The sequence below is a fragment of the Salvelinus alpinus genome, chromosome 8 (genome assembly GCF_045679555.1).
Source record: "Salvelinus alpinus chromosome 8, SLU_Salpinus.1, whole genome shotgun sequence".
In the NCBI taxonomy this organism is placed as follows: Eukaryota; Metazoa; Chordata; class Actinopteri; order Salmoniformes; family Salmonidae; genus Salvelinus; species Salvelinus alpinus.
This window is the reverse complement of record NC_092093.1, coordinates 44,090,678-44,162,766: the sequence shown is the minus strand read 5'-3', so window position 1 is coordinate 44,162,766 and position 72,089 is coordinate 44,090,678. Positions and strand designations below refer to the sequence as shown.

Genomic DNA, 72,089 nt, shown 5'->3' with positions numbered 1-72,089 from the left:
GGGGCGGGGGTGTATGCCTTATGATTAACGAGACGTGGTGTGATCATAACAACATACAGGAACTCAAGTCATTCTGTTCACCTGATCTAGAACTCCTCACAATCAAATGTCGACCGCATTATCTACCAAGGGAATTCTCTTCGATTATAATCACAGCCGTATATATTCCCCCCCAAGCAGACACATCGATGGCCCTGAACGAACTTTATCTGACTCTTTGTAAACTGGAAACCACACACCCTGAGGCTGCATTCATCGTAGCTGGGGATTTTAACAAGGCTAATCTAAAAACAAAACTCCCTAAATTCTATCAGCATATCGATTGTGCTACCAGGGCTGGTAAAACCTTGGATCATTGTTATACTAACTTCCGCGACGCATATAAGGCCCTCCCCCGCCCTCCTTTCGGAAAAGCTGACCACGACTCCATTCTGTTGCTTCCAGCCTACAAACAGAAACTAAAACAACAAGCTCCCGCGCTCAGGTCTGTTCAACGCTGGTCCGACCAATCTGATTCCACGCTTCAAGACTGCTTCGATCACGCGGATTGGAATATGTTCCGCATCGCGTCCATCAACAACGTTGACGAATATGCTGATTCGGTGAGCGAGTTCATTAGAAAGTGCATTGACGATGTCGTACCCACAGCAACGATTAAAACATTCCCAAACCAGAAACCGTGGATTGACGGCAGCATTCGCGTGAAACTGAAAGCGCGAACCACTGCTTTTAACCAGAGCAAGGTGACCGGAAACATGACCGAATACAAACAGTGAAGCTATTCTCTCCGCAAGGCAATCAAACAAGCTAAGTCCCAGTACAGAGACAAAATAGAGTCGCAATTCAACAGCTCAGACACAAGAGGTATGTGGCAGGGTCTACAGTCAATCACGGATTACAAAAAGAAAACCAGCCTCGTCGCGGACCAGGATGTCTTGCTCCCAGACAGGCTAAATAACTTTTTTGCTCGCTTTGAGGACAATACAGTGCCACTGACACGGCCCGCTACCAAAACCTGCGGGCTCTCCTTCACTGCAGCCGAGGTGAGTAAAACATTTAAACGTGTTAACCCTCGCAAGGCTGCAGGCCCAGACGGCATTCCCAGCCGCGTCCTCAGAGCATGCGCAGACCAGCTGGCTGGTGTGTTTACGGACATATTCAATCAATCCTTATCCCAGTCTGCTGTTCCCACATGCTTCAAGAGGGCCACCATTGTTCCTGTTCCCAAGAAAGCTAAGGTAACTGAGCTAAACGACTACCGCCCCGTAGCACTCACTTCCGTCATCATGAAGTGCTTTGAGAGACTAGTCAAGGACCATATCACCTCCACCCTACCGGACACCCTAGACCCACTCCAATTTGCTTACCGACCCAATAGGTCCACAGACGACGCAATCGCAACCACACTGCACACTGCCCTAACCCATCTGGACAAGAGGAATACCTATGTGAGAATGCTGTTCATCGACTACAGCTCAGCATTTAACACCATAGTACCCTCCAAACTCGTCATCAAGCTCGAGACCCTGGGTCTCGACCCCGCCCTGTGCAACTGGGTCCTGGACTTCCTGACGGGCCGCCCCCAGGTGGTGAGGGTAGGTAACATCTCCACCCCGCTGATCCTCAACACTGGGGCCCCACAAGGGTGCGTTCTGAGCCCTCTCCTGTACTCCCTGTTCACCCACGACTGCGTGGCCATGCACGCCTCCAACTCAATCATCAAGTTTGCGGATGACACTACAGTGGTAGGCTTGATTACCAACAACGACGAGACGGCCTACAGGGAGGAGGTGAGGGCCCTCGGAGTGTGGTGTCAGGAAAATAACCTCACACTCAACGTCAACAAAACAAAGGAGATGATTGTGGACTTCAGGAAACAGCAGAGGGAGCACCCCCCTATCCACATCGACCGGTCAGTAGTGGAGAAGGTGGAAAGTTTTAAGTTCCTCGGTGTACACATCACGGACAAACTGAATTGGTCCACCCACACAGACAGCGTTGTGAAGAAGGCGCAGCAGCGCCTCTTCAACCTCAGGAGGCTGAAGAAATTCGGCTTGTCACCAAAAGCACTCACAAACTTCTACAGATGCACAATCGAGAGCATCTTGTCGGGCTGTATCACCGCCTGGTACGGCAACTGCTCCGCCCACAACCGTAAGGCTCTCCAGAGGGTAGTGAGGTCTGCACAGCGCATCACCGGGGGCCTACTACCTGCACTCCAGGACACCTACACCACCCGATGTCACAGGAAGGCCATAAAGATCATCAAGGACAACAACCACCCAAGCCACTGCCTGTTCACCCCGCTATCATCCAGAAGGCGAGGTCAGTACAGGTGCATCAAAGCAGGGACCGAGAGACTGAAAAACAGCTTCTATCTCAAGGCCATCAGACTGTTAAACAGCCACCACTAACATTTAGCGGCCGCTGCCAACATACTGACTCAACTCCAGCCACTTTAATAATGGGAATTGATGGAAATTATGTAAAAATGTACCACTAGCCACTTTAAACAATGCCACTTAATATAATGTTTACATACCCTACATTACTCATCTCATATGTATATACTGTACTCTATACCATCTACTGCATCTTGCCTATGCCGTTCTGTACCATCACTCATTCATATATCTTTATGTACATATTCTTTATCCCTTTACACTTGTGTGTATAAGGTAGTAGTTGTGGAATTGTTAGGTTAGATTACTTGTTGGTTATTACTGCATTGTCGGAACTAGAAGCACAAGCATTTCGTTACACTCGCATTAACATCTGCTAACCATGTGTATGTGACAAATAAAATTTGATTTGATTTGAACATGTGTCTCGTGTTGGTTTTATCCGGTTCGTCATTCCAAGCCTGTCTCCATAGTGTCCTTGCCTTTTTCATATATAATGGTATGCTCTCGTTCTCTTCTAGAGTCAAAGTTCTCATAATCTGGGGCCTGGACTGTGTTGGGTATTTTCTCCTGATTGCTGCCCATACTTCATTTCGGTATGGGTCGAATCAGGTTTGAATAGGGTATTTACCATTCAAGCCTCCATCCGCCATCAAGTCTTTACATTCCTGGTCTCCCATGCATTGTTAATGACAGCCACCATGTCTCCCATGGTGAGTTCATCAGAGGCGGTTAGACTCTCAAAGGTCTTCACCCACCTACATCCAGACTCTTCCGGTAAAGGTAGGGCCTCCACCAGGGTCAATAGATCTCTGTGGGCCCATGGTTTATAAATGGGTTGTCCAACAGGTTGTTGTCGCAGGGGCATCATGTGTCCTTTCAGCCCCCCACCCGCTTTACTACGTGTGTTATGTGCAGGTCCAGTTAGTGAATCATAAAGATCGCCCTCAAATTTTTCATCCAAGTACCATACTCCATCACTTTGGCAGCTGGGCTCCTCCTGTTCCTCTGCTTCATTGCTGTTGTGGCCCAGCTGTATGCAATGTCCACCCTGTCTCGTTGCTTCATCTTGTTGCTTCCTCTTTTCCTCTCTTAGTCTGTGTTCCTCTTTCTTTTGTTCCTTGTCCATTTTATCCAGAGTGTGTTGCATCATTCTCAGTTCCTCCTGGTCTTGTCGTGCCTTCGACTGCACTTCATCCCAGAGAATCTTCTGCTGCCTTTCTCTCTCGCGTGCTTGTGTCATGCTGTCTTCTGTCCACATCTGACCCTGGCTTTGTATGCTGTCTTTATCCATTTCCATGCTACATGCACTGGTCCCACTTCCTTCTCTTTCATCACTCATATGTATCCTACTTAGTTCTGCCATTCCTTCCTTTAGTGCACGGGCTGTTACCAGTAGGGCCTCAATCTCGTTTTTCCGGTCCTGTGATATTGGGACCCACTCCGTGTCTTGACTACATTCTGGCCTCTTATTATAATTAACTGTGGCACTCACATCCAGAACGGGTGCCATCATCTTCAGGCCATCGTATGGTGGGGGTGCACTAGGTTTGGGCAGTTCGGGATAGTCTCATTGATTTCTGAGTTTGGGGTGTCCCTTCACTACACATTTTGCACAGTTTTTCCAGCATAGCCAGACCAATCCTTTCTTTCAATTTAGCCTTTTCCATGTCCTCTTTTATTTTGCCCTTACTGGGTTCACCACCTTGTTTCCATTCAGTGAGCGCCTTGAGTGTTTTGCGTTTTAATGCATCTAGTATTCTTCCGGGCTCCCCCTCGACGGGGAGACCCGTGGGTGAGATTATACACCCCTCCTCAATCCATTGTTTGTATAGTTTTTCGCTCCGTTTCTTCCAGTCCTTTCCCTCCTTTCCACCGTTCACTTCTAAGGTAGACTTCAGAGTCTTTAGCACCTTTTCCACCTCTGATGACATTCTATGTTGTAAACTTAAATGTGTATGTGTTTGTAAATTATTTTAAATGATCAACTTTCGTATATAAATTATTTTAACTGATCCACCTAACGTTGTAAATTATTTTAACTGATCCACCTAACGTTGTAAATTATTTTAACTGATCCACCTAACGTTGTAAATTATTTTAACTGTTCAACCTAAATCTACCTTTTTAATACACTCAATTCTGCAATGTGGATCCCCTAGGAATATACAGTCTCCATCTGAAATATTCAACGTACTTTCATGCGCTAGGCAAATTGTCCCATATGAACTGTGTCCCTGACACTTCCTTTTAAAACATTCAATCTTGGTATTAGTATGCCGACTAAATACCCAATGCACCACAATTACACGGCAAACTTATTTTTCTTATTAGACACAACCTTCGCCGTTATATCCACGTTTACCTCACACCTCACATACCAATAGATTCGCCGACCTATCCTCACACAAATTAGTAGATCTGTTCTACTCCGTGCATTGCATTCACTATCATATGGTAATTTAACCTCATTAGTCCTCGACTATTCTCATATTTCCCACACTCATGTCTTCACATCCACTCAGTACATTTTATTTACACATTGCAGATATATGAATGATCAATTAAAATTGCATTTACCACTCTCGTTATGAAATTGTTTATATACTAGATAGAGCGTTAAATTTGGTAACTTACATCAGACTTGTATCTCACAAATAAATTTGGATAATGCCAATATGCAGAACTTTAGTATTTTATATAATAGGTATCTGCTTACCTTTTTAGTAGACCGGTCTTTCTTTGTGAGACACGTCGTCCGACGACAGTCAATGTTAATTGGCTGGTACGCCAATGTCCAGCGTTCCTTGTACCAGACCACCGTCGGGGATCACCATGAAAGAGATTTGCGTCAGTTCAAATCTGGTATCAGGACAAAATGTGATTCAGAGTCACCGAATATATTTTAATTAAACTCAAGCGATAAATGGTAAATGCAATTTTCGTATATACGGGTTCACTGTATCACCACGCAGGGTAAAGCAGGGAACTGTGGAATGTACTCAAATAGCAGTTCTTATACTATGACAGCTTTAGTTCCAACTCGTCCAGTTGGCCTATCATAGTAGAGGCTGAGCGCGGTTTAGACTCTTGCTCCGCCTCTGGTGGCACCCGGACTTGTCCAAGTGCCTTAGTGCTTTCCTTTGTCCACATCTGGTTGCTGGGTAGATTAGCTCCGTCTTGTGTCTCCCCCTTGATTCTTCACTCAAACAATTCCTAATATGGTACTGGTCAGTGCCCTAACCGCCCTGGTTGGCCTAGAGAGATGCACCCCTCCCCTCTCCAGATTGACCACAGCTTTTATGGCCTGTGTTGGTCAGTCATTACACACCTACACACACACACACATCTGTATTGTTTGTGTGTGTGTGTAACAAAACAATATTCATCTTCAAACAATATGCTAGCAGGCTATAGTGTATAAACATAAATCCTAACAAACCCACTTCTCCTGTCATTTACAACACGGTGTAAATTGATCTGATCCTCACAGGACAGTCATGACACCACCATAAGACTTCGTACACAAGGCGGTTGGGGTTTACAGTGTTTTCTTGGTCCTAACTTAGTCCCTCTCTCTACACTGGCAGTTGTGAGAACCCGGAGGATCCCTACCGTGTAGTCTTCCACCCGGTGGTAGCTGACGCCAGGGTCCACTTCCCCCCTCACGTCAAACGCTTTGAGGTCTATATGTTTTCCTTCGCCGAGAATGCGGTTGAGCCGAGTGGCCAGGTAACAAAGTTCACCCAACAATCTTTATTGGTTAATTTTGTGTGAGTGGCAATCATCCCTTTTAAAAACAAATCTGACACCATCAAATCTTTGATTCCTAGGTCTTTGTCCATTGTGATGTGGTCATTTGTGATGCCAGTAGTCCCTCTGGCGGCCCCTGTAGTGGACAATGTGTGAATCAGGACAACTCGAAAAGAGGTAGGTCTTGTTTTATGCTTTTCAGACCCTGTCAGACCATAACTGAACTAATAGGTTCTCTCTCAACAGGTCAACGACATGTCAAAGACCTCTTTGAGGAGCGTCATTTATATGTTTCTTCTGGATACATTCTTTGGGTGTAATGTCTTATTCTAACATGTCAAATAAAGTGTTCTATATAACAATTAAGTTTGTTTTACTTGCGTAGCAACAATCCTAACCGTTGGAGCTACCTTAATTGTATCTGATTTGCGCATATACTTTAGTGGATGTAGTAGGCTTGTCATCTGACGTGTGTCAGTCAACCCTTTTGTAAGCATGGGACTCTGAACCATCCCCCGGAGATGAGTGTTGCGCACCAATTTCCCGTCTAGGATGAACAATGGGTGTCAAAACAAAAGCTTTCCAATGTCCAGTAGGAAGAACTGACTCAATATTATAGCAGATGGTGTTTTGCCAAAGTGAGGCCAGCAGGGCTGTAGTTGGATGCAGGCCCCAGGGAGCGCAGCAGTGTTGGTAATTTTCAACAAATTACAACTTTCCTTGATACCTCTCACTAGCTTGGTTTCCATCCAAATATGGACATTTCTTTAATGATATGCATGTCAATATCAAATGGGAAGCGCTTGACTTCATCACTACTTGTTTTTTGTAAGAAGTGTTGACAAGCTGAATGTATTTAAAACTAATAGCGCACAGCTCGGACACCCATGCATACCCCACAAGACATGCCACCAGAGGTCTCTTCACAATCGCCAAGTCCGGACTACGGAAGGTACAGAGCCATGAATACGTTGCAATCTATTCCGCATCAGGATCAGATTTAACCTTTCTAGCCCAGGGGTTCCGCTAGCGGAACACCCACAACATTCCGCTGAAAAGGCAGCGTGCAAAATTCAAAAATATTTTTTTGAAATATGTAACTTTCACACATTAACAAGTCCAATACAGCAAATGAAAAACATCTTGTTAATCTACACATCGTGTCTGATTTTTAAAATGTTTTACAGCAAACACAACATATATTTGTTAGATCACCACCAAATCCAAGAAACGCACAGCCATTTTTCCCAGCCAAAGATGGTCACAAAAGCAGAAATAGAGATCAAATGAATCACTAACCTTTGATAATCTTAATCAGATGACACTCATAGGACATCATGTTACACAATACATTTATGTTTTGTTCGATTAATGTGCGTATTTTTATCCACAAATCTCGGTTTACATTGGCGCCATGTTCAGAAATGCCTCCAAAATATCCGGAGTAATTACAGAGCCACGTCAAATAACAGATACTCATCAACTTTGATGAAAGATACATGTTTTACATATAATTAAAGATACACTTGTTCTTAATGCAACCGCTGTGTCAGATTAAAAAAAAAAAAAAAAAACTTTACGGAAAAAGCATACCATGCAATAATCTGAGACTGCGCTCAGAAATACATTTCTCCGCCATGGAGTCAACAGCAATACGAAATTACATCATAAATATTCCCTTACCTTTTGATCTTTCATCAGAATGCAGTGCCAGGAATCCTAGTTCCACAATAAATCGTTTTGTTCGATAATGTCCAATTAGCTACTTTTGCTAGCACGTTTAGTACACATGTCCAAACGCTGGCGCCGGTCCAGGGGGAACTCGGACGAAAACTTCATTAAGTTATATTCCAGGTCAAATTAAGTAGAGAATCAATCTTCAGGATGTTATCATATATATCCAATAACGTTCCAACCGGAGCATTCAATTTTGTCTACGGAGTAATGGAACACATGGCCATATCATGACTAGCGCGCGTGACCAGGAACTAGCATTCTGCCAGACCACTGACTCAAATAGCTGCCATCCGGCCCCACATCACACAAGAGGCTTCATTCCACGTTCTACTGACTGTTGACATCTAGTGGAAGGCGTAGGAAGTGCGAACAGATCCATATCTTACTGGGATGTGAATAGACGATGAGTTTAACATCAACCAGCCCCAGAATTTCCACTTCCTGTTTGGAAGTTTGCCTGCCATATGAGTTCTGTTATACTCACAGACATAATTCAAACAGTTTAAGAAACTTCAGTGTTTTCTATCCAATAGTAATAATAATATGCATATATTAGCATCTGGGACAGAGTAGGAGGCAGTTCACTATGGGCACGCGATTCATCCAAAGTGAAAATGCTGCCCCCTATCCCTAAAAAGTTAAAGAAACACCTTACGGAACAGCGGGGACTGAAGAGACTCAGTGGTTCCTCCGTTAAAAGTTGCGAGCTTGCACCGCGGGATGACTTCATTGCTCCAGACCACAAGGGGGAGTTGGTGCACTGTGGAGGATGAATCAGAATTAGTTGGGTAATTAGTTGGTCATTTATGAACATCTTGGCCATGTTCTGTTATCTCCACCCGGCACAGCCAGAAGAGGAGGCCACCCCTCATAGCCTGGTTCCTCTCGGTTTCTTCCTAGGTTTTTGGCCTTTCTAGGGAGTTTGTCCTAGCCACCGTGCTTCTACACCTGCATTTCTTGCTGTTTGGGGTTTTAGGCTGGGTTTCTGTACAGCACTTTGAGATATCAGCTGATGTACGAAGGGCTATATAAATAAATTTGATTAGAACATAGATAAAATGTTTTATTTACATAAAATGCTTATGTAAGAGTTGTCATTAGAATGTGTCCCTTTGGACTATACTGTTGGCAGTTGCACTTTTCCCTTCTCAGCTAGGGCCCAGAGAGGGGAGGGGTCAGAATAGAACATTGTCTTCATATGTGAAGCAAGCAATGCAAGTGTAGAAGCACGGTGGCTAGGAAAAACTCCCTAGGAAGAAACCTAGAGAGGAACCAGGCTATGAGGGGTGGCCAGTCCTCTTCTGGCTGTGCCGGGTGGAGATTATAACAGAACATGGGCAAAATGTTCATAAATGACCAGCATGGTCAAATAATAATAATCACAGTAGTTGTCGAGGGTGCAGCAAGTCAGCACCTCAGGAGTAAATGTCATTTGGCTTTTCATAGCCCATCATTAAGAATATCTCTACCGCTCCTGCAGTCTCTAGAGAGTTGAAAACAGCAGGTCTGGGACAGGTAGCACGTCCGGTGAACAGGTCAGGGTTCCATAGCCGCAGGCAGAACAGTTGAAACTGGAGCAGCAGCACGGCCAGGTGGACTGTCATCATGCCAGGTAGTCCTGAGGCATGGTCCTAGGGCTCAGGTCCTCCGAGAAAGAGAGCATACTTAAATTCACACAGGACACCGGATAAGACAGGAGAAGTACTTCAGATATAACAAACTGACCCTAGCCCCACGACACAAATTACTGCAGCATAAATACTGGAGACTGAGACAGGAGGGGTCAGGAGACACTGTGGCCCCATCCGATGATACCCCCGGACAGGGCCAAACAGGAAGGATATAACCCCACCCACTTTGCCAAAGCACAGCCCCCACACCACTAGAGGGATATCTTCAACCACCAACTTACCATCCTGAGACAAGGCCGAGTATAGCCCACAAAGATTTCCGCCACGGCACAACCCAAGGGGGGGCGCCAACCCAGACAGGAAGATCACGTCAGTGACTCAACCCACTCAAGTGACGCACCTCTCCTAGGGACGGCATGAAAGAGCACCAGTAAGCCAGTGACTCAGCCCCTGTAATAGGGTTAGAGGCAGAGAATCCCAGTGGAGAGAGGGGAACCGGCCAGGCAGAGACAGCAAGTGCGGTTCGTTGCTCCAGAGCCTTTCCGTTCACCTTCACACTCCTGGGCCAGACTACACTCAATCATATGACCCACTGAAGAGATGAGTCTTCAGTAAAGACTTAAAGGTTGAGACCGAGTCTGCGTCTCTCACATGGGTAGGCAGACCATTCCATAAAAATGGAGCTCTATAGGAGAAAGCCCTGCCTCCAGCTGTTTGCTTAGAAATTCTAGGGACAATTAGGAGGCCTGCGTCTTGTGACCGTAGGAAGGTATGTACAGCAGGACCAAATCGCAAAGATAGGTAGGAGCAAGCCCATGTAATGCTTTGTAGGTTAGCAGTAAAACCTTGAAATCAGCCCTTGCCTTAACAGGAAGCCAGTGTAGGGAGCCTAGCACTGGAGTAATATGATCAAATTTTTTGGTTCTAGTCAGGATTCTAGCAGCCGTATTGAGCACTAACTGAAGTTTATTTAGTGCTTAATCCGGAAAGTAGAGCATTGCAGTAGTCTAACCTAGAAGTAACAAAAGCATGGATTAATTTTTCTGCATCATTTTTGGACAGACAGTTTCTGATTTTTGCAATGTTACGTAGATGGAAAAAAGCTGTCCTTGAAACAGTCTTGATATGTTCGTCAAAAGAGAGATCAGGGTCCAGAGTAACGCCGAGGTCCTTCACAGTTTTATTTGAGACGACTTTACAACCATCAAGATTAATTGTCAGATTCAACAGAAGCTCTTTGTTTCTTGGGACCTAGAACAAGCATCTCTGTTTTGTCCGAGTTTAAAAGTAGAACGTTTGCAGCCATCCACTTCCTTATGTCTGAAACACAGGCTTCTAGCGAGGGCAATTTTGGGGCTTCACCATGTTTCATTGAAATGTACAGCTGTGTGTCATCCGCAGAGCAGTGAAAGTTAACATTATGTTTTCGAATGACATCCCCAAGAGGTAAAATATATAGTGAAAACAATAGTGGTCCCAAAACGGAACCGTGAGGAACACCGAAATGTACAGTTGATTTGTCAGAGGACAAACCATTCACAGAGACAAACTGATATCTTTTCGACAGATAAGATCTAAACCAGGCCAGAACTTGTCCGTGTAGACCAATTTGGGTTTCCAATATCTCCAAAAGAATGTGGTGATCGATGGTATCAAAGGCAGCACTAAGGTCTAGGAGCACGAGGACAGATGCAGAGCCTCGGTCTGACGTCATTAAAAGGTCATTTACCACCTTCACAAGTGCAGTCACAGTGCTATGATGGGGTCTAAAACCAGACTGAAGCATTTCGTATACATTGTTTGTCTTCAGGAAGGCAGTGAGTTGCTGCGCAACAGCTTTTTCGAACATTTTTGAGAGGAATGCAAGATTGGATATAGGCTGATAGTTTTTTACATTTTCTGGGTCAAGGTTTGGCTTTTTCAAGAGAGGCTTTATTGCTGCCACTTTTAGTGAGTTTGGCACGCATCCGGTGGATAGAGAGCCGTTTATTATGTTCAACATAGGAGGGCCGAGTAAAGGAAGCAGCTCTTTCAGTAGTTTAGTTGGAATAGGGTCCAGTAAGCAGCTTGAAGGTTTAGAGGCCATGATTATTTTCATCATTATGTCAAGAGATATAGTACTAAAACACTTAAGTGTCTCTCTTGATCCTAGGTCCTGGCAGAGTTGTGCAGACTCAGGACAGCTGAGCTTTGGAGGAATACGCAGATTGAAAGACGCGAGCCACCCTTGCCTTGCGGCGCTCAACGAAGATGGCTGACGTCTTAACGAGTCAAGCAAATTTACAATTTGAGAGGAATGTGTTAATGTAGAGACAAACGCATTGACTACACAATTGTGTAAGGTTGCCTTGCAATGCAGCTGAAGTAACATAGCTAGCTAACTATTTACTTGCTTATTGTGTCGGGTTAAAAATAACTATGTAGCCGATCTGGGTATGGACCCTAAAACGTAAAGTTCTGAACTAATATTCATACCAATCTATGAACCTCAAGTCTGAATGGCATTAATGAAGCCTAGAGTAGATTATAACTTTAATGTGCCATGGATGCAAGTCCTATATACACATGTACTGTAGTCTGTACATTGAATATATTCACCGATCATGTACTCTTCCTTGGCAAATAAAGGTGCGGTTCAGGTATGACTGAGACAGTATTTTTCAGTCATATCAAACGCCATTATTTAAATGATGCGGTGTCTGCATGTATTACAATTATACACTTCAACAGTGTTTACTGCTCCTGGAATATCAATGATTACACATTGTAACTATACAATAGACTAAACACGATTGATCTGTAATTCATATATACAGAGAGAAAAAAACCTATGTACATTTAACTCCATTAATCTGAGGACGGACACAGGATAGTAATTCAACCAGTGGAGAATGTGAAACGCTTTATTGAAAGAAGTGCATTTTAATTGTAATATTATAAATACAAGTTCAATCTTGGGCGGGCAGGTGGACTAGTAACCGGAAGGTTGCAAGATCGAATCCCCGAGCCGACAAGGTAAAAATATGTCCTTCTGCCCCTGAACAAGGCAGTTCCTAGGCCGTCATTCTTATCTGACTTGCCTAGTTAAAGTAGGCAAATCTGTACTTCAATGCACATATGGTGTGCATTAGAAGACGAGGTGGGGAGAGAGGTAAGAACAGCGGCAGATAGCATGATTCATGAATGACAGTGCTACCCTAATATTCTCTCAGTTCATCACAATTGCGCTGTCGGTACTGGATTCCTCTCACATCAAAACATACCTGCAGACGAGAGAGCATGATTAAGCCTTGTTTTTTTTTGTCTAACACGGTCAGTCATCTTAAATCAGGAGGTGAAATGCAAAACTGACCTTGGATCTCAATGTAAAGCATCTCTTTAATAATACTTCCTGTTGACTCAACCAAGTGACATCTCACCTATGATCAGGCTGTGCCCTCTGTCAGCCAGTTCAGATGCGGGAGAGGTTCAACAAAACAGCTGATATAACCTAGAGGATTTAGGGGGAGAGGGATGACGTGAGTGGCTACAGAGTACTTTAAAACCTTTTCTCAATAGGGGGTGCTGTTTACACTTTGAAAAAAATTTGTTCCCAAATTAAACTGCCTCGTACTCAATTCTTGCTCGTACAATATGCATATTATTATTACTATTGGATAGAAAACACTCTAGTTTCTAAAACCGTTTGAATTATTTCTCTGAGTGAAACAGAACTCATTCTGCAGCTCACTTCCTGTCAAGAAGTGAGATTTCTGAAATCGAGGTCTCTGTTCCAGGGTCGGTTTATAAATTCCCTTGTAAGCTATGGGGCTACATGCACTGCATACGCCTTCCCCTAGATGTCAGTAAGCGGTGAGACTTTGAATGGAGTGGATAGCACCATCTGGGGGAGTATAAATCCTCTTGGAACGGAAGGACCGACCTTTTCGACGCGGGGCCTGACGCAGGAGGGACACCAAGCATGGCGTCCTGAAAAGCTTTCGGTTTAGCAGTTCTATATCTCCGGCTCTGATTTAATTAGTTTTTTGTCTTAACTTCATAAGGTAGTTAATTTAAACCGACTTATAGCAGTTTATAGCAGTTTATTGCGATTTTCTGGAACTTCTTTGTCATGCGTCGTTGCGAGTTGGACACCTCTCCGGCATATGGCTAACGTTAGCTGCTAATTACACGGTTGAAGAGGACATCTTTCAACCAAAAGACGATTGTTCTGGACAAAGGACACCTTGCCCAAGATTCTGATGGAAGCTCAACAAATAGTAAGAGGTCTTTATGCTATTAATTCGTATTTATGTTGAGAAATGTGAAACAATAATTCCGCCATGAATTGCGGTGCGGTCTCGCTTTAGCGCACGCTGTATATCATAGTAACGTTAATTTTAAAAATCTAACACAGCGATTGCATTAAGAACTAATATATCTTTCATTTGCTGTCCAACCTGTATTTTTTACTCAAGTTTATGATTAGTTATCGATTAGATTAGGTGCCTCTCCAAGATGGTGCCGCACAGATTGCTTGAAGTTTGACTACTAATCACATTGTATAACCACGATTTGTGCCGTTAAATATGCACATTTTCGAACAAATCCTATATGCATTGTGTAATATGATGTTACAGGACTGTCATCTGATGAAGTATATGAAGGTTAGTCAAAAATTATATATCTTTTGCTGGTTTGTTAGGATCGCTAACCTTTGCTGCTGGTAAACGGCTTGTGTTTCTGGCTATTGTGGTAAGCTAATATAATGCTATATTGTGTTTTCGCTGTAAAACACTTAAAAAATCTGAAATATTGGCTGGATTCACAAGATGTTGGTCTTTCATTTGCTGTACGCTGTGTATTTTTCAGAAAAGTTTTATGAAGAGTATTTAGTTATTTGACGTTGGTCTCTGTAATTATTCTGGCTGCTTCGGCACTATTTCAGATTGCAGCTGCAATGTAGAACTGTGATTTATACCTGAAATATGCACATTTTTCTAACAAAACATATGCTATACAATAAATAGGTTATCAGACTGTCATCTGATGAAGTTGTTTCTTGGTTAGTGGCTATTTATATCTTTATTTGGTCGAAATTGTGATAGCTACCTATGCAGGAAAAAAATGGTGGGGAAAAAAAGTGGTGTCTTTTGCTATCGTGGTTAGCTAATAGATTTACATATTGTGTCTTCCCTGTAAAACATTTTAAAAATCAGAAATGATGGCTGGATTCACAAGATGTGTATCTTTCATCTGGTGTCTTGGACTTGTGATTTAATGATATTTAGATGCTAGTATTTACTTGTGACGCTATGCTAGGCTATAGTCAGCTTTTTTACTGATAGGGGTGCTCCCGGATCCGGGATTGGGACCAATTAGAAGTTAAGCTGAAAAACAGACCCAATGAGGACAAACAATAGAAGATAATGCCAATAGGTGTCTGCGTCACATACGAATGCTTATTGAATTGTTTTATTTCAGCCTTTTCTATTCCAGACATTCTGAAATTCACTAAAGCATCCCATGTATGTAACTTTAGTCTTTCACTTTTCAATTAAAGTGTACATGAAACATTTAAATATAGAGGGCTGTGTTTCTCACCACTTGGTTATTGCAAGGCTAACCCATGACTTAGCAGCAACAGATAGTCCAGTGAAAATGGCTGTAAATCTGAAAATTAGCAGCTGACATCTTAAGTTTTTTTAAATTCATGCATGTGAGACAAATTCCATGTACAACAAGACAGGCAGAGATGGAGAAAAAGAACACAGAACAGTTTAATTACCTCTGGTTAGGGACACTTTCTTTGCCAGCAATAAATTCATGCATGTGAGACAAATTCCATGTACAACAAGACAGGCAGAGATGGAGAAAAAGAACACAGAACAGTTTAATTACCTCTGGTTAGGGACACTTTCTTTGCCAGCAATAAAGCTTCCACGGCCTGGTGCTCACACAGTGAACATCTGGCAATATCTACATTTTCGACCCCCTTGGTCAGCTCGCTCTCTGAAAGTAAAGATAACAATAACCGAGATATGACCATTCAATCTAAAGCAGCACATGTCATTTTTTGAGGATACGTCAATACAGCCCAGTGCTGCTTACCTGAGATGCCATCTTCGTAGGTGTCCGCTTTGACTTCCTTTTCTGTCGGGGAAAAAATTACTGTCAGAACAATTATTTTTGATGTCGACAAAAAGACACAAATGTACCTCCATAGCATATAACAATTTGCCTGTGAATAACCACACCTTCATACAAACGTACAAATTCTGTATGCAGAATTCTTGACGCGTAACTGAAGACGCTGCCCTATCCTGCCAGCACGCCCACAAGCGAGCAGAATGATGACGCGTGGAAGAGGGAAAGGAATGAGAGGGGAACAGCAATTTGTTGCAAGTTGGGCTAATAGCTGAACAATAGACTATTCAACCTTTACTAAAGAATAGTCTAATAGCCGAGCTAGGTGTGACCCCCCCCCCCCCCCCCCATCACATCACAGATCAGATTTGCCCTAACGACCAATGTAATGACTTCAAATAAGTTACCTTACACGTTATATTGGCTGACAATTTGTTAGCTACGCTGTCCTTACTAACCACATAGCATATCATTACAGCACTATGAACCGGTATGCTAGCTAACTACCGAACGTTAGTAGTTGTACATCAAACTTGCCAGTATATTAACTATAGGCTAACTAGCCAACGTTTATTGACTTGATTATTCTCGTCATTCTTAGTTTAGCTACATGTCGTTGTGCTTCCTCAATGGACATGCGGGTGCTTTCGTAAATTCGCTCTGGCTAGCTACAGGCTGGACAATAGAACGAGTCAAAATTCACCCAAGGCTGAAAAATGGCTTAATAAGAACGTTGGCTAAGCTGGAACACTAGCGCGAGCCCATAGCAAATGAATGGAATCGAACGTTCGCAGAGATTGTTTTGACTGGAGTGATGCTTAGGATTCCATTAAAAATATATTCCGTTTTATTTTACCACTACAATCTGTTCGTCGGACGAACCTGGAGGAAAATAACTAGTGTAAAAAGTTAACCTCTTTGGGCTGCAGGGGCAGTATTGAGTAGCCTGGATAAAAGGTGCCCATTTCAAACGGCCTCGTACTCAATTCTTGCTCGTACAATATGCATATTATTATTACTATTGGATAGAAAACACTCTCTAGTTTCTAAAACTGTTTGAATTATATCTGTGAGTAAAACAGAACTCATTTTGCAGAAAACTTCCTGATAGGAAGTGGAAAATCTGAAATCGATGCTCTGTTCTAGGGCCTGCCTATAAATGTGCTTGATATATATTAGTATACATGCACTTCATACGCATTCCACTAGATGTCAACAGGCAGTGAGAGAAGAAATGGAGTGTATAACATGATCTGAGGTCGAATAAAAGCTCTTGGCATGACGTGACCCCAAGTTCCTGTTTTCTGGAACGCGCGCGAAGGGACCTGGTATTGCCTTCTGTAAAGCTGTCGTTATAGACGATTAATATCTCCGGCTTTGATTTTATTTGATAAATGTGACAATATCATCGTAAAGTATGTTTTTTCAATATAGTTTTATTAGATTATAAATTTTTTCGGGACGTTAGGCGTGTTGCTTTGTCTGCGTTTGTTCACGAAGGAGAGCTTCGCGCCACTTTGCTAGCTTTCTGTGCTAATTGACTGGAGAAGAGGACATTCTAAAACCAAACAACGATTGTTCCCGACAAAGGACCCCTTGTACAACATTCTGATGGAAGATCATCAAAAGTAGGACCCATTTTATGATGCTATTTCATATATCTGTCGAACATGTGAACTAGTAGTTTGCGCCCAGATTTTGGGCACTCTCTCGCTATAACTAAGCTGGATGTCGTAATGAAGTTATTTTTAGAATTCTAACACGGCGATTGCATTAAGAACTAGTGTATCTATCATTTCCTATACAACATGTATTTTTTAGTAATGTTTATGAATAGTTATTTGGTCAGAATATGTGAGTGTCAGAAAAATATCCGGACGTTGTGGGAAAAAGTTGCTACGTTAGCACAATGTATAACCACTGATTTCAGCTCTAAATATGCACATTTTCGAACAAAACATAAGTGTATGTATAACCTGATGTTATAGGACTGTCATCTGATGAAGCTTATCAAGGTTAGTCAAAAATTATATATCTTTTGCTGGTTTGTTACGATCGCTAACTTTTGCTGCTGGTAAATGGCTTGTGTTTCTGGCTATTGTGGTAAGCTAATATAATGCTATATTGTGTTTTCGCTGTAAAACACTTAAGAAATCGGAAATATTGGCTGGAATCACAAGATGCTTGTCTTTCATTTGCTGTTGTAACGGTCGTCTTGTGGTGAATGAGCGGACCAAAGCGCAGCGTGAAATGTTGACATAATGATTTATTTAAACAAACGATGAAACACGAAATAACATTTGATAATTAACAAAATAACAAACGACGTAGACTGACCTAAAACATGTGAATTTACATATAACGAAGAATGCACGAACAGGTACAGACTACAAACAAACGATACAGTCCCGTGCGGTAACATATACCGACACAGGAGACACAACCACCCACAAACACACACGTGAACCCCGGCTGCCTAAGTATGATTCTCAATCAGGGTCAACGATTTACAGCTGCCTCTGATTGAGAATCATACCCGGCCGAACACAAACAACCCGACATAGAAAAATCACACATGGACAACCCACCCCAACTCACGCCCTGACCAACTAAATAAATACAAGAAAAAGGAAAAACAGGTCAGGAACGTGACATAACCCCCCCCTTAAGGTGCGAACTCCGGGCGCACCAGCATAAAGTCTAGGGGAGGGTCTGGGTGGGCGTCTGTTCACGGTGGTGGCTCTGGCGCTGGTCGTGGTCCCCACCCCACCATATTCAAACCCCGCTTCCTTGGCCTCTTCCTAATGGCCACCCTCCATGTCAATCCCACTATACCAAAGGGCAGCTCCGGACTGAGGGGCAGCTCCGGACTGAGGGGCAGCTCCGGACTGAGGGGCAGCTCCGGACTGAGGGGCAACACCGGACTGAGGGGCAACACCGGAATGAGGAACAGCTCCAGAATGAGGGACAGCACCGGACTGAGGGGCGGATCCTGGCTGGCTGGCTCTGGCGGATCCTGGCTGGCTGGCTCTGGCGGATCCTGGCTGGCTGGCTCTGGCGGATCCTGGCTGGCTGGCTCTGGCGGATCCTGGCTGGCGGAAGGCTCTGGCTGGTCCTGGCTGGACGGCTCTGGCTGGTCCTGGCTGGACGGCTCTGGCTGGTCCTGGCTGGACGGCTCTGGCTGGTCCTGGCTGGACGGCTCTGGCTGCTCATGGCTCGCTGACGGCTCTGGCTGCTCATGGCTCGCTGACGGCTCGCTGACGGCTCTGGCTGCTCATGGCTCGCTGACGGCTCTGGCTGCTCATGGCTCGCTGACGGCTCTGGCTGCTCCTGTCTGGCGGAAGGCTCTGGCTGCTCCTGTCTGGCGGACGGCTCTGAAGGCTCGGAACAGACGGGCGGCTTTGAAGGCTCGGGACAGACGGGCGGCTTTGAAGGCTCGGGACAGACGGGCGGCTTTGAAGGCTCGGGACAGACGGGCGGCTTTGAAGGCTCGGGACAGACGGGCAGCTCTGACGGTGCTTGGCAGACGAGCAGCGCAGGCGGCGCTTGGCAGACGGACAGCTCAGATGGCGTTGTGCAGACGGGCAGTTCAGGCGCCGCTGGGTAGACGGCAGACTCTGGCCGGCTGAGGCGCACTGTAGGCCTGGTGCGTGGTACCGGAACTGGAGGTACCGGGCTAAGGACACGCACCATCAGGCTAGTGCGGGGAACAGCAACAGGACGCACAGGAGGCTTGGTGCGTGGTGTAGGCACTGGTGGTAATGGGCTGGAGACACACACCACAGGGCTAGTGCGTGGAGGAGGAACAGGGCTCTGGAGACGCACAGGAGGCTTGGTGCGTGGTGCCGGAACTGGTGGTACCGGGCTGAAGACACGCACCATAGGGCTAGTGCATGGAGGAGGAACAGAGCTCTGGAAACGCACAGGAAGCCTGGTGCGGGGTGTAAGCACTGGTTGTACTGGGCTGGGGCGGGGAGGTGGCGCCGGAAATACCGGACCGTGCAGGCGTACTGGCTCCCTTGAGCACTGAGCCTGCCCAACCTTACCTGGTTGTATTCTCCCCGTAGCCCGACCAGTGCGGGGAGGTGGAATAACCCGCACTGGGCTATGTAGGCGAACCGGGGACACCATGCGTAAGGCTGGTGCCATGTAAGCCGGCCCGAGGAGACGCACTGGAGACCAGACTCGTTGAGCCGGTTTCATGGCACCTGGCTCAATACTCAATCTAGCCCGGCCGATACGAGGAGCTGGTATGTACCGCACCGGGCTATGCACACGTACAGGAGACACCATGCGCTCTACTGCGTAACACGGTGTCTGCCCGTACTCTCGCTCTCCACGGTAAGTACAGGGAGTAGGCGCAGGTCTCCTACCTAACTTCGCCACACTCCCTTTTAACCCCCCCCAAGAAATTTTTGGGGCTGACTCACAGGCTTCCTACCGCGTCATCGTGCTGCCTCCATTCGCCGGTATCCCTCCTCGCACTGCGCCAGAGAATCCCAGGCGGGCTCCGGCATTCTCCCTGGGTCTATCGCCCACCTGTCGATCTCCTCCCACGTAGTGTAGTCCAGTCTTTGCTCCTGTTTCCCTGCTGTCTCCTCATACCGCCGCCTCTCGGCTTTAGCTGCCTCCAGCTCTTCACGAGGGCGGCAATATTCTCCAGGTTGAGCCCAAGGTCCCTTTCCATCCAATATCTCCTCCCATGTACATGAATCCTTTATGCGCTGCTCCCGTTGCTGCTTTACACGCTGCTTGATCCTTGTTTGGTGGGTGGTTCTGTAACGGTCGTCTTGTGGTGAATGAGCGGACCAAAGCGCAGCGGGAAATGTTGACATAATGATTTATTTAAACAAACGACGAAACACGAAATAACATTTGATAATTAACAAAATAACAAACGACGTAGACTGACCTAAAACATGTGAACTTACATATAACGAAGAACGCACGAACAGGTACAGACTACAAACAAACGATACAGTCCCGTGTGGTAACATATACGGACACAGGAGACACAACCACCCACAAACACACACGTGAACCCCGGCTGCCTAAGTATGATTCTCAATCAGGGACAACGATTTACAGCTGCCTCTGATTGAGAATCATACCCGGCCGAACACAAACAACCCGACATAGAAAAATCACACATGGACAACCCACCCCAACTCACGCCCTGACCAACTAAATAAATACAAGAAAAAGGAAAAACAGGTCAGGAACGTGACAGCTGTACACCATGTATTTTTCAGAAATGTTTTATGATGAGTATTTAGGTATTTCACGTTGGTGTCTATAATTACTCTGGCTGCTTCGGTGCTATTTCTGACGGTAGCTGTGATGGTAGCTGCAATGTAAAACTGATTTATACCTCAAATATGCAAATTTTTCGAACAAAACATAGATTTATTGTATAACATGTTATAAGACTGTCATCTGATGAAGTTGTTTCTTGGTTAGTTTGGTTGGTTCTTGGTTAGTTAGGTTGGTTTTGTGCATGCTACCTGTGTTGTGAAAAATGTCTGTCCTTTTTTGTATTTGGTGGTGAGCTAACATAAATATACGTGGTGTTTTCGCTGTAAAACATTTTAAAAATCGGACATGTTGGCTGGATTCACAAGATGTTTATCTTTCATTTGCTGTATTGGACTTGTTAATGTGTGAAAGTTAAATATTTCAAAAAAATATATTTAGAAATTTCGCGCCCTGCACTTGAGCTGGCTGTTGTCATAAGTGTACCGACATCGGGCTTGCAGCCCAAAGAAGTTAACATCCGCACCTCGATGGTGTCAACTGTGCTTATGTCTGCGTAATGAAAAAGTAAGGGGGAAAATAAACTTTTTCTGGCCCAGAGATCGCTGACAAACGAGCTCGCTGCCCAGATATACATAATTACAAAGACGAGATTCTCCAGATTTAAAATGGTGCCTGTGTAACAGTTTTACTTCCGTCCCGAACCAGGGACCCTCTGCACACATAGACAACAGCCACCTTCGAAGCGTCGTTACCCATCGCTCCACAAAAGCCGTGGCCCTTGCAAGGGGAAGGGGAACAACTACTTCAAGGTCTCATATAGAGCTCCATTTTTATGGAATTGTGAGAGACGCAGACTTGGTCTCAACCTCTAAGTCTTTATCACAATGTCCTTTCTATTAGTTGTCTGTTTTCTTGCACTCGTTCTGTGAGTGGTCTTCCCAGGACGGCTAATCAGCCGTGGGTAGGAGGGCCGTGTAGACAACCGGTGACTTGAAAAGAACAACCGGATGGTCCTGCTTGAATTCACCTTCCTAGATACAGCAATCAACCGTAGCATTGATTGTTAAAACTTCTTATGGCTGCAGGGGCAGTATTGAGTAGCTTGGATGAAAAGGTGCCCAGAGGTGCCCAGAGTAAACTGCCTGCTCCTCAGTCCCAGTTGCTAATATATGCATATTATTATTCGGTTTGGATAGAAAACACTCTGAAGTTTCTAAAACTGTTTGAATGATGTCTGTGAGTATAACATAACTCATATGGCAGGCAAAAACCTGATAAAAAAAATCCAACCAGGAAGTGGGAAATTTGAGGTTTGTAGGTTTTCAACTCATCGCCTATCGAATAAACAGTGGGATATGGGTCAGTTTGCACTTCCTACGGGTTCCACTAGATGTCAACAGTCTGTAGAACCTTGTCTGATGCTTCTACTGTGAAGTGGGGCCGAAGGAGACGGGAATGAGTAAGGTCTACCATGAGCTGACCATGCTCTGACCATGCACGTTCACATGAGAGGGAGCTCTGTTCCATCGCACTTCTGAAGACAATGGAATTCTCCAGTTGGAACTTTATTGAAGATTTATGTCAAAAACATCCTAAAGATTGATTCAATACATCGTTTGACATGTTTCTACTGACTGTTACGGAACTTTTTGACATTTTGTCTGCTTTTAGTGAACGCGCTTCCTGACTTTGGATTTGTTTACCAAACATGCTAACAAAAATAGCTATTTGGACATAAATTATGGACATTACCGAACAAAACTAACTAACTTGTGGGAGTCCTGGGAGTGCATTCCGACGAAGATCAGCAAAGGTAAGTGAAGATTTATAATGCTATTTCTAACTTTTGATGACTCCACAATTTGGCAGGTAACTGTATGGCTTCCTTTTGTGGCTGAACGCTGTTCTCAGATTATTGGATATTGTGCTTTTGCCGTAAAGCTTTTTTGAAATCTGACACAGCAGTTGCATTAAGAACAAGTGTATCTTTAATTCTATGTAAAACATGTATCTTTCATCAAAGTTTATGATTAGTATTTCTGTTATTTGATGTGGCTCTCTGCAATTTCTCCTGTTATTTTGGAGGCATTTTTGAACATGGCGCCAATGTAAACTGAGGTTTTTGGATATAAATATGAACTTTATCGAACAAAACATATATGTATTGTGTAACATGAAGTCCTATGAGTGTCATCTGATGAAGATCATCAAAGGTTAGTGATTCATTTTATCTCTATTTCTGCTTTTTGTGACTCCTGTCTTTAAATGTCAGTGTTTTTCTGTGATTTTGCGGTGACCTAACATAATCGTTTGTGGTGCTTTCGCTGTAAAGCCTTTTTGAAATCGGACACTGTGGTGGGATTAACAAGAAGTGTATCTTTAAAATGGTGTGAAATACTTGTATGCTTGAGGAATTTTAATTATGAGATATCTGTTGTTTGAATTTGGCGCCCTGCACTTTCACAGGCTGTTGTCATATCTATACCGTTAACGGGATTGCAGCCCTAAGAAGTTTTTAAGAGGTTCCTTTGTCTTCCTCAACCTCGTTTTGGGATTGTGACTAATCGTGGACCCTGGCTGCAGACCGCGTGCTATGTACATTCTTAACTTCTCTAGGATAGGGAGCAGCATTTTCACGTTTGGATGAAAAGCATACCCAAATTCAACTGCCAGCCCCAGAAGATAAGATATGCATATTGTTAGTAGATTTGGATGGAAAACACTCTGAAGTTTCTAAAACTGTTTGAATCATGTCTGTGAGTATAACAGAACTTATTTAGCAGGCAAAACCACGAGGACAAACCATTCAGATGTTCTTTTTTTTGAGGTCACTCTCTTTTCAATGAATTTTCATTGGGAAACCAGATTTCTAAGGGACCTGCTTGCAGTTCCTACCGCTTACACTGGATGTCAACAGTCTTGAGAAATTGGTTGAGGTTATTCCTTTGTGTAATGAAGAAGTACGGCCATCTTGAACGAGAGTCACATTAAGTGTCCTGTTAGATAGAAGCGCGTGACCAGAAAGCTAGCTATAGTTGGTTTTAATCCTGTATTGAACACAGATCATCCCGTCTTAAATTTTATCGATTATTAACGTTAAAAAATACCTAAAGTTGTATTACAAAAGTAGTTTGAATTTTTTTTGGCAAAGTTTACAGGTAACCTTTGAGATATTTTGTAGTCACGTTTGAGCAAGTTGGAACCGGTGTTTTTCTGGATCAAAAGCGCCAAATAAATGGACATTTTGGATATATATCGATGGAATTAATCAAACAAAAGAACCATTTGTGATGTTTATGGAACATATTGGAGTGCCAACAACAGAAGCTTGTCAAAGGTAAGGCATTAATTATATTTTTATTTCTGCGTTTTGTGTCGCGCCTGCAGGGTTGAAATATGCTTCTCTGTCTTTGTTACCTATTGTGCTACCCTCAGATAATAGCATCGTTTGCTTTCGCCGAAAAGCCTATTCTGACACGTTGGCTGGATTCACAACCAGTGTAGCTTTAATTTGGTAACTTTCATGTGTGATTTAATGAAAGTTAAGATTTTTATAGTAATTTTCATAGTAATTAATTTGAATTTGGCGCTCTACATTTTCTCTGGCTTTTTGCCAAGTGAGACAGTAGCGTCCCGCCTAAACTCAGATTTTTGGATATAAATATGATCTTTACCGAACAACATACATACATGTTACACATACATGTATTGTGTAACATGAAGTCCTATGAGTGTCATCTGATGAAGATCATAAAGGTTAGTGATTAATTTTATCTCTATTTCTGCTTTTTGTTACTCCTCTCTTTGGCTGGAAAAATGGCTGTGTTTTTCTGTGGCTATGTACTGACCTAACATAATAGTTTGGTGTGCTTTCGCCGTAAATCCTTTTTGAAATCAGACATGTTGGCTGGATTCACAACAAGTGTAGCTTTAATTTTGTGTCTTTCATGTGTGATTTCATGAAAGTTTGATTTTTAAAGTAATATATTTGAATTTGGCGCTTTGCATTTTTACTGGCTTTTGGCCAAGTGGGACGTTAGCGTCCCACATATCCTAGAGAAGTTAACTCGCATGTTTTATACCCCAGGGTAGAAGGGGACGTTCCCGTCTTTATGACACGCTCTCTGGATTCCTTGGGGCGTAGCTAGTTACAAGGCAAGGTATTAGAACTTACTATGATCTTGTTTAGACAACTAAAATCACAGTTCATCGTTACAAAAACATTCTCTTTGATCTGGATATTCCATCTTCATATTCCATCTATCATTGTTACCACCGTTTTGGCTGAAGAAATTTGATGTCCTGTAGTTTTGGGCTGTGAACTCTTCCTAAGGCACACAAACATTCCAGTCTCTCACGCTAGAGACGGCTGCTGCCTTATAACTTACGATGGGCGTGAGTTCATAACCCCCCCATTAATCCCTCTGCGGGAGGGAGAGATTGCTGTAGAACCACAGTTCTGTGGTTCCACTGTAACCTGATCCTCAGTCATGACACCGGGAAGAGAATGGGGATCCCTAATAAATACGGATGAAAAATAGCCGGTTGGCTAAAACCGGCACTTTTACTGAAACATTGATTAACTTCTCTAGGGTACGTGAGACGGTAGCGTCCCACCTCTTCAACAGCCAGTGAAACTGCAGGGCGCCAAATTAAAATACAGAAATACTCATTATAAAAATTCAGAAAACAAAACATATTTTACATAGGTTTAAAGATGAACTTCTGGTGAATCCAACCACGGTGTCAGATTTTTAAAATGCTTTACGGCGAAAGCATATCTTACGATTATTTGAGAACATAGCCCAGCAGACAAATCATTACAAACAGTAACCAGCCAAGTAGAAGAGTTACACAAGTCAGAAATAGAGATAAAATTAATCCCTTACCTTTGATGATTTTCATATGGTTGCACTCAGCAGACATTCATTTACTCAATAAATGTTGAGTAAATTTTGTTCGATAAATTCTCTTTATATCCAAAAACCTCCGTTTTGTTTGCGCGTTTTCTTCAGTAATCCACAGGCTCAAACGCAGTAAAAACAGGCAGAAATAAAATCCAAATTGTATCTGTAAAGTTCATAGAAACATGTCAAACGATGTTTCTATTCAATCCTCAGGTTGTTTTTAGCCTAAATAATCGATAATATTTCAATCGGACAATAACGTTGTCAATAAAAAAGTTAAACAGGAAAGGCACTCTCTCGGTCGTGCGCATGAAAAAGCTCTGTGACACTTTAGGGTCCACTCATTCAGACTGCTCTTACTTCCTCATTTTTCAGAATACAAGCCTGAAACAATTTCTAAAGACTGTTGACATCTAGTGGAAAGCATAGGAACTGCAATTTGAGTACTAAGTCAATGGATACTGTAATGGCATTGATTAGAATACTACTAAACCAAAAATATAATCTACTTCTTGAATGGACTTTTCTCAGGTGTTCGCCTGCCGAATCAGTTCTGTTATACTCACAGACACTATTTTAACAGTTTTGGAAACTTTAGAGTGTTTACTATCCAAATCTACCAGTTATATGCATATCATATCTTCTGGGCCCGAGTAGCAGGCAGCTTAATTTGGGCATGCTTTTCATCTAAAATACCGAATGCTGCCCCCTACCCTAGAGAAGTTAATGTGTACTGTCCCTGTAAAAATAAAAATAAACTAAACTTAAACAAATACCTCTGGTAGGCAACTATTGTTAGTACTTCAGTTTTCCCTGCTTTCTCAGCGGCAGCTGTAAGTGGCGGTCTCGTCGCAACACTAAGACCATCGCCGAAACAAAGACGGTTCTGCTGAGTCCCTCAATGGCTCCACACCACTCTCACTTTAGTGTCTTACCTAGATAAGGGACACCGATGGCATTACCCGTATGGTTGATGAGGATCTCCATATTGCAAATGTACGGTCCATAGATGTCCGCGAGTGTTATTAAAATAGGCCAACAGACTCAGGTCGTCATCAAATTATGACATCCACTGGATGTCATAAGGTGAATGCACCAATTTGTAAGTCGCTCTGGATAAGAGCGTCTGCTAAATGACTTAAATGTAAATGTAAATGTCTCTCGGGCATTTGGTTTCCATTTTATAAAATACATTTTTGGTCATTTTTCCACCAGATGGTGACTGGCTGCTTATTGCAAATGGACAAAACATCACCAAACGGACATGGCCATTTCTCCTAAACGGAAAAGACTTCGAAGACAAAACTTGGTGAGCAGAGGTTTGGCTAAATGGGCTTTTAGCCCAGAAACAAGATGGCGTTTTCTGAGTTAAGGCCCATTCTCTGGGATTAAAGGTCAAAAACGGTAATAGAGTGCTAATTTGACAGGCTTCACGTCAAAGTTCATTATCTATCGTACTTTAAGAGAAATAATTCAATGTCCGTTCGGTGATGGCTACACAACACACACACACACACACACACACACACACACACACACACACACACACACACACACACACACACACACACACACACACACACACACACACACACACACACACACACACACACACACACAGTCAATGGGGGGTGACACAGTGTGAGGCTAACAGACACACAGGGCCTGCATTAGTTGCCAGCGTTAGAACTATCATGGAACCGTCAGACGTAGAGCTCTGAAACTTTATATAAATGTTCTAGAGCTTAAGTTGATAGTGCACGGTGAGTTATGTGGCTCTAGAAGGTTCTCAGGCTGAGAAACAGCCTCGTCCATTTGCAATGATTTCAATTCATTTTGATCATCGTGAAAAAGTCCCGGTGCATTGAAACCGCCTCGGCCCATAGAGACGGACCCTAAAGTTTCTGTCCGATAGCTCATTCAGGGACCCCATAGAAACGGCAGGAAAAAGTGATTTTTCAGCACTAATTAAGGTCGCAGTTCGGGCTTCGAATAACCTATCGAGCCGAGATTCGGGGTTCAGGGTCAGCTCACATAGGCCTATACATTATGTCAGAAATGGACCCGCAGCTAGAACGTAACTATGTGTTATTTAAGTTCTTATTATGGTTTAACTTTTACTTGGTACTCATCCCGGATCCGGGAGCACCCCCCACAGTAAAAAAGCTGACTAGCATAGCCTAGCATAGCGTCACAAGTAAATACAAGCATCTAAATATCATTAAATCACAAGTCCAAGACACCAGATGAAAGATACAGATCTTGTGAATCCAGCCATCATTTCTGATTTTTAAAATGTTTTACAGGGAAGACACAATATGTAAATCTATTAGCTAACCACGTTAGCAAAAGACACCACTTTTTTTACTCCACCATTTTTTTACTCCATCAGTAGCTATCACTAATTCGACTAAATAAAGATATATATAGCCACTAACCAAGAAACAACTTCATGAGATGACAGTCTGATAACATATTTATGGTATAGCATATGTTTTTTTTTTTTAAATGTGCATATTTCAGGTATAAATCACAGTTCTACATTGCAGCTGCAATCTGAAATAGCGTTGGAAGCAGCCGGAATAATTACAGAGACCGACGTCAATTACCAAAATACTCATCCTAAAACATTTCTGAAAAATACACAGCCTACAGCAATTGAAAGACACAGATCTTGTGAATCCAGACAATATTTCAGATTTTCTAAGTGTTTTACAGCGAAAACACAATATATCGTTATATTAGCATACCACATGAGCTAACATCACCCCCGCATTGAATCAAGGCAAAAGGGGCGATAACGTTATCGCCACCAAAATATATAAATTTTTTCACTAACCTTCTCAGAATTCTTCAGATGACAGTCCTGTAACATCATATTACACAATGCATATAGAGTTTGTTCGAAAATGTGCATATTTAGCATCACAAATCGTGGTTATGCAATGTAATCTGTCAAAACATGGCATGCATTCTGGCCGGCGCCATCTTGGAAAGGCACCTATGTTTACGATTATTTATCGATTAGATTGACTAAAAAAATACAGGTTGGACAGCTAATGAAAGATGCATTGGTTATTAATAAAACCGCTGATTTAGATTTTTAAAATTAACGTTACAAGACATACATTGTGAGTTACAGCCAGACTAGTGCCGCAAAAAATGGCCGACAACTGCGTTTACATTTTTCCACATAAATACGGAATAAAATCATAAATAACTCTTAGTTTTGGACGAGCTTCCATCAGTATCTTGGGCAATGTGTCCTTTGTCCAAAAGAATCGTTGCTTTGTTGTAAAATGACCTCTTCAACTTCGGAACTAGCAGCTAACGATAGCTACACGGCACACACATGTCCAAATCCTCAAACGCAATACTAAGGAAATTCCGAAAATTAGCAATATACTCGCATAAACTGATATAAATCGGTTTCAAATAACTTCGTTATGATGTTTCTAACACCTATATCGAATTAAATCACAGACGGATATATCTTTGATCAATAACGAGAGCTTTTGAGCATGCCATTCTGATGTCCTCCCTTGCGTCCTGGCGAGCGTCCAAAAGAAGGGACATCTCACTCCATTGCGTTTTATAAACTCTGAGAAACACGTAGAGACGCCATTCCACTTCTCATTGGTTACTGACATCCAGGGGAAGGCGGGTGCAGTTCATTTCGATCCATAGGGCATACACAGAGCTTAAAACTGATCCGAGATCAGAGACTATTTTTCAGAGCTTCGCATGTCCTGTCATGATTTTCGCTGTAGAAAGAGTTCTGGTTCACCCACAGACATAATTCAAACGGTTTTAGAAACTAGAGATTGTTTTCTATCCAATAGTAATAATAATATGCATATTGTACGAGCAAGAATTGAGTACGAGGCAGTTTAATTTGGAAATGTAAAAAAAAAATAATGCTAACAGCTCCCCCTATTGACAAAAGGTTAAACAGAAGGCGCTGTGAATTTTGGACCTGCTCTGAAATATGTGATAGTTGGCTTCTAAACGTGTTGGACAAAAGTTTTTAAATTATTTGTATTTTTTTTAAGTAAAAATGAAACATAAAAAGTACATTTGAATGACACTGAGGGGCCGTGTTTTTACAGTGTTTTAATGCCAGTGTGCATTAAAATAGAGTTTGTACACATGCAAATACACACACTCTCATTCAAATAAACACACACAAGAACACACACATACAGTTGAAGTCAGAAGTTTACATACACCTTAGCCAAATACATTTAAACTCAGTTTTTCACAATTTCTGTAACGGTCGTCTGTTGAAGGTGTGGACCAAAGCGCAGCGTGGTAAGTGTTCATGAATATTTATTAACAACTGAACACTGAGAAAAAATAACAAAATGTAACAACACGAAACAGTTCTGTCTTTTGCAGACACAAAAACAGAAAACCATTACCCACAAAGTATCGGTGAGGAAAAGCTACCTAAGTATGGTTCTCAATCAGAGACAACGATAGACAGGTGCCTCTGATTGAGAACCACACCCGGCCAAACACAAAGAAATACAAAACATAGAAAATGAACATAGAATGCCCACCCAAATCACACCCTGACCAAACCAAAATAGAGACATAAAAAGCTCTCTACGGTCAGGGCGTGACAATTTCTGACATTTAATCCTAGTAAAAATTCCCTGTTTTATGTCATTTTAAGAATGTGAAATGTCAGAATAATAGTAGAGAGAATGATTTATTTCAACTTTAATTTCTTTCATCACATTCCCAGTGGATCAGAAATGTACATACACTCAATTAGTATTCTGTAGCATTGCTTTTAAATTTCTTAACTTGGGTCAAACGTTTCGGGTAGCCTTCCACAAGCTTCCCACAATAAGTTGGGTGAATTTTGGCCCATTACTCCTGTCAGAGCTGGTGTAACTAAGTCAGGTTTGTAGGCCTCATTGCTCGCACACGCTCTTTCAGCTCTACCCACACATTTCCTACAGGATTGAGGTCAGGGCTTTGTGGTATCTCCAATACCTTGACTTTGTTGTCTTTAAGCCATTTTGCCACAACTTTTGAAGTATGCTTGGGGTCATTGTCTATTTGGAAGACCCATTTGCGACAAAGCTTTAACTTCCTGACAGATGTCTTGAGATATTGCTTCAATATATCCACATAATTTTCCTGCCTCATGATCCCATCTATTTTCTGAAGTGCACCAGTCCCTCCTGCAGCAAAGCACCCCTACAACATGACGCTGCCACCCCCGTGCTTCACGGTTGGGATGGTGTTCTTCGGCTTGCAAGCCTCCCCCTTTTTCCTCCAAACATAACAATGGTCATTATGACCACAGTTCTATATTTGTTTCATTAGACCAGAGGACATTTCTCCAAAAAGTACAATCTTCGTCCCCATGTGCAGTTGCAAACCATAGTCTGGCTTTTTTATGGCGGTTTTGAAGCAGTGGCTTCTTGCTTGCTGAGCGGCCTTTCAGGTTATGTCGATATAGGACTTGTTTTACTGTGGATATAGATACTTTTGAACCTGTTTCCTCCAGCATCTTCACAAGGTCCTTTGCTGTTGTTCTGGGATTGATTTGAACTTTTCGCACTAAAGAACTCGTCTCCCTCCTGAGCGGTATGACAGCTGCGTGATCCCATGGTGTTTATACTTGCGTACTATTGTTTGTACAGATGAGCCTGGTACCTTCAGGCGTTTGGAAATTGCTCCCAGGGATGAACCAGACTTGTGGAGGTCTACCATTTTTTCCTGAGGTCTTGGCTGATTTCTTTTGATTTTCCCATTATGTCATTATATAGGCCTTGAAATACATCCACAGGTACACCTCCAATTGACTCAAATTATATCAATTAGTTTATCAGAAGCTTCTAATGCTATGACATCATTTTCTGGAATTTTCCAAGCTGTTTAAAGGCACAGTCAACTTAGTGTATGTAAACTTCTGACCCACTGGAATTGTGATACAGTGAATTATAATTTAAATAATCTGTCAGTAAACAATTGTTGTAAAAATTACTTGTTTCATGCACAAAGTAGATGTCCTAACCGACTTGCAAAAACTATAGTTTGTTAACAAGAAACGTGTGGAGTTTTAATGACTCCAACCAAAGTGTATGTAAACCTCCGACTTCAACTGTAGTTTTGAATGCATTCTATTGAAGCGAAAAAATCTTGAACTTTTTTGGCAACATAGTGATATATTCTTACATACTGTACAATGAGGAATTCAACTACAAAATACTAGTCTTCTCACATTTTTTGTAACCATTGCCCCCACTCACAAGGTGTATAAACAACAACAATAAATAAAATAAGCAAGATACAAAACAAAAACGTGAAGAACATAAATCAATCAACTCTAATTAGCACATGTAGGACAGTATTCATGTGTGTGTACATGGACTTTGCAGATGTATTTCTCATGTGCAGCACATTGTATTGTTTTACAGTCCTTCTTCGGGGGGCAGAATTGGCATCTCCTCCTCTTGCCTGCCCCAGCTGCAGCCTCAAGTGGATCGGGGCAAGATTCAACCCCCTTTCACAAGCGCTGCTTAGGCTGCTGTGCTGGGCAGGCGCTCCCTTCTTTGAACGTGTGGGGTTACAAATGCCCTTTCCAGCTGCTCCAGGAATCCTCACGATCACTGATCTCAGACATTTTGTGCAGTGTGCTCAGGAGGACCACATTCCTATTTGGGAGGTAAGAAACTAGAGTGGGGGTGAAGGCAAACTTAGATGAGAATGCCTCTCTCCCCCTTGTTGCGAGGAGTGCAGGGGGGAGCTTGTTCTTTCTAACTGTGCCAACCATGGTGATCTTCCTCTTCAGGAGCTGCTGGCTGAGTTTAATCAATAGCACACATAATCTCAATTTCTCATTGAGGACCTTTGTGTCTTTGTGGTTTTTGTGGTGTGTAAATGATTTTATAACTGCCGGGTCAAAAATGACCCTAAGACAATCTTTGTACCCTGGTGGTGTACAGCTTTCATGGAAATATGAACAAAGGTGATGTTTCACTTTTTCTAATGTTGGGGCCACTCTAGGAAAAGTCAACAACACCTTTTCCCCCTCAGGAGACTGAAAAGTTTTGGCATGGGTCCCCAGATCCTCAAAGTTATACAGCTGCACCATCGAGAGCATCCTGGCCGGTTGCATCACCGCCTGGTATGGCAACTGCTCGGCATCTGACCGTAAGGGACTACAGAGGGTAGTGCGTATGGCCTAGTACATCACTGGGGCCAAGCTTCCTGACATCCAGAACCTATATACTAGCCATTGTCAAAAATTGTCAAGTCACCCAAGTCATAGACTGTTTTCTCTGCTAACACACGGCAAGCGGTACCGGAGTGCCATGTCTAGGACCAAATGGCTCCTTAACAGCTTCTACCCCCAAGCCATGATACTGCTGAACAACTACAGTAATCAAATGGCCACCTGGACTTGATTACTTTACATGACAGCCCACCTTCCAACTGGACAACGACCCTAAGCACACTGCCAAGACAATGCAGAACTGTCTTCGGGACACGTTTCTTAATGTCCTTGAGTGGCCCAGCCAGAGCCCGGACTTGAATCCGATTGAACATCTCTGGAGAGCTGTGCAGCGACACTCCCCATCCAACCTGACAGGGCTAGAGAGGATCCGCAGAGAAGAATGGGAGAAACTCCCCAAAAACAGGTGTGCCAAGCTTATAGCATCACACTCAAGAAGACTCGATCGAGGCTGTAATCACTGCCAAAGGTGCCTCAACAAAGTACTGAGTAAAGGGATTGAAAACTTATGTAAATGTGATACTTCTGCTTTGTCATTATGGGGTGTTGTGTGTAGATTGACGAGGGGAAAAAACAATTTAATCCATTTTAGAAAATGCTATAATGTAATAAAATATGGAAAAAGGCAAGGGGTCGGAATACTTTCCGAATGCACTTTATATACAAAGGTATGTGGACACCCCTTCAAATTGTTGCTGACAGGTGTATAAAATTGAGCACACAGCCATGCAATCTCCATAGACAAACATTGGCAGTAGAATGTCCTCACTGAAGAGCTCAGTCACCGTCATAGGATGCCACCATTCCAACCGGTCAGTTCGTCAAATTTCTGCCCTTCTAGAGCTGCCCCGGTCAACTGTAAGTGCTGTTATTGTGAAGTGGAAACATCTAGGAGCAACAGCAGCTCAGCCACAAAGTGGTAGGCCACACAAGCTGACAGCACGGGACCGCTCAGTGCTGAGGCGCGTAGAGTGTAAAAATTGCAACACTCACTACAGAGTTCCACATTTTTCTCTGGAAGTTTACTTCAGCACAATAACTGTTCGTTGGTATCTTCATGGAATGGTTTTCCATGGCTGAGCAGCTGCACACAAGCCTAAGATCACCATGCGCAATGCCAAGCGTTGGCTGGAGAGGTGTAAAGTGCGCCACCATTGGACTCTGGAGCAGTGGAAACGCGTTCTCTGGAGTGATGAATCACGCTACACCATATGACAGTCCGATGGACGAATCTGGGTTTGGCGGATGCCAGGAGAACTCTACCTGCCCAAATGCATAGTGCCAACTGTAAAGTTTGGTGGAAGATGAATAGTGGTCTGGAGCTGTTTTTGATGGGTCGGGCTAGTCCCATTGTTCCAATGAAGGGAAATGTTCATGCTGCAGCTTATAATGACATTATAGACAATTCTGTGCTTCCAACATTGTGGCAACAGTTTGGGGAAGGCCCTTTCCTGTTTTAGCATGGCAATGCCCCCGTGCACAAAGCGAGGTCCATAAAGATATGGTTTGTTGAGATCGGTTTGGAAGAACTTGACAGGATTTGAACAGAGCCCTGGCCTCAACCCCATCAAACACCTTTGGGATGAATTGGAACGGCGACACAATCCAGGCCTTATCGCCTAACATCAGTGCCCGACCTCACTAATGCTCATGGCTGAATGGAAGCAAGTACCCGCAGCAATGTTCCAACATCTAGTGGAAAGCCTTCCCAGAAGAGTGGAGGCTGTTATAGCAGCAAAGGTGGGACCAACTCCATATTGATGGCCATGATTTCAGAATGAGATGTTCAACAAGCAGTTGTCCACATACTTTTGGTGATGTAGTGTGCTAATCAAATGGCTACGTTCATTAACATTTTTTTAAACAATCTTGCAGTGGCTGTATGCACAGAATATGGACTCTACCCACACGCTCACACATACTTACACTGACACCCCAACACACATACGCCCACACACATATTTTATGTGCAAAACTGCATACTGACGCCTCACACGCACTTTTACACTCACCACATACACTGCTGCTGCTGCTACAGCTCACTTTTATCTATCCTGTTGCCAAGTCACATCACCCCTACCTATATGTACATAGCTACCTCAATTACCTCGTACCCCTGCACATCGACTTGGTACTGGTACTCCCTGTATATAGCCATGTGATTTTTACTAATTATTTTTATTTGTTATTGACTGTCTATTTATTCCTCGTGTCACTATTTCTAATAGGAAAAGGACCTGTAGGTAAGCATTTCACTGTTAGTCTACACCTGTTGTTTACGAAGTAAGTGTGAAATGAACATGTATTTGGTTTGATTTAGAAAGACCATAGGAATAGAAATGGCAATTTGCCCAAATCTAAGGATTTGGCTTTCTAACACACTGACCTGCACAGCTCTCTGGGTGAGGTTCTGTCTTCAAGTCTCCAGTGAGTGATGAAGTCCCATCCATCTCTGTCATTTATTACAGATTATGGACATGTGCAGTCAAGTCACAGGAGGGGTGGAGTGCATGACACTCCATCCTCGATATGACAGCATTTACCTCTTGGGTCCAGCAGGCAATAACTACAGGCAGATGTGAGATGCAGAAGGATGGCACTCTTCTCTTGCTGATGGCCTACAGAGTAATATTAGAAGAATGCAATTTGTGAACTTATGTAGATATTCTAACCAAAGTGTTTTGATAACTTAGAATAGAATAAACCATTCTTCACATAATTGTTAAGGGTGTGTACTGGAGGTGAAGTCAGGTGCAGGAGAGCAGAGTGTAGTTAACAGGCACACTTTTTATTCCGGTCCAAACGAAAGCACATAAGTACATAAAATGTGCCCAAAACACGGAACATAAACAAAAGTCTGGTGCGTAACAATACCCACATATCATCAAAACAATTTCACACAAAGACATAGCCCGCTGTGGCCTGCTGGAGGTCATTTTGCAGGGCTCAGGCAGTGCTCCACCTTGCACAAAGGCGGAGGTAGCGGTCCTGCTGCTGGGTTGTTGCCCTCCTACAGCCTCCTCCAAGTCTCATGATGTACTGGCCTGTCTCCTGGTAGCGCCTCCATGCTCTGGACACTACGCTGACAGACACAGCAAACCTTCTTGCCACAGCTCGCATTGATGTGCCATCCTGGATGAGCTGCACTACCTGAGCCACTTGTGTGGGTTGTAGACTCCGTCTCATGCTACCACTAGAGTGAGAGCACCGCCAGCATTCAAAAGTGACCAAAACATCAGCCAGGAAGCATAGGAACTGAGAAGTGGTCTGTGGTCACCACCTGCAGAATCACTCCTTTATTGGGGGTGTCTTGCTAATTGCCTATAATTTCCACCTTTTGTCTATTCCATTTGCACAACAGCATGTGAAATTTATTGTCAATCAGTGTTGCTTCCTAAGTGGACAGTTTGATTTCACAGAAGTGTGATTGACTTGGAGTTACATTGTGTTTAAGTGTTCCCTTTATTTTTTTGAGCAGTGTATTTGGATTTATTTAACACTTCTTTGGGTTACTACATTATTCCATATGGGTTATTTCATAGTTGTGATGTCTTCACTATTATTCTACAATGTAGAAAATAGTAAAAATAAAGAAAAACCCTTGACTGGTACTGTATATATTTTCCATTATTTCCCCCTAATCCTACCACCCATCCCTGAATTGGAGTAAACTAATGGACAATGTTGTGTCTGGACTGTCATTAAATCAAATCATTTCTCTGTAATTATGTGATTAAACTAATCATGTAAACTTTAACTTGGAAGTCGTGGCACCATGGGAAAATGTTTATAGAGTCTATTTCTCGAATCGACTCTTCAGATATTTTCATATCGAGTACAGTCTTGTATTAATGTATTATTCTTACCTCATCAGTTCTCATTACTGAACGTCGCAAAACCTTGGATATCTGCACGAACCCTAGCATAAATTATCAGCAATATATTACGCTACTGACCTAGTCAAAGCTTCCTCCGGAATCTCACCGTACAGCTGTAGTTACTGAACTCAACCTGCAGGTTTGAGTAGGAGGAAGCAGCTGCAGGCAAGGTTTGACAGGTGTGTACTTGCCAAGAGACCCAAGAAACTCAGACCACACCAAGCCAACTCAGATTTGGCTTCTGCCAGCAATTCTGCAGGAGCAAGCCCCTCACCCCTCCCAAAAAGCAAAGTCAACAGGTGCAGTGCCCCTTTAAAAACACCTGGAAATTTAAGTAGCAAAGTGATTTACATTGCAAGAGAAAGTTGTCAAATATTTGGCATAATGTCAGAAGCCAAGGGGAAATGTACACATTTCATTCCCTTGGTTAGTTCGTCACAGGATGCATTGGCAATGTGAAAGGGGCAACCCTCCTACTTTGTGGGAATACTGTTGTGCACCCCTTTGAGAAAGCCTTAAAGTGCACGGCAGAAGGCCTTGATGCCATGTACCTGGGTCACCAAGACTGTCAAGTCTTAAAGTTATTAGAACATTTAGGTATTGTGTCAGTGTTATCGCTGGTCCTGAAATGTTGGAAAGATCTGAACCAGTGTTTAAATGTTGATAGAATTGTATTACTTTATTGAACAATAGCTTCACTGCCATGACCAAGTGTCAGTGTCCCAACTACTTCTGTTGAGGGGGCACACCATTTGTCAAGTTAACCCTGGACTAGCTAGCTCATTACTCAGCACCACTTTAGTGCTGGTACACTGAACTTGACATGATAATTGCCTCAAATAGGTATTAAGAGTTTTAATTGAACAAAATTAGTTCTTAAACTTGTCAAACAGGGGGCGCTGTTTTCACTTTGGAAAAAATCTTGCCCAATTTAAACGGCCTCGTACTCTATTCTAGATCATACAATATGCATATTATTATTACTATTGGATAGAAAACACTCAAGTTTCTAAAACTGTTTGAATTATATCTGTGAGTAAAACAGAACTCATTTGGCAGCAAACTTCCATATAGGAAGTGAAAAATCTGAAAACGAGGTTCTGTTTCAGGGCCTGCCCATTCAACTGGCTTTTATTTATCGATATGCATGCACTTCATACGCCTTCCACTAGATGTCAACAGGCAGTGGAAGGTGGAATGGGGTGTCTAGCTTGATCTGAGGTCAAATAAGAGCTTGGAGTGACAGGTCCGGTATTTTCTTTGTCCTCGAAGGCGCGCAGGGGAGCTCGACATTGTCTTCTGAAAAGCGTTCGGTATACACGGCGAATATCTCCAGCTCTGATTTTATTTGATACATAACATCATAAAGTAGGTTTTTTCAACCGAGTTTTGTTTATTCAACATTTATTGGGACTGAGTTTTCCGTTCTTTGCGCCAAGTGGATGGGAACGTTAGCAACCTTGGCTAGCATTGTGGCGCGAATTCGACAGAAATGAACATTCTAAAACCAAACGATTTATTCTGGAAATAGGACTCCTTGTACAACATTGATGGAAGCTCAGCAAAAGAAAACATTGATGTTATTTCGTATTTCTGTGGAATATGTAGAATCCAACAGGGCGGAGAATGTGAGCGCTGTCTCACAATAATGTATTTTGTAAAGTTATTTTTAAAAATCTAACACAGCGGTTGCATTAAGAACCAGTGTATCTTTCATTTGCCATACAACAAGTATTTTTATGTAAAGTTTGATGAGTTTTTTGGTCAGATTAGGTGAGGGTCCAAAATATCTCCTACATTCTGGGGAAATGTTGCTACGTATTCACAATGTATAACCACGATTTGCAGCTCTAAATATGCACATTTTCAAACAAAACAAATGTTTGTCCAAAGGTTAGTGATTAATTTGATCTTTTGCTGGTTTTTGCGAAAGCCACCTTTGCGGTGAATAAATGCGTTTGGCTATTGTGGTAAGCTAATATAATTCTATATTGTGTTTGCTGTAAAACACTTAAAATCTGAAATATTGGCTGGATTCACAAGATGTTTATCTTTCATTTGCTGTATTGGACTTGTGATTTCATGAAAATTATGATATCCCTGTCCCGTTAGGCTAGGCATGCTAGTCAGCTTTTTTGATGAGGATCCCGGATCCGGGAGAGAGAAGCGGTAGAGGTTTTAAAATGCTGATTAAACCAATCTGAATTTAAATGTAAAGTTGTACAATGAAGCACAAACAAATAAAAGGAATACTTTTATTACATTTTTTAAACAAAGTTAGACAGAAGAATAGGTCCAGATGAGATCTGCAGATGGCTGATGTCTGCAGCTCTGCGACCTAGAACAAGATCATACAAAGGGTCAGGAGGACAGGATGAAGTTCATACTAATGTGGCTAACCTTACAGGGCCATTGGAGGCTAGAAATCTCAAGAGGGGTAGAGTTATGAACATACTTCTTGAGCCAGTTGGTTTGAGAGGCTCTGCGTTCCTAAGGGGGCTTGCACACTGGCCAGAGCAGATGCCATCAGGTTTGGTGGTGTCGCAGAGGACTGCATCACAATGAACAAAGATCTATGGAGAGGAGAGTTATTGTTAATATAAACAATTTTTAAAAATGACTCAAGCTAGCGTCACAAAGAATGTAGGCCCTTCAGAGCAACTGGTCTAAATTACCTGTTCTTTCAGGACCGTCCCATCCGTGATGAAGGTGAACATCTTGACTGAGAAGCGTTTGATGTGAGCGGGTACATGAACCCTGGCGTCTGCAACAACTGGATGGAAGACTAGGATGTAGCGGTCATCAAGATTCTCACAACTGAGGGAAACAAAATAGAATACATTTGCTTTAAACGTTAGGCAACAGAACACCAATTTCTTGGTTAAGTTCAAGTAGTCCCTCCCTGTTTGGTGTGTAGTGACTGACCCTGGGTTCTAATCATTTTCAGCCTGGCTACCCCTCCACATCACTCCAGCCAAAGGCCATCCGCACAATGGAGTGAGATTGATATAGCAGAAATAATTCAGGGTTCATATAGGTTCATATAAAAATCAGCAAAAAAAAAAAAAGTTGTCCTCACTGTCAACTACATTAATTTTCATTAATCTTAATGTGTAAATATTTCTATGAACATAAGATTCAACAACCGAGACAAACTGAACAAGTTCCACAGACATGTGACTAACAGAAATTGAATAATGTGTCCCTGAAGGGGGGGGGGGGTCAAAAATAGCAGTCAGTATCTGGTGTGGCCACCAGCTGCATTAAGTACTGCATCACCTCATGGACTGCACCAGATTTGCCAGTTCTTGCTGTGAGATGTTACCCCACTCTTCCATCAAGGCACCTGCAAGTTCTGAGACATTTGTGGGGGGGGGGGGGGGGGCCTAGCCCTCACCCGCCGAGCCAACCGGTCCCAGACGTGCTCAATGGGATCCGTCCTCGTCGCTGGCCATGGCAGAACTGACATTCCCGTCTTGCAGGAAAACACACACAGAACGAGCAATATGGCATTGTCATGTCAGGATGAGCCTGCAGGAAGGGTACCACATGAGGGAGAAGGATGTCTTCCCTGTAATGCACAGCATTGTCGTCAATCTCACAAGCTCAGTCTGATGCTGTGACACCGCCCCAGACCATGACGGCCCCTCCACCGCCAAATCTATCCCGCTCCAGAGTACAGGCCTCAGTGTAACGCTCATTCCGGCGACAATAAACGCGAATCTGACCATCACCCCTGGTGAGACAAAACCGCGACTCGGCAGTGAAGAGCACCCTTTGCCAGTCCTGTCTGATCCAGCGACGGTGGGTTTGTGCCCATAGGCGACGTTGTTGCCGGTGATATCTGGTGAGGATCTGCCTTACAACAGGCCTATTGCAAACACTGAGCACTGATGGAGGGATTGTGCATTCCTGGTGTAAAATCAGGCAGTGGTTGCCATCCTGTCCCACACGTGTAATGTTTGGATGTACCAATCCTGGGCAGGTGTTACATGTGGTCTGCCACTGCGAGGACGATCAGCTGTCCGTCCTGTCTCCCTGTAGCGCTGTCTTAGGCGTCTCACAGCACGGACATCGCAATTTATTGCCCTGACCATGTTTGCAGTCCTCATGCCTCCTTGCAGCATGCCTAAAGCACGTTCACGCAGATGAGCAGGGACCCTGGGAATCTTTCTTGGTGTTTTCGAGTCAGTCGAAAGTCCTCTAGTGGCCTAAGTTTCCATAATGGTCCCCTTAATTGTCTACCGTATGTAAGCGTCTTAACCGTTCCACTGGTGCATGTTCACTAATTGTTTATGGTTCAATGAACAAGCAGGGGAAAGTGTTTAAACCCTTTGCAATGAAGATCTGTGAAGTTATGGATTTTTACAAATTCTTTGAAAGACAGGGTCCTGAAAACGGGACGTTTACTTTTTTGCCCAGTGTGCAGACAAGCAAACTGCTGGCAACAAGAAATTAAGACAAGTAAACCCTTAATGTTTAAATCCTAGTAAATGTCACTTGGTTATCCTGCCCAAGACAAGTCTCCAAGTTTGTATATCAAAAGTCATGCTAGCTACCCGTCCACAATGAGGTCCCAGCTAGGTAGAGTGGTCCTGTCCTCATGTAGAGTTGCCCAGCAGTTCTCCAAGACCAGTGCAAGCCGAGGGTCAGTAGACCGCATCAGCTCCACCTCAAAATACAGAGGCTGTTTCAAGTACTTCACCACTGGGTAGTCCTCAGTTTGGTAGAATAAGTCATAAGAAACATCTGAAAACAGAAATCAAATTGTCACATGAGCCAAATACAAGAGGTATTCTTGCAAGTAATTAAACAATGCAGTTAAAAATACCTACAAAAGAAATAAGTAGCAAATAATTAAAGAGCAGCAGTAAAATAACAGCGAGGCTATATACAGATACAGAGTCAATGTACATGGGCAGTGAAGTTGGACTTTTATTTCCCTCACCAACTTTAAACATCTGCTATCTGAGCAGCTAACCGGTCGCTGCAGCTGTACATAGTCCATCTGTAAACAGCCCACCCAATTTACCTACCTCATCCCCTTACTGTTTTTATTTATTTACTTTTCTGCACACCAGTATCTCTACTTGCACATGATCATCTGATGATTTCACGTGTTATTCTGCTAAATTGTAATTATTCGCTCCTATGGCCTATTTATTGCCTACCTCCTCATGCCTTTTGCACAACATGTATATAGACTCAATTTTCTCCCTACTGTGTTATTGACTTGTTTACTACATGTGTAACTCTGTTGTCTGTTCACACTGCTATGCTTTCTTGGCCAGGTCGCAGTTGTAAATGAGAACTTGTTCTCAACTAGCCTACCTGGTTAAATAAAGGTGAAATAAAATAAAAAGTTGAGGTAATACGTACAAGTAGGTAGAGTTATTAAAGTGACTATGCATAGATATAGCAGCAGTGTAAAGGGGGGAATGCAAAAAGTCAGGGCAGCCATGTGATTAGATGTTAATGAACTGGGGAAACGCTGTTGGAAAAATATAGTCTACTTAAGTTTAGGTTCAAGGTAAAAATGTAACCTCAACATTCAGTGAATAGAACACCCATATTCAGACAGGGTTGCACCCAAACTAGTCTAGTTTTACCCTGGGCTTGTCTCATTTGGACCACTAGCTGTCCCACTCCAGGATCAGCCTTAGGGTCGCTGTTCCTTGGCGTAGTACGGAATGCCATGGTCTCAGCGTCGTTGAGCAGGTAGTAGCAGGAGACTGTGTGCCTGAAAGAAGCAGTTAAACCAGTGAGGGATACGCATATGACTGAGGGGCGGTCAAGACCTAGTGGCACATTCTTACCGATAGTCTGGATTGATTAGACCTTTCCTACTTTGATGTTTGCCCATGCTGTGGTGAATGGCGATTTCATTCTCGTACACCATGACATCGTCAAAGAACTACAAAGAGAGGGAAGGCCTATTAGAGCTGCAAACTTATCAGTACAAGTACAGCGTTAGACAAATAATTTACAGTACAGAAAGGTAAAGTCTAGACACCTGGGCCTGTGTCAGCGCAGGAGTGCTAACATAGGCGCAAATAACCCCTGCAATTAAACTGGGTCACAGCTCAGCACTCCTAATCTGAGACACTTTACAACTACGGGCCCAGAAACAGTCTTACTGTTCTGGTGGTGCCACAGGAGTTGAGGTTGAAGGAGAAGAAGGCAAAGCGGTCATTGCTGAAGACAGGTTTACATGACTGGTCACTCAAGGTCAGGTATTCAGGGTTTAGGTTGCGAACAGATTCCACCTTCACTGCCAGTGCAGTCACTGTGCCATTGGAGTAGCACTCTGAAATAAAAGCAAAGTGTTCAACAACGCAAGTGTAGAAAAGGTAGTGTACCCTTACCCAATTCAACATGCTGTTCTTGTAATATTTAATCACCTCTTTATAACTTTCTAGTAGTCTTAGTCAAGTATAAAGCATATGACTCAATTTAAAACAAACCAGTCATGGTCAAGGGGAAGTAGCAGGCAAGCGAGAGGTCGTTGAGTTGCCACATGTTAGGGGTCTCCAAGAGCAACAAGTCTACTCTGGCTCTGATAGAGTCAGACTGCACCGTCTTAAAAAAATAAAAATAATTCAGGGGTAGGCAAGTACAATATAATAGCTGGACAAGATTAAACTGATGGTCAGGAACAGTCACTGCTAATTGGCCACAGAAAAGTACAAATCTGGAAACTGGGTCTGACAACCCCTGGCTTATTAGGTAGTTCAATGAAGTCAGCTGATCCACATGAACCACCATTGTGACATACATTTGGCTTACAAGGGTAGTGTAGTGGCATTAGAGCTACAAGTAAACATGAGCCGACAGCTCATACCTCAAAAACTGTATCAGGAGCGGTGTACGGCACTACGATACTGACGTGAGTGCTGTTGTCAGTGGGACTATACAGCTCAATGTCTAGCTCCCTCCATGAACCAGCATGAAGCATCATGATTTGGAAGTTGTCCCCTTGGCTCCCATATTTCACAGAAATGTAGAAATTTTCCTGGTCGCAGAATCCGGTGGTGGTGGGAGGAACTAAAGGGGTAAAGGACAAATTCAGTTCTGTCATGACAAATAATAATCGAATCCTTTAGTTGATCTGAAACACCTGGCTGGGTGCATGTAATATGATGCCTAACATCCTTGAGTCATTCTACTGAAGGGAGCTAGAGGAGATTTAACCCAAGTGGCCTTACCAACATCTTCCAGGGAGGCCTCCAGCTCCACATGGTGGGGGAATGGGATTTGTTCAGGCAGGATGAGCAGACCGAAGACCAGAGGGAGGAAGTAGACAGTTGTCAAGGGATTAGGGTTCTGCAGATTGTGGAAAAATAGCATCACATGTTGGTAGTGTTCTGCATGTCATCTGTTCAAGTACTCTAAACTGAAAATCCCAAAATGTTATTTTACGAGATCTTCTACTGGCATAAATATATTTACAACATTCTACAATCGATTTGACCAAAGGGACTTACATGTTTCAGGACAACTTCATCCGAGAAGGGCACTTGCAGCGAGAAGGTCTTTGAGCTGTTGGCGAAGCGGTGCTCCTGAAAGTCAAAGCCTCTGGCATTGCACTCCGTGACAGTCAGCACCCCAGTAGTGAAAGTAATGTTAATCAGCGCCACATCATGGAGGAAGGTCCCTACGAGGACATTGAACACCTTCTGCTCAGGAACTATGTCTAGAAGACAAAGGGTAGAGGCCAATATGGGTTAAACAGCTACGTTTAATGGGGTGTGTTAATGCACAAAACATTGCAGATAGTAATTGAATTAGAGCCATCAGTGTCATTTTTGTATTAGGGACCAGCAAGCTATGACTTCCTACTTGGGCTAGCACCTGTTTAGACGTTGGGAAACAGTTCAGCACTAAACAGCCTGCCTTTACTACAAATGAAGCAGACTTACTTTCAGTAACATGTGGAGGCCTGGGCATCAGAGGGGTAGTGATGGGAAAGAGGACCTTATATCGCGTGTCAGCCTGTGTGTCCTCTGCCCTCCACAGCAACTCAAGCATGGGTTCAACAGTGTAGGTTATGTGGTATGAATAATCTGGAGCGTGACTCTGCACTCAGAATGAAGTAATAACAAATCAGGTAATTAATGTAATCTTAAGAGGGTTGTGTTCAGTTGGCACCAAACAGATAAATTGACTAGTCCAATATGCTAATTAACCATGACAAATTGTTAGTTGTGCTGTAATGAACATGTAAGTCATGTCAGACCTTGTAGTAGCCATCAGGTGACTCCACAGGAAGCTCAATGACAAAATGAGACTCTGTGATTGACAGCTTGTAGCGTCTGATGGCCATCATGGTTTTGTCCAACCTCTGGCCATCGATGCCCATGTGAGTCTCCAGGATCTTGACGGCGCTAGAGCTCAGCGTGGGGATGCGGCGAGGCACGTACCAGGTGATCACCTCATCAGTGAAGATCAAGCCACCTGCAGAGGGACCAAATGAGCAATTCCATAGGCACATTGATTAGTGATCCGCAATGCTAAGTTACCCCAGCTCAGTGGTGAAGCTGCCAATACAACTAATCAAGGGGGTTCACCAATCAGTTCAGTCAGGTGTGATCAATGAAGCTGGGACAACACCTATGCTACAGCAGTACTCCAAGCAGGAATGAAAACATAGTGAGAGTCCCATTTAAACAGCATATACACATACCTGTAGGACAGACAGCAGTCGAAACCATGATGGCCAACCTGCGAACCTGCTTGTAGTAAGTGGACACACTGAAGACCTCCATGGGAACTCCTGCCACCTGGGGAGAGAAGGACAATGATCCTTCTACATGACAGGCGTATTCTAGCCAATAAATGTCTGCCATGTTAACAGGGAAGTGATACACCAGGATGCAGAAGATGCTTGGGCAGAGGCTCACTTCTTCAGCGTAGGTCTCCGGCATGTTGTAGGGGCTTCGCAACACCAGTCTTGTTGGGGTAGTCATTGCACCGTAGCCAGCTCGGTGAGCATCCTTCAGCACCATGACCTTCGAGTCAGGGGTGTGGAATGTCATCTTCCAGATGCTGTTTGGCGCAACGGCCTGCCAAGGGAAAATAGCATCTCAGTTTAGAGAAGTCATTCATGCCAGGCGTATAAAAACAATCTATTCATGAGACATACGTCAGGGATGGAATCCTGCCAGGTCTCTTGAACTTCCTGGCCATCCATGGTGACTGGGACTTCTGGAGTGACCATGAGGGTTGACACCTAAGGGACAGAGCAAGTCGCCGAAGCGTGCTCAGTAAATTCTAACACAACCATTGCCTGCCAGCACCCCCCCCCCCCAATCCAAATGTACTGTAAAGCCATGTATTGATATGGCCACCTGAAAATCTAGGGATGATCAGGATTGCCTCACCTCCATGTAGTTCCTGTCACAGAGAATTTCCCGGGACGCCCAGCGGGAGTAGCTGCATGTCTCGGTCACGTCATGCTGGACCTGCTTTGACAGGCCATCGCCATAAATTTGGAATCGCAGGCCAAGGTTAAATGTCTCATCCGCCTATGGAACAAATTTAGTACTGGGTCAAGTTCATTATGCACTAAACATAACTGGCTGAAACAAGGGTTGACTACCTAGAACGCTGGTAGTGTTGCAAGAGCTTTTGACATTAGTTTCCCTAAATGAATACACATTAGTGACTCAAGGAGTTAACAGACACGAGATAACCAGCTTGACAAAGGACCAGATCGAGAAACCCCATAGTTGTCATTTGTGAACCTAAATGTCCCTTTAAGATTTACCTGGTTGTCAACATAACAGCCCAACAAGGACACAAAGACTTTAGTGTTCCCCCAAGGGTCAGAGTCCATGCTGTATCCACACTGGGCAGCCAAGGTGGGCGACAACGGTATAATGTCAGTGCCATCTGAAAGCACAGCGGTGGATAAGAGCAGAGCAGATTTGAGAGGAACGTTTACATAAACGTGGAGATTCTTCTGTACTCAATCTACTCACTGATGGCAGCAATTTCTAGCTGGCTACCCACAGCCAGAGCTTCGTCCAATGTTATCCTCACGATATTCCAAAGGCACTTAGACCTCAAACCACCATCTGTTTGGAGAGAAGGTGCCAGTAAGTCATATTGATCAGTGGTAAGTAGGTACAGATACAATACAGGCAAAAATTACACAACTTAGATAATTTGGCGTAGCAGTCGGATGTCTGTTTAGTTTGTCTTGTCCCGTGCATATCACTTATTCTTCGTATACATTTTTAATCTCAATCTACAGACATGCTCTCCTGCAACCCACCTCACCCAATGTGGTATGGATCTAATATTTTTTTATACTTTAGAACCGGAACCCCCTTCAGAAGCTAGCCAGCTAACAGCTAGTAGTCAGTTAGCCACTGCTAGCGGTCATTACCATTGACTCAGACATCTGCCAGCCTCAGCCCGGTCAATTCCTGCCCGTCTGCAGAGCGCAATATCAACCCAGAGCATACCAGACTGCTTTATCTCTACCACAACTCCAGATTCCTACTGCAAGCTCTGAACTTTTACTCCAGATCATCGCAGCTAGCTAACTGCTATCTGAGTGGCTACTCCTGGCTAACGTCTGTCCTGGAGCTAGCCTCGAGCTAGGACCCATCTCCCAGCTAGCCGAAGAGATCCAGACAATTCCTGGGGTTCAGTAACTTTTGCCAATTGACTTGGACCATTTGCTGCCGACACGGAGCTCCGCCGATCCATCACGACTGGTCTGCCGATGTAACTGTCCGAGGGGGTTACTTCAGACTCTCCCGTTGCGACATCCGAGGCCCATCTACTAGCCCCGGCCTGCTAGCTGTCTGAAATCCCCGTGCCTCCAGCTCACCTAGCTACTCACTGGACCCTACGATCACTTGGCTACACATACCTCTCCCTAATGTCAAGATGGCTTGTCTACTGCCGTTTTGGTTAGTCTTATTTCACTGTAGAGCCTCCAGCCATGATCAATATGCCTTAGCTAGCCCTTTTGTTCCACCCCCCACACGCGGTGACCTCACCTGGCTTAAAAGGTGCATCTAGAGACAAAACCTCTCATCGTCACTCAATGACTAGGCTTACCTCCACTGTAGTCACATCCTACCACACCCTTGTCGGTACATTATGCCTTGAATCTATTCTACCGCGCCCAGAAATCTGCTCCTTTTACTCTGTTCCGAACGCACTAGACGACCAGTTTTTGGCCTTCAGCCATACTCTTATCCTACTCCTCCGGTGATGTAGATGTTAACCAAGAAGGCCCTGCAGCCCCCAGCATCACTCCCCTTCCCCAGGCGTTCTCATTTGTTGACTTCTGTAACCGTAAAAGCATTGTTTCATGCATGTTAACATTAGAAGCCTCAAGTTGATTTACTCACTGCTTTAGCACACTCCGCCAACCCGTATGTCCTAGCCGTGTCTGAATCCTGGCTTAGGAAGGCCACCAAAAATGTCCATCACTAACTATAACATTTCCGACAAGATAGAACTGCCAAAGGTGGCAGAGTTGAAAACTACTGCAGAGATAGCATGACAGAACTCTGCAGGCTATCCAGGTCTGTGCCCAAACAAGTCAAGCTTCTACTTTTAAAAAAAACAGCACCTTTCCAGAAACAAGTTTCTCACCGTTGCTGCTTGTTATAGACCACCTTCAGCCCCCAGCTGGTCCCTGGACACCATATGTGAATTGATCACCCCCCATCCATCTTCAGAGTTCGTACGGTTAGGTGACCTTAGCTGGGACATGCTCAACATCCCGGCCACCCTACAATATAAGCTAGATGCCCTCAATCTCAAACAAATTATCAATGAACCTACCAGGTACAACCCCAAATCCGTGAACACGGGCAACCTCATAGATATCCTTACCAGCTTGCCCTCTAAATACACCTCTGCTGTCTTCAACCAGGATCTCAGTGATCACTGCCTCATTGCTTGTGTGCATAATGGGTCCACGGTCAAACAAAAACCCATCACTGTCAAACGCTCGCTAAAACACTTCAGCGAGCAGGCCTTTCTAATCGACCTGGCCCGGGTATCCTGGAAGGATATTGACCTCATCCCGCCAGTAGAGGATGCCTGGTTGCTCTTCAAAAGGGCTTTCCTCAACATTTTAAATAAGCATGCCCCATTCTAAAAATGTAGAACTAAGACCAGATATAACACTTAGTTCACCCCAGACTTGACTGCCCTTGACCAGCACAAAAACATTATGTGGCGTTCTGCATTAGCATCAAATAGCCCCCGCGATATGCAGCTTTTCAGGGAAGTCAGGAACCAATATACTCAGTCGGTTAGGAACGCTAAGGCTAGCTTTTTCAAACAGAAACTTGCTTCCTGTAGCACTAACACCAAAAAGTTCTGGGACACTAATGTCAATGGAGATTAAGAGCACCTCCTCCCAGCTCCCCACTGAGGATAGAAAACACTCACCACCGATAAAGCTACGATTATTGATCATATCAATATGCATTCCTCTACAGCTGGCCATACTTTCTACCTGGCAACTCCTACCCCGGCCAACACCTCAGCACCCCCTGCAGCAACTTGCCCAAACCCCCACCCACTTCTCCTTCACCCAAAACCAGACAGCCAATGTTATGAAAGAGCTGCAAATTCTGGATCCCTACAAAATCAGCTGGGCTATACAATATGGACCTCAAATTATCTGCCAAAATTGTTGCAACCACTATTACTAGCCTATTAAACCTCTTTGGTATCGTCTGAGATCCCCAAAGACTGGAAAGCTGCCGCAGTCATCCCCCTCTTCAAAGGGGGAGACACGCGACCAAAACTGTTATAGATCTATATCCATCCGGTCCTGACTTTCTAAAATCTTCAAAAGCCAAGTTAACAAACAGATGACCAACCATTTCAAATCCCACCGTCGCTTCACTATGCAATCTGTTTTCCGAGCTGGTCATGGGTGCACCTCAGCCATGCTCAAGGTCCTAAACGATATCATAACCGCCATCAATAGAAGACAATACTGTGCAACCGTATTCAACCTGGCCAAGGCTTTCGACTGTCAATCACCGCATTCTTATTGGCAGACTCAATAGCTTTGGCTTCTCAAATGACTGCCTCACCAACTACTTCTCCGATAGTGTTCAGTGTGTCAAATCAGAGGGCCTGTTGTCCGGACCTCCGGCAGTCTCTGGGGGTGTCACAGGGTTCAGTTCTTAGGCAAACTCTTTTCTCTGTATATAGCAATGATGTCGCTCTTGCTGCTGGTGATTCTCTAATACACCTCTACACAGATGACATTCTGTATACTTCTGGCCCTTCTTTGGACACTGTGCTAACAAACCTCCAAACAAGCTTCAACGCCATACAACACGCCTCCCGTGGCATCCAACTGCTTTTAAATGCTAGTAAAACTAAGTGCATGCTCTTCAACCGATTTCTGCCTGCACCTTCCCGTCCGACTAGCATCACTACTCTGGACAGTTCTAACATAAAATGTGGACAACTACCTAGGTGTTAGGTTAGACTAAACTCTCCTTCCAGACTCACATTAAGCATCTCCAATCCTAAATTAAATCTAGAATCGGCTTCCTATTTCACAACAATGCCTCGTTCACTCATGCTGCCAAACATACCCTCGTAAAATTGCCTATCCTTCCAAGCCTTGACTTCGGCGACGTCATTTACAAAATAGCCTCCAACACTACTCAGCAAATTGGATGCAGTCTATCACAGTGCCACCCGTTTTGTCACCAAAGCCCCATATACTACCCACCACTGCGACCTGTATGCTCTTGTTGGCTGGCCCTCACTACAATACCGTCACCTAACCCACTGGCTCCAGGTCATCTATAAGTCTTTGCTGGGTAAAGCCCTGCCTTATCTCAGCTCACCATAGCAACACCCACCCGTAGCACATGCTCCAGCAGGTATATTGCACTGGTCATGACCAAAACCAACACCTCCTTTCCTTCAAGTTCTCTGCTGCCAAATGACTGGAACATAATGCAAAAATCTCTGAAGCTGGAGTTTTATATCTCCCTCTCTAATTAAGCATCAGTTGTCAGAGCAGCTTACCAATCAATATGTAAACAGCACACCCAACTACCTCACCCTCATATTATTACTTACCCTCTTGCACCCCAGTATCTCTACTTCCACATCATCATCTGCACATCTCACACCAGTGTTAATGCTAAATTGTAATTATTTCACCTCTATGGCCTACCTACATTTGCACAACTGTACATAGATTTTTCTATTGTGTTATTGACTGTACATTTGTTTATGTGCAACTGTTATTTTTGTCATCCTGCTTTGCTTTATCTCGGTCAGGTCACAGTTGTAAATGAGAACTTGTGCTCAACTGGCCTACCTGGTTAAATAAATAAAAAAATTAGGTAGCACTAACCTGGATGTGAACTGGGCTTGGAACTAGGCCTCTGGAACAGACCAGAGACTGCAACAGCTAGGAAAATCCATGTCACACTAAGATAAGAATACAAAAATATATAACTCATTAATTTTTCCAGATGTAAAAAGTACACTGCATAAGAAAAGCTCAGAAGACTTACAAACATCCAAAAACATGCATCATGCCAAATCAAAAGGGAGCTTTGGCATGTAGGTGGCCCACCACAGTCAAACAACCAAGAGCAGACCAGCTGTAAACTATACCACTGGAACACGGGAATTGCTGTCTCATGTGGCCCTCCCCAGGTGTTTTATCTGGTAGCCAATCACACTGGCAGCAAGTGACAGTCATTAGCAATTAACAGCCCACATTCACAGCATGTTAGCAGTAATCAGAGGGCAGAACAGTCGGATAGAAATGTGTTACACAGAACTGACATGCTTCCCTGTCATGTAGAGTAAATGTGTTTGAGTGCCTTGAGTGCCTTCCCTGCATTTATATTTCTGCAAATGTACTTTTTTAATTCCATCTAGCTTATTTTTATTATTCCTTTTATTATTCTAATTATGTCACATTCAACGGTATCAACCACATCAAACATATGGAAACCACATTTGACTCCTTTCCATTAATTCCATTCCAGCCATTACAATGAGCCCGTCCTCCTATAGCTCCTCCCACCAGCCTCCACTGCTCCCTACCTATCTATTCTGTCTGTCTATTCTCCTGAAGCACCACCGCAACACATCATATTTTGCTGCTACAATACGTCGACTTTCCCGGGGAAGCTGTGAAGCGAGCTGTATTTAGCCTATAGTGTGATTGTGTTTGAGTCTGTTATTAAGGATCGGACACTTAAAAAAAAAAATTCCCCTAAAATGACATACGCAAATCTAACTGCCTGTAACTCAGGACCTGAAGCAACTATATGCATTTTCTTGATACCATTTGAAAGGAAACACTTTGTAGTTTGTGTAAATTTGAAATTAATGTAGGAGAATATAACACACTAGATGCATTTTCTTGATACCATTTGAAAGGAAACACTTTGTAGTTTGTGTAAATTTGAAATTAATGTAGGAGAATATAACACACTAGATCTGGTAAAAGATAATACAAACACAAAAACATGCATTCCCCCCCCAAAAAAAAAAATCAGCATTTTTTGATTCCAAATGCAAGAGAAAGGCCATACTTTCAGATAGGAGTCTAGTTGTAATATATTTAGATTTTGGCCACCAGATGGAAGCAGTGTGTGTCCAAAGTTTCAGACTGATCCAGTGAAGATTTACATTACTGCACAATATGTTGTATCAAGTCTGCCAGGAGTTTGCCAATTGGTCAATTGATACATGTTCAAGTACATAACTATAGAGAACATACAAAAATGCTATGGTCATAACATTTTTTAGTTTACACACTCCCATGAATGTCATACATGATGGATCATTAGCTTATACACTAACTTTCACACATCTAGATGGCCGGGTGGGGTGGGTGTAGAGCCAGAGACAGCAGTGGGGTCAAACTGTAGACCCCAGTTCCTACATTTGAACATAAAATTGATTTTATCAAACAAAAATCATGTGAGCAACTCTCTGCAGAAAGAGTGGTATCGTTGACAAACTGTCTTTCAATATTCAAACTGAGAAAACAGGTGACAGCACTCGATAGTCAGAGGCGCCTAGGCCTCCTAGCTGCTGCCGTCCATGTTATACCTGTAAGGCCTGGGTGTCGGAGTGTGAAGTCAAGCGCAGGCAACAGCAGGTGCAATAACCAAATGTTCTTTAATGAACACGGAGAAAACTAGGCCACCCAACTAACACACTGGGTGACCACTTAAACAACCCCAGACACGGGAGGGGGAAACGAAAATAGTACAGCAAACACGATGCACGAAACAAACACCACCACTTACAAACAAACAATCCCGCACAAAGAAACGTGCGGGCCGGCTGACTAAATAAGCCCAACTAATTACACCCTCATACAAAACAGGTGCACCCAATAAACACATAAGGAGGGGGAGAAAAGGATCAGTGGCAGCTAATAGGCCGGTGACGACGACCGCCGAACGCCACCCGAACGGGAAGGAGAGCCTGCCTCGGTCGAAGTCGTGACAATACCATTGGGTTTGCTCCACATGCAGCCAAAACAGCGCTGGTACAACAGACACAATCTATGTCCCAGAAGGGACAAACACAAAAAACTATTTCAATGAGTTTCTGGAGAGCAATACAATGGTGGCGCCTAGCACTTCAAACTCCCAGTGGAGTTTTCCTTGGCACAATTCACAACCGGGTGACTTTGATCATAGACGCCTCCCTACAGGGATGGGAAGCAGTCTTGAACCAGTCCATGGGTCGATGGTGTATGGTCTGCACCATGGACAACAGCTCACATCAATGTACTGGACCTCAAGGCGGTTCACCTTGCACTCTGACTTTTTCTCTGAGTACTGAGAGGACAACATGTACTGACACGGACAGACAACACAACTGTGGTTGCACACATCAACCACCAGGGAGGATTGAGGTCAATGGCACTGCACCAGGTGTATTGCTCTCAGAGGGGATGGAGAATCAGGCAGCAGACCTTCTCTCCAGAGGAGGCCCTCTTCCCTCAGACTGGAGGATACATCCCACAGTAGTGGAGATGATCTGTTTCCAATGCAGGAATCAACCCATTGTCCAAGGGTCCAGCAGGCCCACTCGGGGTCAACGCACTATCACACAGATGGCCAAGGAGGCTGCTGTATGCATTTCCACCAATTCCCTTGCTCCCTCAGGTCTTGAGGAAGATGCGTCTCAAAAGCACGTCAGTTCTACTTGTTGCGCCACATTGGCCACAGCATCCTTGATTTTCAGACCTTATACAGCTGACAACCTCCCAACCATGGGAATTCCCTCTTCAAGCGGACCTCCTGTCACAAGCGAATGGCAAGTTTTGGCACCACAAACCTAACATATGAAGTTGTGGTTGTAGCCCCTGAATGTGACTGCCTTGTAGCTGCAAGGTTGCCCTCCTTGGTAATTGATACAGTTCAGGCAGCCAGGGCATCCTCTATGTGAACGCTGTATTCCCACAAGTGGAATGTGTTTAGGAAGTGGTGTGTCGACCATGCAGAACTAGCATCTTCCTGCCCAATTTCTATCATTCTGACTTTCCTCCAGGAGCTTATGGCTGAAGGGAAGTCCTCATCTACATTGAAAGTGTATATGGCAGCCATCTCTATGGGTCATGACCAGATTTCGGGTGCATCACCAGGGGCACACCCTCTAGCACCGCAATTCATGAAAGGTGCCCGCAGTCTATGGCCCGCTATGGCTCCTTCAGTACCCTCATGGGCGTTAGATGTTGTTCTACGATCACTTATGAGCCCACTGTTTGAGTCCCTGTCTTCACTTCAGCTATGTGAGCTCTCAGCCAAGACTGCCTTTCTATTGGCTATTGTTTCAGCCAAGCGTGTTATAGCATGTAATTCTTTTTCTACACATCCTTCATGCCTCCCTTTAGCAGAACATGGATCTAAGGCAGTGCTTCAGCCAAATCCAGCATTCTTACCTAAGGTGCTTTCCTCATCACATGCTAACCAGCCCTTGATCATAGTGGCATTTCACCCACCTTCCTACTCCTCACAGGAGTGTCGTGAGTTGCATACATTTTGCCCGGTTAGGGCATAGAGTGCCTATCTTGCTGCAACAAGAACTGTTCGTCAAACAGAACAGCTTTTTGTGTGTTATGGGTAGAACACCAAAGTTTGCTCTGTCTCGAAGTGGAGACTGGCACATCGGATTACCAACGCAGTGTCAAAATCATACGCTGCAGCATGTAGACCAACTCCAGATGGCGTGGTAGCACACTCCACCAGGGGTATGGCCACTTCATGGCCACCCTGGACCTCCCTATCTTTGCTGCTGCAAGCTGGGCAACATCCATGACTTTCATAAGGTGATACATTAGAATCCAAGATGGCGTAGCAGTCGGATGTGTCTTTGTCCTGTCTTGTCCCGTGTAAATAGTATTCGTATTTTTCGTATACATTTCGTATTTATTTTAATTTCACTTTCCATCTAGGAACTGAATATACATTCCTACATTCCGCCTCACCCAATGTGGTACGGACCAGCTATTTTTTATATACTTTAGAACCGTAACCACAATCAGAAGCTAGCCAGATAACTAGCTACTAGCTAGTAGTCAGTTAGCCACTGCCGCGGTCTTCGCCCTTAACTCGGACACAGCCAGCTTCAATACCGGGCCGATACCTGCCAGTCTGCAAGCGCGATATCAACCCAGAGCATATAGGACTGCTTTTTCTCTACCACATCACCGGATTCCTGACGCAAGCTCTGGACAATTACACCGTATTATCACAGCTAGCTAGCTGCAACCGAGTGGCTACTACTGGCTAACACCTCTGTCCCGAAGCAAGCACCAGTTAGCCTTGAGCTAGCCTCGAGCTAGGCCCATCTGCCGGCTAGCTGCAGCGCGATATCAACCCAGAGCATATAGGAATGCTTTTTCTCTACCACATCACCGGATTCCTGACGCAAGCTCTGGACAATTACACCGTATCATCACAGCTAGCTAGCTGCAACCGAGTGGCTACTACTGGCTAACACCTCTGTCCCGAAGCAAGCACCAGTTAGCCTTGAGCTAGCCTCGAGCTAGGCCCATCTGCCGGCTAGCTGCAAGCGCGATATCAACCCAGAGCATATAGGACTGCTTTTTCTCTACCACATCACCGGATTCCTGACGCAAGCTCTGGACAATTACACCGTATCATCACAGCTAGCTAGCTGCAACCGAGTGGCTACTACTGGCTAACACCTCTGTCCCGAAGCAAGCACCAGTTAGCCTTGAGCTAGCCTCGAGCTAGGCCCATCTGCCGGCTAGCTGAAGAGCTAGTGCCACTGCCACTGCCACGAAGCTAGCACCAGTTAGCAAACACTATTCTACAATTCACAACCTCTCTTTCGCCATCGCCATCTGGCTTGGATTCTCTGTCGACACAACCACGTCTGAGCAGACCCCCTCCGTCTGAGCAGACCACCCCCCGGGCTACTAACTTTACACGCCGCGTGCTAGCTTAGTGGAGGCCTCCTCTGCTCCATCTACGGCTGCCCCCTGGACACTATGATCACTTGGCTACATAGCTGATGCATGCTTGACTGTCCATTAATTCACGGTACTCCATTCTGTTTATTTGTGTCTTATCTGTCGGCTCTGTGCTTTAACTCAGGATCTGTGTGTAGTTAATCCGACCCTCTCTGCCTAGTCATCGCCATTTTTACCTGTTGTTGCTGTGTCAGACTAGCACCCTGTTATTGCTGCTGTTATCTTACCTGTTGTTTTAGCTAGCTCTCCCAATCAAGACCTGCAATCACTTTATGCCTTATTGTATGTCTCTCTCAAATATCAATATGCCTTGCATACTGTTGTTCAGGCTAGTTTTCATTGTCATTGTTTTGGTTTGCAATGGACCCTGTAGTTCCACTCTCCGTACCTCTGATACCCCCTTTGTCCCACCCCCCACACATGCGGTGACCTCACCCATTGAGACCAGCATGTCCAGAGATACAACCTCTCTTATCATCACCCAGTGCCTGGGCTTGCCTCCGCTGTACCCGCGCCCCTCCATACCCCTGTCTGCACATTATGCCCAGAATCTATTCTACCACGCCCATAAATCTGCTCCTTTTATTCTTTGTCCCCAACGCTCTAGGCGACCAGTTTTGATAGCCTTTAGCCGCACCCTCATCCTACTACTCCTCTGTTCCTCGGGTGATGTGGAGGTAAACCCAGGCCCTGCATGTCCCCAGTCACCCTCATTTGTTGACTTCTGCGATCGAAAAAGCCTTGGCCTCATGCATGTCAACATCAGAAGCCTCCTCCCTAAGTTTGCCTTACTCACCGCTTTAGCACACTCTGCCAATCCTGATGTCCTTGCCGTGTCCGAATCCTGGCTTAGGAAGGCCACCAAAAATTCTGAGATTTCCATACCCAACTATAACACTTTCCGTCAAGATAGAACTGCCAAAGGGGGAGGAGTTGCAATCTACTGCAGAGATAGCCTGCAAAGTTCTGTCATACTTTCCAGGTCTATGCCCAAACAGTTCGAACTTCTAATTTTAAAAATTAATCTCTCCAGAAATAAGTCTCTCACTGTTGCCGCCTGCTACCGACCCCCCTCAGCTCCCAGCTGTGCCCTGGACACCATCTGTGAATTGATCGCTCCCCATCTAGCTTCAGAGTTTGTTCTGTTAGGTGACCTAAACTGGGATATGCTTAACACCCCGGCAGTCCTACAATCCAAGCTTGATGCCCTCAATCTCACACAAATCATCAAGGAACCCACCAGGTACAACCCTAAATCCGTAAACATGGGCACCCTAATAGACATTATCCTGACCAACCTGCCCTCCAAATACACCTCTGCTGTCTTCAATCAAGATCTCAGCGATCACTGCCTCATTGCCTGTATCCGCCACGGGTCTGCGGTCAAACGACCACCCCTCATCACTGTCAAACGCTCCCTAAAACACTTCTGCGAGCAGGCCTTTCTAATCGACCTGGCCCGGGTACCCTGGAAGGATATTGACCTCATCCCGTCAGTTGAGGATGCCTGGTCATTCTTTAAATGTTACTTCCTCACCATATTAGACAAGCATGCTCCGTTCAAAAAATGCAGAACCAAGAACAGATATAGCCCTTGGTTCACTCCAGACCTGACTGCCCTCGACCAGCACAAAAACATCCTGTGGCGAACTGCAATAGCATCGAAGAGCCCCCGCGATATGCAACTGTTCAGGGAAGTCAGGAACCAATACACGCAGTCAGTCAGGAAAGCAAAGGCCAGCTTTTTCAAGCAGAAATTCGCATCCTGTAGCTCTAACTCCAAAAAGTTCTGGGATACTGTAAAGTCCATGGAGAACAAGAGCACCTCCTCCCAGCTGCCCACTGCACTGAGGCTAGGTAACACGGTCACCACCGATAAATCCGTGATAATCGAAGACTTCAACAAGCATTTCTCAATGGCTGGCCATGCCTTCTTCCTGGCGACTCCAACCTTGGCCAACAGCCCCGCCCCCCCCGCTGCTACTCGCCCAAGCCTCCCCAGCTTCTCCTTTACCCAAATCCAGATAGCAGATGTTCTGAAAGAGCTGGAAAACCTGGACCCATACAAATCAGCTGGGCTTGACAATCTGGACCCCCTATTTCTGAAACTGTCCGCCGCCATTGTCGCACCCCCTATTACCAGCCTGTTCAACCTCTCCTTCGTATCATCTGAGATCCCCAAGGATTGGAAAGCTGCCGCGGTCATCCCCCTCTTCAAAGGGGGAGACACCCTGGACCCAAACTGTTACAGACCTATATCCATCCTGCCCTGCCTATCTAAGGTCTTCGAAAGCCAAGTCAACAAACAGATCACTGACCATCTCGAATCCCACCGTACCTTCTCCGCTGTGCAATCCGGTTTCCGAGCCGGTCACGGGTGCACCTCAGCCACGCTCAAGGTACTAAACGACATCATAACCGCCATCGATAAAAGACATTACTGTGCAGCCGTCTTCATCGACCTGGCCAAGGCTTTCGACTCTGTCAATCACCATATTCTTATCGGCAGACTCAGTAGCCTCGGTTTTTCTAATGACTGCCTTGCCTGGTTCACCAACTACTTTGCAGACAGAGTTCAGTGTGTCAAATCGGAGGGCATGTTGTCCGGTCCTCTGGCAGTCTCTATGGGGGTACCACAGGGTTCAATTCTCGGGCCGACTCTTTTCTCTGTATACATCAATGATGTTGCTCTTGCTGCGGGCGATTCCCTGATCCACCTCTACGCAGACGACACCATTCTATATACTTCCGGCCCTTCCTTGGACACTGTGCTATCTAACCTCCAAACGAGCTTCAATGCCATACAACACTCCTTCCGTGGCCTCCAACTGCTCTTAAACGCTAGTAAAACCAAATGCATGCTTTTCAACCGTTCGCTGCCTGCACCCGCACGCCCGACTAGCATCACCACCCTGGACGGTTCCGACCTAGAATATGTGGACATCTATAAGTACCTAGGTGTCTGGCTAGACTGCAAACTCTCCTTCCAGACTCATATCAAACATCTCCAATCCAAAATCAAATCAAGAATCGGCTTTCTATTCCGCAACAAAGCCTCCTTCACTCACGCCGCCAAACTTACCCTAGTAAAACTGACTATCCTGCCGATCCTCGACTTCGGCGATGTCATCTACAAAATAGCTTCCAACACTCTACTCAGCAAACTGGATGCAGTTTATCACAGCGCCATTCGTTTTGTTACTAAAGCACCTTATACGACCCACCACTGCGACCTGTATGCCCTAGTCGGCTGGCCCTCGCTACATGTTCGTCGTCAGACCCACTGGCTCCAGGTCATCTACAAGGCTATGCTAGGTAAAGTGCCGCCTTATCTCAGTTCACTGGTCACGATGGCTACACCCACCCGCAGCACGCGCTCCAGCAGGTGTATCTCACTGATCATCCCTAAAGCTAAAACCTCATTTGGACGCCTTTCCTTCCAGTTCTCTGCTGCCTGCGACTGGAACGAATTGCAAAAATCTCTGAAGTTGGAGACTTTTATCTCCCTCAACAACTTTAAAAATCTGCTATCCGAGCAGCTAACCGATCGCTGCAGCTGTACATAGTCCATCTGTAAACTACCCACCCAATTTACCTACCTCACCCCCCATACTGCTTTTATTTATTTACTTTTCTGCTCTTTTGCACACCAGTACCAGTATCTCTTCTTGCACATGATCATCTGATGATTTATCACTCCAGTGTTAATCTGCTAAATTGTAATTATTCGATTTATTGCCTACCTCATGCCTTTTGCACACATTGTATATAGATTCTCTTTTTTCTACCATGTTATTGACTTGTTTATTGTTTACTCCATGTGTAACTCTGTGTTGTCTGTTCACACTGCTATGCTTTATCTTGGCCAGGTCGCAGTTGCAAATGAGAACTTGTTCTCAACTAGCCTACCTGGTTAAATAAAGGTGAAATAAAATAAAATAAAAAATACAGACTCAATGTTATGTCCACACCATTAGTGGGGTCTGTGGTTCTAGACATGTTTTGCTCTCTCAACCCAGATAAATGATTGTACCGTGAACATTGTACATACTTATCAACCATCAGTGGTTATATACATCCTCTATACAGAGGCCTTCCACACTTAGTGCTGTTGCAACCAATTAAAGCCTCTTGTTTTAAGTTCTAGTTTTTAGCTTACCTGTACATACAGTTGTATACCACAGTTGAAAATCTGTGTTACCCTGTAGGGCAGGGGTCGCGAACCTATGGCTCCCGAGCCAGGTGTGGCCCTTTTGATGATTGCATCTGGCTCGCAGATAAAACAAAATATTCTCACTTGTTTTAATCCATCCATCGATTTTTCACTGCTCATGTCCTGTTCAGGGCTGCAGGAGCAATTGTCCATTATTTTAATGAAATGATACTGGCCTACGTTGGCCGTTGCTAGGTAAAACAGGTAAACGCCTCCTTTTGAATCAGTCTGCTCGGTCATTAGCTCAAAGCTAACCCTTCGACGAAGAAGATGGCGAAAAGAAAAAAAGATGACGAGTATCGTACATTTCAGGACGAATGGACCGAAGAATTCGCCTTTGTGGAGAGAGCAGGTTCTGCGGTGTGTCTAATTTGCAATGACAAAATTACATCGATGAAACGGTCGAATGTAAAGCGGCACTTCGACACGCGCCATGCTACCTTTGCATCAAAATACCCTGCGGGAGACAGCAGAAAGAAAGCGTGCCAAGAGCTACTGAGCAGGGTGCAAGCTAGCCAGCAGCAACTCCGCGTATGGACCCGGCAAGGTGACTATAATTCCGCTAGCTTTGCTGGATCTTTAGCAATAGTGAGGAACGGAAAACCATTCACAGATGGCGAGTATGCTAAAACGTTCATGCTGGATGTAGCCAATGAACTTTTTGATGATCTTCCGAACAAAGACAAGATAATTAAACGGATACAAGACATGCCTCTGTCGGCAAGAACTGTTCATGATCGTACCATCGTGATGGCAAACAAAGTGGAGGAAACGCAAGTGAAGGACATAAATGCAGCGCCGTTCTTTTCCCTGGCTTTGGATGAGTCAACAGACGTGAGCCATTTGTCGCAGTTCAGCGTGATTGCAAGATATGCTGTTGGTGACACACTGCGCGAAGAAAGTCTTGCAGTTCTGCCATTAAAAGGGTCCACAAGAGGTGAGGATTTATTTAAGTCTTTCATGGAGTTTGCTCAAGAAAAAAATCTACCTATGAATAAACTTCTCTCAGTGTGTACTGATGGTGCTCCGTGTATCCGCTCCGTGGGGAATAAAAAAGGATTTGTGGCGCTTCTCCGTGAACATGAAAATAGACCCATCCTAAGTTTCCATTGCATTCTACACCAGGAGGCACTTTGTGCTCAGATGTGTGACAGGCAGTTTGGGGAAGTGATGTCGCTGGTCATTCGTGTGATCAACTTTATTGTTGCTCGAGCCTTAAATGATCGCCAGTTTAAAACACTGCTGGATGAAGTTGGAAATAGCTATCCTGGTCTGCTTTTGCACAGCAATGTGCGTTGGTTGTCAAGAGGGAAGGTGCTTAGCCGTTTTGCGGCTTGCCTGAAAGAAATCCGGACTTTCCTTGAAATGAAAGGCATCGAGCATCCTGAGCTAGCCGAAACTGAGTGGCTCCTCAAGTTTTACTATCTCGTAGATATGACTGAACATCTGAACCAGCTCAACGTGAAAATGCAAGGCATTGGAAATACAGTGTTATCCCTTCAACAAGCTGTGTTTGCTTTTGAAAACAAGCTAGAACTTTTCATCATGGATCTTGAAACAGGTCGTTTACTACATTTTGAAAAACTGAGCCAATTTAAAGATGCATGCACAGCAAGTGAGCCTATTCAAAACTTTGATCTCCACCAGCTAGCTCGCTGCACATCCAGTCTCCTACAGTCCTTCAAAGCACGCTTTGGAGAATTTCGTGAGCACACTCGTCTTTTTAAGTTCATCACCCTTCCAAACGAGTGTTCACTGAACACAGCCGACCTGAGTTACATTCCTGGTGTCTCCGTCAGAAATAAACTGAAATAAATTTCCAAATTTTTTGCTTTCATGGCTCTCTTAGTCAAAAAGGTTCCCGACCCCTGCTGTAGGGTAATAACAGTGCATTCAGAAAGTAAATTTCTAAAAACCTGTTTTCACTCTGTCGTTATGCGTGTAGATTGAAGAAAAATGTTTTTTTTTATATCCATATTAGAATAAGGATGCTGGATGTGGGAAATGGGAAGGGGTTTTGATTATAAGATGAATGGAGGAAAGTACAGAGAGATCCTTGATGAAAACCTGCTCCAGAGTGCTCAGGACCTCAGACTGGGGCGAAGGTTTACCTTCCAACATTGCACTAACATGGCCAGCTTGAGTGTAGATTTACAGTTGAAGTCGGAGGTTTACATACACCTTAGCCAAATACATTCAAACTCAGTTTTTCACAATTCCTGACATTTAATCCTAGTACAAATTCCCTGTCTTAGGTCAGTTAGGATCACCACTTTATTTTAAGAATGTGAAATGTCAGAATAATAGTAGAGAGAATGATTTATTTCAGCTTTCATTTCTTTCATCACATTCCCAGTGGGTCAGAAGTTTACATAGACTCAATTAGTATTTGGTAGCATTGCCTTAAACAATTTAAACTTGGGTCAAACATTTCGGGTAGCCTTCCACAAGCCATTCCTCCTGACAGAGCTGGTGTAACAGAGTCAGGTTTGTAGGCCTCTTTGCTCGCACACGCTTTTTCAGATCTGCCCACACATTTTCTATGGGATTGAGGTCAGGGCTTTGTGATGGCCACTCCAATACCTTGACTTTGTTGTCCTTAGGCCATTTTGCCACAACTTTGGAAGTATGCTTGGGGGTCATTGTCCATTTGGAAGGCCCATTTGCAACCAAGCTTCAACTTCCTGACTGATATCTTGAGATGTTGCTTCAATATATCCACATAATTTTCCATCCTCATGATGCCATCTATTATGTGAAGTGCACCAGGCCCCTTTTTCCTCCAAAAATAATGATGATCATTATGGCCAAACAGTTCTATTTTTGTTTCATCAGAACAGAGGACATTTCTCCAAAAAGTACGATCTTTGTCCCCATGTGCAGTTGCAAACCGTAGTCTGGCTTTTTATGGCAGTTTTGGAGCAGTGGCTTCTTCCTTGCTGAGCGGCCATTCAGGTTATGTCGATATAGGACTCGTTTACCTGTGGATATAGATACTTTTCTATCTGTTTCCTCCAGCACTTTTCCTCCTTGCACTTTTCGCACCAAAGTACGTTCATCTCTAGGAGACCGATTGTAGCGTCAAACTTCCTGAGCGGTATGACGGCTGCGTGGTCCCATGGTGTTTATACTTGCGTATTATTGTTTGTACAGATGAACGTGGTACCACCTTCAGGCAATTGGAAATTGCTCCCAAGGATGAACCGGACTTATGGAGGTCTACAAAATAAATTCTGAGGTCTTGGCTGATTGCTTTTGATTTTCCCATGATGTCAAGCAAAGAGGCACAGTGTTTGAAGGCAGGCCTTGAAATACATCCATAGGTACACCTCCAATTGACTCAAATGATGCCAATTAGCCTATCAGAAGCTTCTAAAGCTATGACATAATTTTCTGGAATTTTCCAAGCTGTTTAAATGCAGTCAACTTAGTGTATGTAAACTTCTGACCCACTGGATGTGTGATACAATGAATTGTAAGTGAAATAATCTGTCTGTAAACAATTGGTGGAAAAATGACTTGTGTCATGCACAAAGTAGATGTCCTAACCGACTTGCCAAAACTATAGTTTGTTAACAAGAAATTTGTGGAGTGGTTGAAAAATGAGTTTTAATGACTCCAACCTAAGTGTATGTAAACTTCTGCCTTCAACTGTATTTATCACCGAAAAATCATATTGACTTTGCAAATGATAGACCCTAAGCACACAGACAAGACAACGCAGGAGTGGCTTCGGGATAAGTTTCTGAATGTCCTTGAGTGGCCCAGCCAGAGTCCGGACTTGAACACGATTGAACATCTCGAGAGACCTGAAAATAGCTGTGCAGCGACGCTCCCCTTCCAACCTGACAGAGCTTGAGAGGATCTGAAGAGAAGAATGGGAGAAACTCCCCAAAAACAGGTGTGCCATGATTGTAGCGTCAAACCCCAAAATACTCGAGGCTGTAATCGCCGCCAAAGGTGCTTCAACAAAGTACTGAGTGAAGGGTCTGTATACTTATTAGATAAATGTGATATTATAGGTTTTTTTTCTCAACCCTTATTTGCTGTTTCTTTATGGGGTGTTGTGTGTAGGTTGAGGGGAATAAAACAATTTAATAAATTTTAGAATAATAACAAAATGTTGAAAAGGTCAGGGGGTCTAAATACTTTCCGAATGCACTGTATATTCTGTTGATCCTGTGGTGGATGCAAGGACATAATCTTGCAATTTCCACGACATCTCCCCCATTTTGAGAGTCCTCTCAACTTAAAAGAAAATTACAAGATTTAAGAACATTCATTCACATAGAAAATGCATATATTCTACATAAACCAAAATCACAAAACAACAGTGGCGTCCCGTGGGCCTGGGGCCTGGGCCTTCAGTGAGGTCCTACACAGTCCCACCCGAATTAATCCACCTCTTATTACCATCATTATGATGCCATGGCTCTAGACACTATACATTTAGACAGAAACGCAGTATAACCAGGCGTTGCGTCACCTTGAAATTGACATTTTTATTCAGAGAATTGCAGGGGAAGAGTACAATACAGTTCACTAATAGGCAAGAACATAGTCGATTGCAACAGAGTTATATTAATATTCTTCTTCTATCCATTTCTGGTCCACAAACTTTGAGCTTTAAGTCAAAAAATAAATAAATACAGTGTGTTCATTAAACAGCGCATTGTCGCACCCAAAGCAGTTTCACCGTGATGATAAAGACACATAACTATTCACTGAAAATAAAAGAAAGAAAACAAATAATTTGCAACATAGGCTTTTTGCCATTTTATTTTGTTAATATATAGGCTATTTAATATTAACGAAATAAAATGCGAAACATACATACACATTTAATAAAAAATAAAATGCATTGTATGCCTACTCACCAAAGACTGATTATTTGAACACAAAATCCTTCCTCCTTTCTTTCCTCAAGAAGACTTCAATGGCTCTGTTGTACAGTCTATCTGTGCGTTTTAGTTCCACCAATAAGTCCTTTTCTATCGACATGGAGGCTAATGCTGAAAGCCGAGTCTGTCCAGTAGCATTTCTGGAATACGTTTTGATTCGCTTTAAGGCCGAGAATGACCGCTCGACAGAAGCCGTGGACACAGGGATAGTCACTGTCACACATGCCAATGTGTAAAGTTGCCCCATGTCCTCATTCAGATTTTTCTGCTTAAGGAAATCAAGGAGATCAGAGGGACTTTTCCCTTCAAAATCAGTCATAGCATACATTACAGTCAGTTCTGTTTTTAGCTTGGATAGGTCGAACAGTGTTCCGTGACTCTCTGTTAAGCTGGAGAAGGCTGTTTGCGGGATTTTTTTTCCGGTAGGTCTGAAAGTGCTGGGGGTCCAGGAGGGAGAGAAACATTAATTTTTCGTGGTCTTGAAACCTGTTTCGTATCTGGCAAAGAATGTTGTCCAGAATATTGCTGTGGAGTTGTTGGTAGTATGTGCGAGGGTATCCTTGTGCTGGGCCTCTGCGTGCGCTGGGTGAACTTGAGATGCGCGCTGTGTCATCGTAGATTTGACTGAACCTGCGCCTCTCTCGCTCAATTGTGTCACAAAACTCGTTCACCCTTGTCAGGCAGAATTGTACATCCAAAGTTTGTTTCTGTAGAATTCCAAAAAGCACATCCGAATAATTAAAAATCCCATTGAATGTTTCAAGCAAAAAACAAAACTCAAAATCATCCAAACGTGCATTAAATCCATCAGCCATAAGCACAGTATCCCCGTCATGGTCATCATGATGTTCCAGTAAGTGGTTAAACAGCTCCTTTAGGGCAACTCTCTTTTCAAAGACTGCATTGACCAATCTAGATGTATATTGCCACCTCGTTGGTGCAACCTTAGGAAGACGACGCTTGCAGATGTCATCCAGCAGTTGCGTGCGCTTAGGGGATCGTGAGAAAAATGCTGCAAGGCCATTGAGGTTGGCAAAGAAGACCTTGCATTCTTTAAGCTTTGAGGCTCCTTGAGTCAGTACTAAATTTAGTCGATGTGCATAGCAGTGAATGAATAAGGCCATCGGTGCCCTCTCCTTAACTTTAGCCTGCACCGCATTGAGTCCAGATGCCATGACTGCTGCGCCATCAAAACACTGTGCCACAACTTTATCCAGACTACATTAATTTTCCTCCAAGAAACAGAAAATAAGAGCGGCAATGTCATCAGCTCGCTTGCCGCTCGTCACATCTTCAAATCGGATAAATCGCTCCTTGACTCCTGTGTCCGTCACATAACGCAGGACGAGTGAGAGCTGTGCTGCATTTCCCACATCTGTTGTCTCGTCCACCATAACAGCAACAAAGGGAGCTTTTTTAATCTCCATTTTGATCTCTTCTCCCATCACTTCAGCAATAGCATAAATTAGGTCATTTTGTATTTTGCCTGACGTCCCAATGAACACTTTGTTAGCGGACAGGTGGTATTGTAAATCTGTGTTGCTTTCAGAAAGAAAAGAAAGAAGCTCCACGTAGTTCCCTTTGTTTGTGGAGTCAGCACTTTCATCGTGTCCCCTAAATGAAATTTCCTGTTTACCCAAAAACATGACACAATCAATGAGTCTTTTCAATATTTCCCTATTTTTCTTCACCTTTTCATTGTGCAGCTCTGTTGCCCTGCGCGCTTGTTTGTTGAGCTGTAGATCCACTCGGGTGTCCCCAAAAGTTTTCAAAAGCACCATTGCTTGTAAGTGCCCAGCCGTACTTTGGTGTCTCGTTGCTGCCTTGGTTAGACAACTCAAGTTTGCAAAGCCAGTGTGGCTCCAAACACCAAATCGATCACTTGCAAATAATAGGCATTCCCAGCAGTACAGTTTGCAGTGCTTCTCGGAGCCTGTGAGCCATTGATAGCGCTCGTAGTTGGAACTTTGAAAGTGGCGAACGAACCCCTTTCCCACCTGTGACAGGCTTTGTAGCGTCGGCATCGGGCGACCTCTCCTTACAATGTCTAACTTTTATTGAAAAGTTTGTCTTGAGAATGGCGTTATAATTATATCCTTGACCAAATCGATATCTTCTCCTCCTTCCGCCATTGTGGGTTGAAAAAACAGCTTAGTAGTACGCGAATTAATTCGTTTATCAAATTCAGTTTCCTAGTTCTGAGGTTCTGCATAGACCTGCCCATAGGACCTGCCTCTCAATATTGGTAATCCAATCAAAAGACGTGCACGCACTACGCCTGCTAGCTGGCTCCTGTGTAACACTGGAGCCAGCCAGCAGGCGTACAATAGCCAACTCTAAAGCTGATTGGTTGACACTAAATTTTAGTGTCCATTCACATTTCCATTCACATTTCCATTCACTTTAAGCTACAAGCACCCGCACTGTTGATTCTGAAGGCCTGAGGGCAGATTTTAGACCCCTGGCAACACATGATGGCTGAATATGATTGGATAAAAGATCTAACATAAAGACCAGCCCTCCAAATCTCAACCTGGGGCTGGAAGCAGTGCAACCAAGAGGAAAGCTATGAAATGAAGAGTATAACTCTTACTCTGGGGAATAATTTAATACATATGTGGGGAAATATATTTTTAAAATATATATATTCTGATGATGTTTAGGCCAGCAGAGAAGGCCTTGCTGGGCCTGACGGCCCACCACTGCAAGACAATAACTCATTGCATGGGGTTCGTTCACATGACCAGCTTCCACAACACTAATTCAGCCTCATTCAAACCCCCAACACATTTTCTAAGCACTCTAGCAATTTGTCTGGAAAGGTTATGATACCCAGTCACCCGCACGAACCCACGAAAAAAAAAGAAAAATGTGGACTAAGTTAAATGGTGCGTTATCCCACTATGTTGTCCGAATGACCTCTTTGGTACAGCCTCTCCCATAGGTCGTTTGGCGACCGCTTACGAAAATTAAAGAGACCATTGGGTTACGGATGTAACCTTGATTCTCTGAGTAGAGTAACGGGTCACCAAGCTTTCATGTTGTTCCTCCACCCCCGTGGAGTTCGAGTGAAGTAATAAACAGTACGCCACACCGCGTTTTATAGTGACAGGTCACGTGGGTACAGTAAGGGTGTAGGGACTATAAACATATTTGAGTTCCCATAGGTTGTTTAGCGACCCGTTACTCTACTCAGAGAACCAAGGTTACATCCGTAACCCAAGGTTTTGTCTCTTCTCTCCTTATGTCCGCTATTAGATTTTCCCGGGGAACAAATCCAATAACTAATATCCCTACAGGTGTAGGCTACATGTGGACATTGCATAAACATGTTCAGCTTGAGTGTAGATACATTTATCAACAAATAAATCCCATTGACTTTACCTAGCAAATGAAAATAAGTTGTGTGTAGAGTACAACCACAGATAGAACAAGGAGCATAAAAATATTTGGTACAACTTCAGCTGTCCCAGAACTAGCATGACATTCTATTCTACTTCTATGGCTTTGGCTGTCTAACCACACACTGAAATGCACAGCTCTCTGGGTGAGGTTATGTCTTCACGTCTCCAGTGGGTGACTCCAGTCCCTTGCATCTATGTCATGTATTACAGGTTATGGACAAGTGCAGTCATGTGGAAGGAGGGGAGGAGTGCATGCCACTCCATCCTGGATATGACATAATTTGCCTAAATCCATGGGTCCAGCAGGCAGAGTTCAATAAATACAAGCAGATGTGAGATGCAGGAAAATGGCACTCTTCTCATACCACTCTGTAGCTACTGACCTCCAGGAGGAAGCTTTGAATCGGTCAGTAGCCTACAGAGTAATATGACAAAGAGGTCATTCGGACAGCGAAAAAACAACAACAACACAACGAACGAAAAGCTTCGTCGTGCAACATACATGCAACCAAACAAAGACAAGATCCCACAACTGAAGGTGGGAAAAAGGGCTGGTTAAGTATGATCCCCAATCAGAGACAACGATAGACAGCTGCCTCTGATTGGGAACCATACTAGGCCAACAAAGAAAAAGAAAACATAGATATACAAAAATTAGAGTACCCACCCCAGTCACACCCTGACCTAACCAAAATATAGAGAATAAACAGGGATCTCTAAGGTCAGGGCATGACAACATCTTTAATAATACGAGCTTTGCAATAGCAATGACTTTCAATGATGCACCATTTCTAATGAACCATTGAAAGTGACAACACAAAAGTACAAAGATCTTTTATAGCCAAGATACACTCCTCTCAACCTACATGACGAACAACAGATACATAGAATGGTCACAAGGTTAAGATTTGTATGAAAGGTATCTATAATACATAGCAGACAGCAACTGCTGTGTCAACCGTTTTCATTGTAAAGACCAGTGGCACAAAAACATTACCTCATGTTCTCTGGAATGCTATTTAGGTTTTATCACCCAAAGACATCGTAAATCTCCTCTGTCTGTGCTATCTCATAGAGGCCCTCCTCAGTAAAACACACACACAATTGTTAACCGAACACTATTCTGTCGAGCGAAACAACCATTATAATGCAATACAAGCATTATAACATAATCTTGCAATTTCCACGACACCTATGACCAGATCAAATGTGACCAAAATGAAGTGGGATTGGCGCCTGGCCACGAACTGCCTCACCCTTCTGCTCCTGATATGGTTGGGGGGTTTTGACGACACTGCTGAACAACAAAGTAATTATGGAAATAATTATACTAGTAGAGTTACTGAAGTACAGAAAAGAGTCAGGCAAGTGACGCTGACGGTGTTAATATGCAACCAGCTGTAAAACGTTATGTCGCTGAATGCTTGCTATAAAATTAAATATAAACAGAGTCGCACACTCAATATTTGAACTCCCAGTAATTTATTGGGTAAATCACCAATGTTTCGGCATCACTGTGCCTTCTGTGCACGTATTTGCAGCATGTTAGCAAAAAAAAGAGTGGTACTCAGGCTAGACAAATACCATCCTTAGAAAATACACAATAGACTTTTATGAGAACAGGTATGTTGTTTTAGCACTAGTAGTAGACAAAGCCTCCTAATGCAAGCTATCTAGTGGTGCTAACCTCTTCTTTGATCATGACTCCCAGTTCCATTACAGTAAAGGTAGAATGGCATCAGGGCCACAGAGTTATTGAGAGCAAGTGCTAACCAAAACAACATGCCTAGCTACATAACTGGCAAATTCGGGTTAATTTCAATGTCTTAGTCCGAGTTGTAATTAATTGGCTAGCTAGCTAGCTAATGTTAGCTAGCAGGGATTTTCTTAGCTAGCCAGTTCGAGTTGAAACATTATCGATAGCAAGCTAGCTAACGTTACATCCTATCAAACCTTATCGTCAGATGCAACGTTAGCTATGCAAATCTTCCTCTATGACATTACATCAAATTACACATTAGGGAGAGGCTATGTATTTAGCTAGTTACATCACAGCATGACAGTATTATAACCAGGCTGGCTACTTACCACACTATCCACAGCCATGTCGTACTTTTGTTGTACGCAATTCCTTCCTTGCCATGTTGCTCAATATTGTTGAATGCATTAGAAGTTTACACAAACTTTATGGGAGCCCATTTGGAAGCCCATTTTCTCTCCTATATAAGCAAGTGTGCGTGCGTTGCAGACTTGACAACATTACCACAACATAGCTGATCACACCTTTTTGTCTCCGGGAAATTGGACATCATTGGCAAAAATAGGCATGTAAGTAATTCATACTCAACCCAACCATACCTGTCTTGACCCACCCACTTCCAAATCTCATTTTGGACAAGACTAACTTTATGACCCAAATTATCATATTTAAACTTTGTAGTACATTTTGACAATTCTGACTCATATCGATGCCACATTGGCCGTTTATAATCAGAGAAGTTGGTTCTAGGAGGCAGAGCCCCTTTAACTTGTCTGGATCTTGGGACCAATGTCCTGATATAAATCTTCGTCTTGGCTTCTGGATATTACCTTAGTCTTTGGTTTACAAACCATAGTCAACCCAATTTGAAGAATACAATGCTCTCTGATCATTTACTGATCACTCCCAATATATAGGAATCCCCATCTAGTTGAGTACATTCAAATGATGGAAGCCCTCAATGGCAATGTCTACACTAAAACAAGTTACAGTTCAAGTTGGAAGTTTACATACACTTAGAGTCATTAAAACTTGTTTTTCAACCACTCCACACATTTCTTGTTAACAAACTAGTTCTGGCAAGTCGGTTAGGGCATGTACTTTGTGCATGACACAAGTCATTTTCCCAACAATTGTTTACAGACAGATTATTTCACTTATAATTCACTGTATCACAATTCCAGTGGATCAGAAGTTTACATACACTAAGTTGGCTGTGCCTTTAAACAGCTTGGAAAATTCCAGAAAATTATGTCATAGCTTTAGAAGCTTCTGATAGGCTAATTGACATCATTTGAGTCAATTGGAGGATGTGATGAATTTCAAGGCCTACCTTCAAACGCAGTGCCTCTTTGCTTGACATCATGGGGAAATC

The 72,089-nt window shown here is 43.8% G+C and overlaps 1 protein-coding gene and 1 long non-coding RNA gene across 2 annotated transcripts; both read right to left on the bottom strand.

Annotated features, from left to right (window-relative positions):
* Nucleotides 1-12,720: 12,720 nt before the first annotated feature.
* On the bottom strand, nt 12,721-15,657 carry LOC139582376 (uncharacterized). The gene is made up of 3 exons (XR_011676338.1): nt 15,614-15,657; nt 12,943-13,013; nt 12,721-12,786 (listed from the first exon to the last, which is right to left on the bottom strand). It is a non-coding gene; the product is annotated as an uncharacterized lncRNA (long non-coding RNA).
* A 23,529-nt stretch (nt 15,658-39,186) lies between these two features.
* On the bottom strand, nt 39,187-51,600 carry LOC139583187 (uncharacterized). The gene is made up of 21 exons (XM_071414015.1): nt 51,477-51,600; nt 51,314-51,390; nt 46,926-47,021; nt 46,712-46,836; nt 46,326-46,469; nt 46,088-46,174; nt 45,846-46,007; nt 45,629-45,725; nt 45,182-45,399; nt 44,865-45,021; nt 44,430-44,638; nt 44,151-44,268; nt 43,787-43,989; nt 43,410-43,524; nt 43,083-43,252; nt 42,762-42,859; nt 42,555-42,685; nt 41,505-41,694; nt 39,621-39,762; nt 39,401-39,518; nt 39,187-39,283 (listed from the first exon to the last, which is right to left on the bottom strand). The coding sequence occupies exons 1-21, from the start codon at nt 51,497-51,499 to the stop codon at nt 39,213-39,215; spliced, it is 2,751 nt and encodes a 916-aa protein (XP_071270116.1). The 5' UTR covers nt 51,500-51,600; the 3' UTR covers nt 39,187-39,212.
* Between the last annotated feature and the right edge of the window lie 20,489 nt (nt 51,601-72,089).

What these genes read in the sequence shown, in the direction of transcription:
- LOC139583187 (XM_071414015.1), bottom strand. Translation starts at nt 51,499, where the DNA reads ATGATGCATGTTTTTGGATGTTT. An exon ending in CTAATCAATCCAGACTATCG is followed by an intron (nt 42,686 to 42,761) that starts GTAAGAATGTGC and finishes TGCTTCTTTCAG; the next exon opens with GCACACAGTCTCCTGCTACT. An exon ending in TGGGACCTCATTGTGGACGG is followed by an intron (nt 39,763 to 41,504) that starts GTAGCTAGCATG and finishes TGTTTCCCTCAG; the next exon opens with TTGTGAGAATCTTGATGACC.